Source organism: Bidens hawaiensis, unplaced genomic scaffold, assembly GCF_021521415.1.
Source record: "Bidens hawaiensis isolate Kalapana, Puna unplaced genomic scaffold, B.hawaiensis_p1.1 tig00028455_1, whole genome shotgun sequence".
Lineage (NCBI taxonomy): Eukaryota > Viridiplantae > Streptophyta > Magnoliopsida > Asterales > Asteraceae > Bidens > Bidens hawaiensis.
In genome coordinates this window covers 1-59759 of record NW_027494637.1, presented here as the reverse complement: position 1 = coordinate 59759, position 59759 = coordinate 1, and the positions used below count along the sequence as shown (strand labels likewise).

The 59759-nt window shown below is 39.0% G+C and overlaps 4 protein-coding genes and 1 pseudogene across 5 annotated transcripts; 1 reads left to right on the top strand and 4 right to left on the bottom strand.

The window, feature by feature from the left end:
- Positions 1-1746: 1746 nt before the first annotated feature.
- Positions 1747-3844, bottom strand: LOC143577002 (trans-cinnamate:CoA ligase, peroxisomal-like). Its single transcript, XM_077060958.1, has 3 exons — positions 3584-3844; positions 2565-3507; positions 1747-2278 (listed from the first exon to the last, which is right to left on the bottom strand). Exons 1-3 carry the CDS (start codon positions 3779-3781, stop codon positions 1767-1769), a joined length of 1653 nt encoding a protein of 550 aa, XP_076917073.1. The 5' UTR covers positions 3782-3844; the 3' UTR covers positions 1747-1766.
- Positions 3845-18158: 14314 nt separating this feature from the next.
- Positions 18159-20912, bottom strand: LOC143577001 (phospholipase A1-II 1-like). Its single transcript, XM_077060957.1, has 2 exons — positions 20137-20912; positions 18159-18925 (listed from the first exon to the last, which is right to left on the bottom strand). Exons 1-2 carry the CDS (start codon positions 20722-20724, stop codon positions 18311-18313), a joined length of 1203 nt encoding a protein of 400 aa, XP_076917072.1. The 5' UTR covers positions 20725-20912; the 3' UTR covers positions 18159-18310.
- A 22900-nt stretch (positions 20913-43812) lies between these two features.
- On the top strand, positions 43813-45950 carry LOC143576986 (squamosa promoter-binding protein 1-like). Its single transcript, XM_077060946.1, has 2 exons — positions 43813-44280; positions 45630-45950. Exons 1-2 carry the CDS (start codon positions 44015-44017, stop codon positions 45736-45738), a joined length of 375 nt encoding a protein of 124 aa, XP_076917061.1. The 5' UTR covers positions 43813-44014; the 3' UTR covers positions 45739-45950.
- A 517-nt stretch (positions 45951-46467) lies between these two features.
- Positions 46468-49066, bottom strand: LOC143577000 (mitochondrial arginine transporter BAC1). Its single transcript, XM_077060956.1, has 8 exons — positions 48977-49066; positions 48791-48880; positions 48558-48659; positions 48368-48472; positions 48198-48296; positions 47037-47225; positions 46852-46950; positions 46468-46769 (listed from the first exon to the last, which is right to left on the bottom strand). The coding sequence occupies exons 1-8, from the start codon at positions 49010-49012 to the stop codon at positions 46635-46637; spliced, it is 855 nt and encodes a 284-aa protein (XP_076917071.1). The 5' UTR covers positions 49013-49066; the 3' UTR covers positions 46468-46634.
- Positions 49067-50738: 1672 nt separating this feature from the next.
- LOC143576985 (glyoxysomal processing protease, glyoxysomal-like) lies at positions 50739-59149 on the bottom strand (annotated as a pseudogene). The gene is made up of 14 exons (XR_013143033.1): positions 58961-59149; positions 58853-58899; positions 58618-58759; positions 58467-58523; positions 57742-57804; positions 57128-57271; positions 56640-56747; positions 56381-56483; positions 55468-55553; positions 55287-55381; positions 53941-54508; positions 52633-52804; positions 51147-51238; positions 50739-51074 (listed from the first exon to the last, which is right to left on the bottom strand). The product of XR_013143033.1 is annotated as a glyoxysomal processing protease, glyoxysomal-like (transcript).
- Positions 59150-59759: the final 610 nt, after the last annotated feature.

The following is a 59759-nucleotide window of genomic DNA, read 5'->3' as shown; positions in this document are numbered from 1 at the left end:
GTACTTTAAACTTTTTTTTTCTACACGTTATGTCCTTTACGCTAACTGGGTTAGAAAAACTCAGTTAAATGCCCTCACGTGAGACGCATGTGAGGGCATTTTTGTCTTTTCACCTATACCTGCAACTTCTTCTTCTTCAGTGCATCTGGTAGCATCAAACCCTAACATCAATGGAGAAACACATTCAAATCTTCCTCTTCCAATTCCAATTCCAATTCCCACAAACCTGCAATTCACCAAACCCTAACCCTAACCACCATCCCAAATCCTCCTGCGCCGCCGGCCGCCGTCCAACCACCACCATCCACCGCAAAAACCACCACCGTCATCGGAAAACGAGTTCCGGCCGGCAGCCATCAAACACCGGCGCCCTTCGTCATCAACACTGACCTGCTAACCATCACCTTCTTCATCACACCACCACAACCCCCGCTGTTCATGACCTTCAACGGATACAGGCCATCGGCCATTTGCCGGAAAACCATATCAGCCGTCGGCAATATTCGCCGAAGCATCCATCCATCAACACTGCCACCACTCAGATCAGTGGTGGCAGGTCATCACCCTTAAACACTGGAGGTTAACCCACCGGAAAACCGTTAACCGGAGCTCGTTTTTCCGGTGAACTGGGCTGACCTTATCTGTTCATATTCCTTCCGTTGTTAATAGATAGAGTTTCGCAGATCTAACAAACAAAGAAACTCAAAATATAATATAATCGTCGGAGGAAACTGTACCGGATGATAATAATAATAATAATAATAATAATAATAATAATAATATTATTACTTCCTCCTCGGTGTTTACGAGCTCGATTGACGGTTTATTAGAGACGAGGAGTGACATGAATTTGGTGAAAGATGAGCCGGTCGATTCGGAATTGGTGCGGAATACGTCGTCACCAGATACGTTTGATCCAGCAGGTGATGGGTGGTGATGGCGGTGGTGGCATGTGGTGGCTGGTTGGTGATGGTGGTAGTTCTGAAGATGATGAATGTTATATTGAGGAAGATGAATGTTATATTGAAGAAGTTAAGGTATAGGTGAAAAGACAAAAATGCCCTCACATGAGGGCATTTAACTGAGTTTTTCTAACCCAGTTAGCGTAAAGGACATAACGTGTAGAAAAAAAAAGTTTAAAGTACACCGCCTGCAATGAAACTTAGAAAAGGACACGAACCGGTTTTTGGCTTTTTTTAAAGGACAAAATTTGTAATTCTGTCCTTTTTTTTATAAAAAATAGGCCGTCTCTAAGTTGAAAATATTGGAATAAGTTTTCCTTCTAAATTTGTATGTTGGTATGTTCGTTGGATCAAGCTTTGCTCTAGTTTTGCCGTGTAATGAAAGTTGCTAAGTTATTTTATAATGAAGTGACTATTTTATAATGAAAGTTGCCCCCAAATAAACCTTAATCGTAATTTGTAAGCCCCCTCAAATGAGGGGTTAGGATGTATTTGGGAGAAAAAAGGACAAAAGTGTCCCTCACGTGAGGGAAATCACTTGGACGGAAATCACAAATTTAAAATTATTGGACTAAACCATAGATTTGAACAAACCATAGAGACGAAAGCCACAGTTTACTCCTATTAATATCTTTACTTGGTATTTATCAGTTTACATAAATTTTTAATACACGTACGCACATATGACATATTTGAAAATTAACATTATAAACTGAAATTAGAATAGTGAAATACTGAACATTAATAATTATCAAATATGATATGTTTCTTAGTTGTGTGCCATCTCAAAATACATTTGATACTCTAGCCAAGACATTGCAATTCTGAGATGAATGGTGTGTCCTGAAATGATTTTGCCAATTTTCTAAGCACCTGTTTTTGAATTTTTCCTGTTCCTGTTTTGGGTAACTCTTTAACAGACACCACCTTCTTTGGAACCATAAACTTTGGCATATTTTTCTCACAATATTCCAAGATTTCTGCTTCAGTGGTGTCACTGATCTCTCTTAACACAATGAAAGCACAAGGGCTCTCTCCCCACCGTGGATGAGGCATAGCCACCACCGCGGCTTCGAGTATGGCTTGGTGCTTGAATAGAACAGACTCTAGCTCCACACTACTGATGTTTTCACCACCTGATATAATCACATCTTTCGACCGGTCTTTGATTTCGATGTATCCATCCGGATGGATAACTCCTACATCGCCCGTGAAGAACCATCCGTTATGAAAGGCGTTTGCGGTCTCCTTTTCGTCTTTCAAGTAACCTTTCATGATGCTACTTCCACGGAGCACAATCTCCCCCATCGTCTTACCTGTTAAACGTGTCCAACATCAAATCAGGTTGAAGGCATATTTAATATAATAATTAGTTTATTATTATAAGATAACTTAGTCTTATTTTATTTGTTTTGGATTCAAGTTCTGTATTTGATTTAGTATAGGATTAGGAACCATGTGTTTATATATACCATTGGTTCAATGTGTTAGTTAATTATTAAGTTTTTCTCGTTTGTCGTTTTCTTAATAAAAGAGTTGATCGTTTGTTGATCAGATCTCGTGTTCGTGTTCTTGATTCGCTTGCTCAAAGTTTAACATTACCGTCATGCGGAACACTCTCCATTGTTTCCTTGTTCATCACATCAACATCAGAGAGTGAGAGTATACTCACACCTTGACGAGCCTTCAATCTAGCTTGTTGGTCTCTAGCTAGCTCATTCCATTTGGTTTGCCACTCGCATATCAGGGCCGGCCCTGAAGCCTCAGTGAGGCCATACGCATGCGTTATATCGAATCCAATGTCTTCCATCCTCTCCAATAGGGCCGCAGGCGGTGGTGCACCGCCTGTCAGGATGTTTACCTTAGAGGCTAGCTCACGACGTTCGTGAGGTTTAGCCTCTAAGAGGATGTTGAACACAACAGGTGCGCAACACATGTGACTCACCTTGTGCTTTGAAATATTTGTGTACATTTCGTACGCGTTGGTGTTTCGAATGCACACGTTCGTGCCACCTCTAGCGGCCACGCCCCATGCAAAGGTCCAACCGTTGCAATGGAACATTGGTAGTGACCATAGGTACACCGCTTCGGTTGGCAATTCCCACCCTTGGATCAAACTTATTGTGCTTAGAAAAGCCCCACGGTGGCTATACACCACTCCTTTCGGGTCCGAGGTGGTTCCAGATGTGTAATTCAGTGCAATAGCATCCCACTCGTCTTCAACTTCTTCGCCTTCGTACTTAGGATTACCGTCACGAACCATTTGCCCGTACTCTAACTTGCCAACACCGACTCCAGTCGGCTTGCTAATGTCATCAATCACAACAAATTTCGGCTTATCGGCTACCAACAACTTAAGTCCCGCGGATGCTAAGGGGACGTACTCATAGTCCACGAACAAGACCTTAGCTTCAGAATGGCGGAGTATGGTCGCTATGTGCTTGGCGTCTAGCCTCGTATTCAGCGCATTAAGTACCGCGCCTGCCATCGGAACTGCGAAGTGCATCTCATATAACGCGGGTATATTTGGTGCCAGTACCGATACCTACCAGAGTTATTTAACTCATTAAAAGGTATTAACAAACTAAATGCTCATGGCATATATATAGTAACAAACTTACAACATCGTTCTTGGCAACATTAAGAGAGCGAAGCGAGTCGGCCAGACGACAACATCGCTCGTATGTTTGGCTCCAGTTGAATTGGACCTTGTCATATATGATCGAAGTGCGGTTTGGGTAAACCTTTGAGGCTCTCTTGATAAAAGTGAGAGGTGTGAGAGGTGCATAGTTAGCTAAACATTTTGCAAGTCTATTCATGAATGCTTCAATAATTGAAACACAAGAGGTGGGTGTTGTAGAATATGTTTGTGATTTGAGTCTACAAATTAATATGGTATGAATTTAATGAAGAAGGGTGCTTATAAATAGACAAATGCATGGACTATATAACGTAGCCAACTTATATTTTAATAATATCATATTTATACATTTGTTCAATAATAGTCCTGTCAAAAAATATTTTTGCTGAAAGGCCCCTCTTTTTAAACATTTTTGTCTCATTGTATTTCCAATATAAAAAACTTAACCGCGTTAATTTTTATATGAATTTCAAACTAATGTTTTAAGTTTTTTAATTTATCCGAAGAAGAATACGAGTCGATTGATGTAAAATTTACACCAAAAAGGTGTTCCAAAGGACGAAACGGTGCTTCAATTAACAAAAAATAAGCCGTTTGTTGCATTTTTTCTAGGTAAGTTTTATATCAGTCAGTTGACTTGTATCTTATTTTCCATCAAAAACCTTAAAATATCAGTTTGATATTCGGATAATACTTAACACCGTTAAGTTTTTTGTAATGAATGTCCAATAAGACAAATATGTTTAAATGGTGGGATTTCGAAGTGGTAATATTAACTAACCGCAAAAAGATGGAATTATTAAAAATCCAAATTGCTGATGTTTTTGACTTTTTGTGATACGTTACTATACCCTTGTTCATTCCTAACGAAAATTGACTTTTGACTTGATCAAAGCAGTGTGAATGAGTAAATTTCTTGCATGTCATTGTTTTACTAGTATAATAATAGTTACTGTACGATACTCTCTTGCATGTCATTGTCGTCATTATTTTAAGAAATACAGATGCAAGGTGTTCCCTAAATATTCAACGCAACTAAGAAAGTTTATTATTAATGTCGTTAGCGTCGTACCTATAACGAGTCGAGATGATAAGATACTATTAAAAATTGCCTTAGCTGGTTCAAATCATCTAACCCAGTCGTTTAGGATATGCATAACTGAGAACACGTTTAACTACATGCTTTAATTGATTAACATTTTGACATAACCCGTGATTTAAGACTTGTTTATGAAAATAATGTAAATTTATAATTTGAATAAAATATATATATATATATATATATATATATATATATCATTATCCCTCAAGTACCTGGTAACTTACTTTAAATTTGTTATCTCATGAGTCATGAATCCTAACTTCCGGTTACTTTTACCTGATTGTAATTATTTCGTGTAACTCGTTTATCAAACATGTCATTTTTTACTTTAACTAATAAAAGTATAGTTTCATAAATATACGTGTGCGTGCGTGAAAGCGCTTTTAAAATTAAATTTGGTTAATTTAATTATCACATGTCTAGTATAAGCCCTAACATGCATCTTAAGCATCTAATCAAGTAAATTTTAATTCAGATTACCTGGAAGGAACTACCCGTCTAACACGAGCGTTGGTAATAAAACAATTAATACTAGGAAAGTATTAAAAGAAAGAGAGAAATAATAATACATGCATACAATTTAAATTTATGTATTCATATGCGGAATTTTGAAAACAATATTTACATTCGAAATACACGCAATTTAGTTTAAGAGAACTATGTCTCGTAAAAATCTTATCGACCGATAAATACGTACAAGTGAGTATTTTATACACAAGTGATCACCTTCTGTTTGTTTATTCAAAAACACCAAATAATTACCAACTCACACATGTGCATGCAACCGAGCGTTAAACCAAACCAACGCCTTCAAGTCATAAACTTAAACTAATCTAAACTGAAATAAAATATTAAGCGTAAACTAAGTGGTTAACCAAACCATTGTTTTCTTTCATTCGAAGTCTGTAGTAGTACTACTATTATAATACACACTTATCAGAATTCACACTCCATTTTAAGAAATATATGATGAAGGCTTTTGAGTAATAAGTTCACATCTTTCCCCTTTATTCCGACCGGTTACAACAGAATCAAAAACCAAACACTTTTGACTATCTTGTTATATAATATTCAAATTCTAAAAATAATTGAATTATAGTGCAAGCGTCGGTGAGTCAAAGATAAAGATATGGAACTCATCACCATCATTACAACATCTTGTAGGTTGTAGCTAACCAATACAGTAGTTAACCAACACAACTTACTCAATTCTCTCCCTCTTTCTTTGTGCGGTCGAGAACAACCCACAACACCACTTTTTTGGTTTGGATTTTGTTTTAACTTCAACTCCCATCTACACATCACTATGTATTATAATAATGCATGCCCATGATCATATCTTTCTAATTATATACACACTTAACAAGGGTCGTCCCCAATAATCTATTTAAATTTTTGGTCTTAAGACGAGTAAAAGAAAAGCCCATAAAGTCATGATTTTTAATTATGTGATAAATAATTTGACAGTCTTACTAACTGGGTTGGATTTTCAAAGCCCAATACGAACCAAATCAAAAATATAATAATAATAATAATAATAATAATAATAAACAAGTTACTAAAATGACTCATATAAAACACAAAGAAAAGTCTGTTTTCTATGTATAAAAAAACGAATACCAATCATGTAAATTGAACCATGACCTTTTACTCTTTTAGGGGACTCGGGTGATTGAACGCACAACTACAACTATAACTAAGGTTAACCTGTATAGTTAAGCCTAACTATTGTCAACTGAAGTACGTTTGGTTGTACACCTTGTTTTTCTATGTTTGTTTTCACATGATTGCTTTAGATAACCATTGACATATGAATTGCAATTGAACTTTTTAACCAGGTTATCTATTTTAAACCTATGTATTCTCATAAACTATTAACGAACGTTTTTATTTCAAACATGTTTAAGGAAACAATGAATGAGGTGTTATCAAGATGCTTATCACATAAGGCTTTGGACCTAGAAAAACTATGATCTAGAATCTTTTGTATATATGCTTGGTTCGTGTTGAATTATTTGATCAACGATTCATTAATTCAGCCTCTTGCAATTTAGCTTCAGGCTCCCAAGCGAAGCGTTCTGTTACAACAATCGTCGTATCAGATCAAAGTAGCAATTTCCTGTAGAAACAGTCAATTGAAGGTGTTTAATATCAGTTATGTTACATTTTAATTTAGACAACTAAAGATGTAAATTGATTACGAGGTGAAAATTGACGAGGAATTGGATATGTTTGGTTGTTTACTAATTCCTTGCATTATTTCCTGTTAGTTGTTTAATTCCCACTTTTGTAAGCCTTATTATAAAGTCATGATTATTTTAGCATTAATGAAAGCAAGGAAGAATTAGCAAAGTTCTGTCTCTCATCTCATATTCTAAGAGCTTCACACACTTACGGGCAATATCATTCTGCATGCTATTATGACGTAGATCGAAGGAGAATATCAAATTTCATCAGAACTGTTGAAGATTATATCGCACTGTACTAAAATAAAATAAATAAATAACAATTTAGAAATTTAATGGAAAATATCTGAATATACATTTCTCATATGTGTCTGTTTTATTAATTTATGGCCATGCAAAAGGAACACATCCAAAAAGGTTTTAGTGAATATGCATCTATCCTCATGTCAAATCAGTTATTATAGTGTATATATATGTGTATATTCCTTGGTGATTCCTTGTATATGTGTATATAGCCTGAAGCCTCTTGCAATTTAGCTTCAGGCTCCCAAGCGAAGCGTTCTGTTACAACAATCGTCGTATCAGATCAAAGTAGCAATTTCCTGTAGAAACAGTCAATTGAAGGTGTTTAATATCAGTTATGTTACATTTTAATTTAGACAACTAAAGATGTAAATTGATTACGAGGTGAAAATTGACGAGGAATTGGATATGTTTGGTTGTTTACTAATTCCTTGCATTATTTCCTGTTAGTTGTTTAATTCCCACTTTTGTAAGCCTTATTATAAAGTCATGATTATTTTAGCATTAATGAAAGCAAGGAAGAATTAGCAAAGTTCTGTCTCTCATCTCATATTCTAAGAGCTTCACACACTTACGGGCAATATCATTCTGCATGCTATTATGACGTAGATCGAAGGAGAATATCAAATTTCATCAGAACTGTTGAAGAGGTAGGTCCCAGCAGAGCCCAGTTGGACCCGCAAGACTCACCTCAAACAGGGACGTCTGCGCAGAAACCAACTGGATCCGCAGGACCAACCAGGCTCAGAGACGTGACGTCCTTACGCGCAGTACGCAAGCTGGTCCCGCAGGAAATGCCTCCCAATGGTGAAGGACTCCGCCTGTCCCCGCAGCCTCGGATACAAGCCATTAGGGAAGGCCACCCGCGCAGCAAGGCTACACGCACAAGGCACTTAGCTCTCAATCGTTCAGTGTCACCTGAAGGAATGAGCGAAGCCGGGAACAATCCCGCACAAGGGCGGGAGGGGGAATACTCCCGCCCAAATAAGCCAGTCCATACGATACAGGAAGATCTTCTGTACTGTACTTGACGAGGTATGGGAAAAAGATCTGACTAAAGATACGACAGCTTATAGACAACAGTATGGCGAGCAGCATGCTCCTACACTGTATGTCACTATTAGCCGCTGCCTACTCACCAACTCTTGTCATACCACGTGCGTAGCTGACAGTTGGTGGAAAAGGAATAGTATACAGCAGGCCTGGTCGCTGTCAGCCGCTACCTACCCACCAACTACCAGCAGGGCACGTGCGTAGGCTACTGTTGGTGGAACAGGAACACTGTTGCAGCCGGCCATACCTCCTTGGAAACCTACCTTCGGCTATAAATACCACAAATGGTATGACCATCTCATCTTATCATATCTTATCACATTATCATCATATTATACCTGATATCTGCTCTAGCAATCTCTTAATATACTTTTATATTTAAAGAGCAATCTAGTCTGATTCTCACGCCGGAGGGTGGTCACAAGGAGGAACCCCCCCCCCCCTTCTCAGTGACGAGCTCACGGTGTCTGTTTTGCAGGTTATCAGAAGAACCATCTTCCAAGGGTCTAACCCCTCGTGGAAAACATCTATCTAACCCCCAGGTTATCAGTAATCTGCCCGGGGTCAGGTTAGTGTTTCTTCATTGGCGCCATCCGTGCATAAAGCTAGAACTACATTTTTCTCCAGTTTTTTCAAACTTCTACAAAGATGGTTAGAGAAATTCAGGTAACCACGACCCCAGCTACTGGGGGGAATACCGGTAACACAGTTTTTACAAACACTACCCCGGTTACCCAAGCCGGGGCAAGTGAAGTAAATTTTACGAACACTACCCCAGTTACTCATGCTGGGGCAAGTGCAGTAAATGATCGCCTACTGGGATCCACTGATACCCAGGTTGAGAAACGAAGACTCCCCCGCCAAACTCTCGATGAAGTCAAGGCATGGGCGGAGGCACGACAAAAGGAATTCCAGGCCGAGTTGAACGAACGCTTGCGTTCCGTACAACAGGCCGACGAATTCGAATATTGGGAGGATGACTCGGAGGAATCCGACTCCGACGCGAACCCTCGCCATAGGGCAAAAGGAAAGCGTAAGGAAATGGAATCCCAACCGAAAAGGCATTTTGGACAATCCTTCAAACCAAAAAGCACAGGTGGAAGTCCACGAGACTTCTCCAAAACGTTCAGACCAAACGTTGCAAATGCAGGAACGTCCAAATTTGCAAGGGACATTGCGGAAGCAATCGCCCCAAGGAGTGCCAAACAAATGCCTAACATAGGCACATATGACGGTATATCTGATCCAGACGATCATTTGAACAGGTTCATAGCAGGGGCAACCGTCAGCAATTGGACGGAACCCACGTGGTGCTACATGTTCCAAATGACGCTTGTTGGGGCTGCTAGAGCTTGGTTTGATCGTCTACCGGTCAACCACATCTACGACTGGGCAGACTTCCAGCAGAAGTTTAGCCAACACTTCAGCCAGCAACGGAAGTATACCGAGGAGCAATGGACAATCCTCAAATGCATACGAGAAGAAGATGAATCTCTGCCAAACTTCATCACTCGCTTCAACTCAAAGAAGCTAAGTTTGGGCAATATCAGCGAAGATCTTGTTCGCGCGGCCTTCATCCAGGGCGCGCATGACCCAGAGCTCATCCGCACCCTAACGGGTAAAGATGGCATGCCATCCACATGGGATGCCATCATGACAGCAGCAAAACGCTATGCGGAAACGGAGAAGCAACTGGGTAGAGATCTCCCACAGAGCACAAACCTCTGCACTCAGAAGACGAGAGAAGACAATGTCCTCACCGCCCGATTAAATAAAAAGCGGAAGCTAGGCATTTGGCAGTCAAGGGTAAACTTTGACACCTCATCCGGCTTGCAACATCGATTGGGCGGAAGGGATAATGTACAGCCGCACCGAAACTCCAGATGGACGCCACTCACCAAAAGCGTCACTGAGATATTCGCCACTGAAGAGCTCCCGTGGCCAAAGCCTCCAATAATCCGACATCGTCACGATGCTGATCGGAGCAAATACTGTGACTTTCACAAGACAAAAGGCCACAACACTGAAGAATGCATAGACGTAAAAGACATGGTTGAAGCATTTGTCAGAGATGGGACGCTCGCGCACCTCGTGGCGCAATAAAGGCTGAGCAGGCGGGTGCGTGTAGAACCCCAGCTGGGGAAAACACGAATAAAAATTCCAGCTTCAATATCGAGACTACATGCTGCGTAAAGAACGAGATCCCGAACCAGGTGCGTATCGGCTCGATGGCACTCCCATCCCAACAACATGGAAGGGAGCTCATTTACACAGTTTGCATGTAAATCAATTCCAATTTGTAAAGAAGGCCAAGAGCCACTTCTAATGGAAATGATTCTCTTTAGAACATCGAAGCTGATGATTTTACTTTTCTGCACTAATATGACGATATTCACATTATGCGAAGTCGTTGCGTGGGAAGGCGGTTCTACCCGCACAAACCCAATAATGTGAAAAAACCTTCACGCAGGTCAGTTGAAGGGGAAAGGTTCAGCACCCAAAAATGAAAGTGCCGGTCTATCCGCACGAATCATAATGAGGAAACTGAACAATAACCTATCAACAACCGCGCGTCGAACGGTTAAACTATGCAACACTGGTGACGGCATTCACATTACGTGAAGTCGTTGCGTGGGAAGGCGGTCCTACCCGCACAAACCCAATAACAGGAAAAAACCTTCACGCAGGTCAGTTAAAGGGGAATAGTTCAATTATTCCATTAAATGAAAGTGCCGGTCTATCCGCATGAATCATGAAAGGAAACTGAACACTAACCTATTGACAACCGCGCGTCGAACGGTTCAAAACAAAATTCTCAAAAGGATGAGAAAAACCTACACGCAGGTCAGATAAAGGTAAAGTTTTGCCATCCTACTAAGTGCAAGTGACGGTTCCACCCGCACAATCACGAAAGAGAAAGCAAAACTTCACACCTATTATCAACCACGTTCAAAGGTTAACTTATCCTCAAAAGATGAGGAAAACCTACACGCAGGTCAGATAAAGGTAAAGTTTCGCCATCCTACTAAGTGCAAGTGACGGTTCTACCCGCACAATCACGAAAGAGGAAGCAAAACTTCACACCTATTATCAACCACGTTCAAAGGTTAACTTATCCTCAAAAGATGAGGAAAACCTACACGCAGGTCAGATAAAGGTAAAGTTTCGCCATCCTACTAAGTGCAAGTGACGGTTCTACCCGCACAATCACGAAAGAGGAAGCAAAACTTCACACCTATTATCAACCACGTTCAAAGGTTAACTTATCCTCAAAAGATGAGGAAAACCTACACGCAGGTCAGATAAGGGTAAAGTTTCGCCATCCTACTAAGTGCAAGTGACGGTTCTACCCGCACAATCACGAAAGAGGAAGCAAAACTTCACACCTATTATCAACCACGTTCAACAGGTTAACTTATTCTACACTTGGAAAATTGCTAATTTAAACTAAGTATGCAAGTCATAAGTTTATAAAGCAAGAAACCCAAAGAAGGAAATAACAATCTTATACGCAAAAAGATTAATATTTCACAAATGAATTATTACAAGAATGGCCGGGTAACTACCCGCCTACGAAAAGAAGAAAATAAATCTATACAAGCTAAAACTATCCTAGCAGTGGGAAGGGATCTTCAGGATCAGGCTTCAGGGCCACTTCCACTTGGACCAGCCCCATCGGTAGAGCGTGGCAGTTCAAGGAAAGCTTTGAGGATAGCTAGCCCATCATCAGCAGCAGCTACTTGGTTCACCTTCTCCACCACTGGATGCGGGAAGGCGGCGTATTGATTTACTGCTTGGTCGTATATGGCTTCAGTATCAACATTGTACAAAGGGAAGTTGGAAGGCGGGAAGCCTTTCTCAACGAACCCTAGACCAAGCAGGAAGCCGGCCCGTTCCCCATCCTCGTGAGAAGCGTTGAGGGCTGCGCTCATGGCATCATCGTAAGTAGTCTCTGAGAAGACCCGATGCACAACCTACAAAGAAAATATACAAGTGTCAAACACCTTTTCTATGTACAAAGGAAAGCGTGAAGACGTAAAGCTAAACATACCTGAGGCAACGCCTCTCGAAGAAGCCATTCCTTGGCAACCAGAGCTTCTTGGAGGGCGGCTTGAGCTTGGGTGCAGGCGCGTTCGGCTGCGCTTTTGTTAAGGTTGGCAAGTAGCACCTCCTTTGCAGCAGCCTCTTCAACGCCCTTAAGCTTCCGCTCGGTGTGGTCAAGCACGCCCCTCTGGTCCAGGATCTCTTGGAGCTTCTTGGCATCTTCCATCGCCAAGGCATCATGAGCACGTTGGAGAGCCTTTAATTTGGCCTTGAGCTCCTCGTTCTCCACGCGTAAAGGCTCAGCAACGGCTTCAGCCTTGGTGGCCCTCTCGGTTGCGTTCCTCGCAGTCTCCTTAGCCAGCCAAAGCTGTTCGTTAACAGCTTGGGCAGCCTTGGAGCGGGCCTCGAGTCGCGCTTGAACCTCAACCTCGAGGGCCTTGAAGGCCTTCTCCTTCTCCGCAGCAGCTACGGCCAACTTTTGATTCTCCTCCCGAAGAGCCCGCGCTTGAGATACGTCTTTGGCGCGAGCTGCTTTTAACTTGTCGTTTTCACGACAAAGCAGCTCGACGCGTGGCTGCATCCGGGCCTGGAGAACCCGAAGCTCATTGGTTAGCCTACCCTCCTGGTAGCTAGCCATGGCTTCCCCCAACGCACCATGGGGAGCAGCGTGGCGAGCCCATTCCACGCACTCCACAGGGGTACGAAGGGTTGTTCCTCGGCGTATGTTCCATCGCGGAACATACACTTCATTGGAATCCGACACTGCAAAAACAAAAAAGCAGTTAGGAAAAGATGATAAAAAATAAAAGTGAAAAAGGGCCAAAGGAACCCTACGCACCTGTAGGGTCTATAACAGGCCGATAGCAGCCGAACCCATCACCTGAACCCAAAGGAAACCCATCCAAAAGGTCAGGCAGATGGGAAGGTGGCAAAGATTGGCGAGTACTCCCATGCGTACCTGATGGGCCGGCCGTAGGTGCCGGTGGCGGGGGCATGGTGGCAGCCGCCGCAGTCGCTGCCGCAGAATCCGCAGCAATCGTAACCGCCGGCTCGGTGAAAGATGCTGTAAAAATCGCACTTACCACCGGCGGTGACGTCATCTCGGCTGGAACAGTCGGCTCAAGGGACTGAGCAACTGATCCAGCGGAAGCAGGCGCAGGCGCCTGGGTCGTCGCCTCAGGTAGGCTGACCGAGCCTACCGTCATTGGCGGAGAGGTACTCCTCTGCGCTCCACCTTGGAATGCGTCAACATCCACGCCTGCACAAGAAGATAAGGGTTAATAAATTTATGAAGTATGATAAATCTACGAAAACAAGGATGTTTGTACTTACGGGTTTTCTTGAGCCTGAACGTACGGACGGATGGAGCCGGTCTCTTGATGCCGGTCACCGTCGTCGTCAATGGTTCTCCGGAGGTAACAGTCGTAGCCTCCGGAACAATGGTCTTCTCACCACTAGGGTTCCCCGCCACCTCTTCACTATCTGACTCGCTGTCAGATAGGACCACTGGATCGGCTGTGGAGGCCACCTTCTCCTTCCCTTTCCCACCGGCAGCCTTCCTCTTCCGCACCAGCGGAGGACCATCTGCGGATTCCTCAGAAGACAGGATGTCAGGAATTCCAGCAGCGGGTACAGCATTGAGGGGTTGAGGATAGAGTATCGCCTTACCTGGCCGCCGTTGGCTCAGGATCTCGTGGCCCAGCGGATAGACCTCCACAAACCGATCCGCCGTTTGCTCCAGGATGGGCAACTCGTTCTCGTCAAGAGCACGAGTACCCACCCGCACGGGACCGTCAGCTTCCCGCGGGTACAGGAGCGACTCTAAATTGTTCCCCTCTGAAAGAAAAGCAGTTAGAAGACAAACTCATATCAGCATAAAAGGCAAGACATACCATAAGGAATAGAGTTCAAACCGTATTCGAGAAGGATGGGAAACCGGGACGCATCCTTCCATACCCGGCTCATCCCCAGCATCACCATCCCGGACTCCGCAAACCGGTAAACCGGAGATTGGACCCGGGATATCTTCGCGAACCATTCCGCCTCCTGGTAGCTGGAAGCATGAAGGCTCGGAAGCGCTTGCCCCTTCTTAAACTTCATGGCAATGGGGATGGCGCGGGCAGAAACGTAGAAGAACTCCCGCTTCCACGATCGGAGACTGCGCTCGGTCACGCAGATCTTCAAACCCTTAATACGGGTTGTCAGGGTGTACCACCCCTGGATGCACCTCCAAGTATAGAAGGTCATCAGGCGGTCCACATAGGGCTCAATGCCCAGAATCCGGCACACCCACTCGAAGTGCCGGATCTTGGCAATCGCCATCGGATGCAACTCGGTTAGGTGCACACCGTGCCTCTCCAGGACACGGTACACAAACTTTGTCAATGGGAACCTAAGGTTCCCATAAACAAAGAATGCAGCATATACCCCGATCTTGCCACTGGGGGCATCGTACACAGTCTGGTGGGGTTCAGGAAACTCAGGCTCGAGAGACTCAAGCATGAATTTCCTGACGACGTACTGGTACTGATCGACAGGTAGAGCACACTGGCACTCGCCAGCAGTACTCCTATCGTCGGCTACAGCTTCAGCATCATGGGAAGACATATTGCAGAGGAAGAAGAAAACGATTTCGGGAAAATGCTTGCATGAAAAGGGGAGTATTTGCCGGAAATCGCTAAGAAGAAGAGAAGGGTGAAAGTGTGGATTACAAAGAACCCTCTCCCCCTTTATATAGTAATCGCAATTAATGCGGTGAATTTAATGCGGAGGAGAGAGAAATCGAAGGTGCAATGAAACTATGACACGTGGCAAAAAGCAAGCTGGAAACAGCTGTTGAAAGGACGTGTGCCAGTAATTTCGCGGCCACGCGCCCGAAAATCGCGCCCACGCGCCTGAAAAGCGTCTGGAATGACCATGTACTGTCACGTCACCATAACTTCCTGCACGTCCTGACACAGTCAGAAGAAACCGTCGCACGACGTTTCAGAGGTTTGGACTGTTCCTATCTTTCCACCAACCCTTCGAATTTCAAAATTCAAATTTTGAAAATATTAAAAAGTAAGCGGGAAAATACCCCTTACCTTGGCAAACAAGTAACCGTAAGACGGATGCGGGTACAGTGTAAAGGCAAAACCCTTCACGTACCTAGCACCCGCAGAGAATTGAAGCCAAGTAAAACATTGGCAAACAAGTAACTGTAAGACGGATGCGGGTACAGTGTAAAGGCAAAACCCTTCACGTACCTAGCACCCGCAGGGAATTGAAGCCAAGTAAAACCTTGGCAAACAAGTAACTGTAAGACGGATGCGGGTACAGTGTAAAGGCAAAACCCTTCACATACCTAGCACCCGCAGGGAATTGAAGCCAAGTAAATTTTGGCGAACAAGTAACCGTAAGACGGATGCGGGTACAGTGTAAAGGCAAAACCCTTCACATACCTAGCACCCGCAGGGAATTGAAGCCAAATATTCCTCGGCAACCAAGTAACTATAAGACGGGTGCGGGTACAGTGTAAAGGCAAAACCCTTCACATACCTAGCACCCGCAGGGAATTGACGCCAGGAATACCTTGGAAGTAAAGTAACCGTAAGACGAGCGCTGGTACAGTGTTAAGGCAAAACCCTTCACATACCTAGCGCTTCGCTGGGAATTGAAACCAAGAAGGATCTTCTGGGCAATGCTTGCGGAAGCGGAAATAACATCCCCGCATAGCGGGAACGTCGAGAACTACGTTGTTTGAAGCTCCAGGATGGAATTGGTGGTTTTAACATAATTGATCACTATGTTCAAAACTACCAAAACCTCATGGAGAGTCCACACAAGTGGGACTTAACGCTCCAGACTTGCGAGGAGGTTACAGACCTACCCGCATCATACCCAAAGACCAAGCAGGAAACTCGGGAATTTCTGCAAGTGACAAGGACTTCCGCGGGAAGAATCCCCATGGAAAACCTTAAAAAACCCTTTTCAAAACCCTTTGCTTAAGTCCAAAAGTTCACCTCACTTTATTAAACACGCATGAGAAGAACATTGGACTGGGGGGACTTGAAGAGGTAGGTCCCAGCAGAGCCCAGTTGGACCCGCAAGACTCACCTCAAACAGGGACATCTGCGCAGAAACCAACTGGATCCGCAGGACCAACCAGGCTCAGAGACGTGACGTCCTTACGCGCAGTACGCAAGCTGGTCCCGCAGGAAATGCCTCCAATGGTGAAGGACTCCGCCTGTCCCCGCAGCCTCGGATACAAGCCATTAGGGAAGGCCACCCGCGCAGCAAGGCTACACGCACAAGGCACTTAGCTCTCAATCGTTCAGTGTCACCTGAAGGAATGAGCGAAGCCGGGAACAATCCCGCACAAGGGCGGGAGGGGGAATACTCCCGCCCAAATAAGCCAGTCCGTACGATACAGGAAGATCTTCTGTACTGTACTTGACGAGGTATGGGAAAAAGATCTGACTAAAGATACGACAGCTTATAGACAACAGTATGGCGAGCAGCATGCTCCTACACTGTATGTCACTATTAGCCGCTGCCTACTCACCAACTCTTGTCATACCACGTGCGTAGCTGACAGTTGGTGGAAAAGGAATAGTATACAGCAGGCCTGGTCGCTGTCAGCCGCTACCTACCCACCAACTACCAGCAGGGCACGTGCGTAGGCTACTGTTGGTGGAACAGGAACACTGTTGCAGCCGGCCATACCTCCTTGGAAACCTACCTTCGGCTATAAATACCACAAATGGTATGACCATCTCATCTTATCATATCTTATCACATTATCATCATATTATACCTGATATCTGCTCTAGCAATCTCTTAATATACTTTTATATTTAAAGAGCAATCTAGTCTGATTCTCACGCCGGAGGGTGGTCACAAGGAGGAACCCCCCCCCCCCCCTTCTCAGTGACGAGCTCACGGTGTCTGTTTTGCAGGTTATCAGAAGAACCATCTTCCAAGGGTCTAACCCCTCGTGGGAAACATCTATCTAACCCCCAGGTTATCAGTAATCTGCCCGGGGTCAGGTTAGTGTTTCTTCAACTGTGGAGATCGAGAGTTATATTTCCTGCGGCTACCGAGTTATTCAATTGGTGTTTCCGATTGGAGGACACTGCCATTTTAGGGTTAGAAACCATCGATGAGAGAGCTAGAAAGAGGGAAAGAAGACATAGTAGATCAGAGAGATAGAAGAGAGTGTTAAGTTATTAACTTTATTATTTTATTTTACACGTCTTCGTCTATGTAAGTATCCATGTTATAAAAACGTTAATAAAAAGCTCGATGGAGAAAAACAAATTAAAAGTTGGGACTGTCGTGATAAATTTCTTAAGTTGGGCTTAGCATCGGCCGATGAATCAAAGTTGGGATTATTATAATTAGTGGCGGATGTATAGTATAACCACGGGTAGCCTTCGCTATTTCCTAAATTGATGTTATTAAGAATGTGATGTATGTAAATAGTTAATTAAATGTAGCCATTTAATCATCTTAATGAAATGGATGAATACTTGATATATTGTTTAGGAAGAGGAAATATGTTATTTTTTAAAGAATAGGTAAATATGTAATGAATAAATTTAAGAGTGAATATATGTAAATGCCTTTATTTTTATTATTTACCTTACATCCTATTTTTATTATTTACCTTGCACTTTTATATAATTATTATTTGGCCATTCTTTTTTAGTTATGACCACATTTTTACCCCGTTTTCTTTTTTTAATTTATATTATTTACTCTCATTCTTTGTTACAATTATTATTTTTATTGACTTGAATGAGTTAAAGACCATGATTGAGTTAAAATATTACTTTTTATAATGGTTTTACTCACCCCTCATAACATCGTAACACATGTATGTAACAAATAGTAATCATGTAATTATTATTCATTATCATTTGATCATATCATAAATTCGACAACACGCAACAGAAAATAAGTAGACGTTGCATAACAGCATTAATGAAAACGAAAACGAAAACGAAAACGAAACAAACATCAACACATGCAATATGACTCAAACATCAACGTCTTCTTCATGATCTCTCAACTCCCAAGTTCCATCTAGTTTTTGAACCATTCCATTGTTCCTCTCACCCCACCAAAAACCAGGAATACCATATTTATCATCCAAAATATCACCAAACTTGTTTATGAGTGACAAATCTCGATTAATTTCCAGCTTAAACCCTCCCAAAAGACTAGTTTGAACCCCAGCAATTCCATGCATATAACCCTCCATGTTATGCCAAATCCCCGGGTTCCCGGGACCCTTCAAGTATGGAGACTTTAAAGTATCGATCTCAAGCTCACTCCCGACATCCGAGTATCCGATTAGCGGGTATTTTGGAACCACATCCGGGACGTTGTTAATTCGTAGGAAATAAAGCTCCTTCAGTGAATTGAAAACTTTCTTGAAACCGGAGTCTCCTACTTTAGGGCTGGCAAATCCGAACACGGTCACGGCGCACACCTTGGGTGGCTGAGATGATGATAGCTTGTTGAGTCCCTTAAGGATTATGTCTACAGCGTTTAATGTTGCAATTGCTGCACCCATACTATGTCCGGTTATTGTCAAGCTTATTTCCTCATGCTTGTATTTCTCGACTAGTTCCTTCACCTCTTCCATTGCCTAAACATTTATAACAAAAAATAAATGTCAAAGAACCTGTAAAGTTGTTTATATAATGAGATGGGTTTTTTTCCATTAAAATGGATCGTTACAAAAATATTAAAAAATGAAAAAAAAAATATATATATTGCCACATTTTGATATAAACGTACTTTTTTCTTTTATACATTGATATAAATTGTGTTTATTCAGAATAAAATACGGTCTTTTCTAAGGATATTAATATTTGATTAACTTATGGGTCACTCGATAATCGATCTTCATGTCATACTTATGAGGAAACCCACCACAAAACCTTATGGCTCAACTTGAAATTTTGTCATATCTGGGACTTAAACCCAAAACATCCCTTTTTAAAATTACGTTTTTAGATGTCTTTTTTTAATTACTTCCGACTAATGATCACTAACTTGTTTAAATGTAGGTTTTTAAGTAAAATTTGTATTGAAAAAGCATCTACAAAACCATGTAGTCTTAAAATTTTTATATATTGTTATAACAAAGAAAACATTTAACAATCTTGAAAACTAATTCACCTTTTTCTGTCTCCAACACTAGTAGCTAGGGGTGTTTATCGGATTTTTTGGATTTGAGAATTTTTGGACTCAATCCGAAATCTGATCCGATCCGAATTAGGAATATTCCTATCTGATCCGAATCTATCCAAATTTAATTCGGATCGGATTCGGATAATATCCGAAAATCCGAAATTATCCGAATAATCCGAAATAAGCCTAAAAAATTTTCCTATTTTTTTGTTCATAACATTTAATAGTTTAGAATCACAATAAACATACCAACCGGAAAACACAAGTTACTCTTAACACAAATTTAAAGTTTAAACTTCAAATAACAGTCTATTAATATACCAAACCGGAAAATATCACTAAAAACATGTTTTTTATTCGGATTAAACGGATATCCGAATAATCCGAACAATCCGAATTTTTTAAAATTCCATATCCGAATCCGATCCGAATCCGAATTAGTTATTCAGATATTCGGATTGATCTGATCCGAATATCCGAATAAGAATTCGGATCGGTTTATTTGGGTTTCGGTTTCGGTTCGAATTTCGGTTTTATTCGGATTTCTTGAACACCCCTAAACACTAGTATTAATAATTTCATAACAAAAATAAAAAGAAAAAGGCCTAAATGCATGTCAACAAAAGTTTAACATAACCCTCTATTATATACACACGTACGTACCTGGTCTCGAGCACTAGTTTTATTGTAACGCGTATTGACATCATTTGTAGTGTAGATAGAGTACCAGCCATCATGTACTTTAGGGTCATCCTTGTGGTTTTCCCCGAATATTATCGGAGCCGAAACCAATACAAACTCGGAATCATGAACCATGTCCGAGGGATTAACCGTACCTCTCCATGCAACAAGGATGTCTCTCCTCCCTAACGCCTTTTTTCCCTCATCTGTTGCCACCCCTATAAACCCAATCCAGTTTGACTTCTTGCTCCAAGCCTGCGGAGCCGAAGACGTTACAAACGCGCCAGGAAGCGCGATGGCGGACGTGGCATACATGTATTTAGTGACAGTGTAGTGGTTCAGTGGCTGGCCTTGAAGAAGCCCGCACTTCTCCAACAGATTCTTTCTTGCGTATTTGCAATTCCCCGCGTTCCTTGACGGGGTTGTCTTGATGTAGGCATCGTAAGTTGCTTCCGCCATTTCGCCATAGTGGTTAATATATGTTCGGAGTTCGGGTGGTAGAGGGTTTAATAACCCCTCCCAGTGATTCTCTCCGCTTAAGGTTCTCCAGTTTTTCGCGATGTTACTCATGTTTATTAATTACTGGATTGATCGCGATTTGTTTTATGGTGTTGTAGCGTGATTTATAGCTAGAAAAATTGCAACATAACATATGAAACGTTTGGAAGTGGAGAAAAGATATGTTATATGGTCTTTCGTCATTTCCTTCTCTGGGATTTGGGAATGTAGCAACATTTACTTTCTGTTTCGGATTTTTGTTCTAGACAAATTAGGGAGTGTTTACGACCACACGTATAATTTGTTTACCTATTTGTCATTTTCAATTACCTATGATATTTTTATTATAAAGTATTTAAATTACATGTATGACTACTAAACAAATTATAGATATGGCCGTAAACACTCGCCTGAAGACGCACTAAAACGCCGATTTGTCATATTTGTCATTTTCAAAAAAATATTATTGGTATAATTACTAAACAAATTAAAACGCCTATTTAAAAATATACTTTTTTTAGTCTTAATTACGTATGATATTTTTATTTATAAAGTAATAATATATTTGGTTTATAAATTTTACTGTTCACTTACGCCATTTTAAATGGCATGAGTGAATAGTATATTAAATAGTGTGTTAGTTTAAATATGTTGTCAAGAGAGCATGTATTAAAAAGTGTCTTAAAAGTCACTGTTCACTTCCGCCATTTCAAATGGCGGAAGTGAATAGTGTGGTAAAAAGGTGCCAGAAAGGTCATGTCACGTCATAAGTTGTCGGTACTGTTCACATCCGCCTGAAATGGCGGAAGTGAATAGATTTGGTCAACAGCCCTCGTCAGATGTGTCAGGATTATAATGTTCACTTACGCCATTTCAAATTGCGGAAGTGAGAAAAATGAATAGGGGCAGCCTAAGGGGTAAAAATTGTGTTCCGCCATTTCAAATGGCTGAACACGTGGTTTATATTTCACTTCCGTCATTTGAAATGGCGGAACACAAAAATAAGAGCAGGGTCACCAGATAGTTTCTGACAGGTTCTCCAATCATGCTCAGTTCCGCCATTTCAAATGGCGGAACACCTAAAAACTCAAAAAAAAAATTATCTCTCCTATAAACCATTACACCCTTTTAGTATTTCCTATTTATAAAATTTGAAAGTTACAAGTATACCATTCAATATCAAAAGTGCCACTGTTTTAAAAAATATATGCATAGCTATTGCTGTAAATGAACTGTTAGGGCACGAAAATTTGACACTGTGGTTACGTTATCCTGATATATGTTCTTGGATCAGTTATCCTTAGACAGATCTTGTCAGGATCAGTGGTCCTCAGTACTTGGTATTATTAACAATTGTTTCTTGTGTGTAGGTTGTTATTTAATAATTATAACGGCTCCAAAACTTATTCCACCGGATATTTCGCTATTGGACTTGTCAAACACGTGGTCAAATGGCTATAACACGTTTAGTGGGAGAAGTGGTGGATTTATAGGACTTCTAGTTGAGTCACAAATAACTGAATGATGAGGATATGTTATTCTTGAAGACATGTCTGGATCAATTATCCTTCTGAAGAGTTCCAGAGCTATGTCAGGATCATGGATCCTCGGTATTTGGTGCTGTTAACGGTTGTTTCTTATATGAAGGCTGATATTTATCAAGTGTAACGGCTCAAGGACGTGGTCTACCTAAAATTATGCTACAAGGCACCTCCAGCACGTGGTCAATAGTGAAGACTAATTTAATGGGAGTAGTGCCATAAAAATAGGAGTTAGTTAGCCTTTATTTTTATATATATTGAGATTATGATCAAAGTTAGGTCACTTGTTCACATTTATTCACTGCTTACACTCGTAAATACTCTGTCAAGAACTCTCTAGCAGTTCATACACACACACACTTAGATATTCTTTGTAATCTTTGATCATATCTCCACCTTTGTAACCCGATTTTTACCATTAATAAACTTGACGGTGATAATTTTCACCGTCCGGGGGTTTTTTGTGCCGGAGATCACGATAATCATATACTCGTCGACCAAATTTTACCTTGTTGATCATTGACTAAAGTAATTCGACCAAAGATTATCTTATTAATCCTTGACCGAAGTTATTTTACCAAAGATTACCTTGATAAGTTTTGACCGAAGTAAGACTATCTTGATTAAGGGTTTTTTCCCTCGTGATCAAACCTTTGTGTTCACCAATATTACGATTACACACTTGTCATTATCGAGTTAGCACCTTACCTCACTTAACAGATTTGGATACTTGATCCTTAGCAGATTTTTGTTCAAAACAATTTGGCGCCCACCGTGGGGCAATTGGTGCTATAATCCATATTAATTCCATCAATTTTCGATTTTTTCATACCCATATTACTATCAATGGCCTCTCAATCAATCTCTGCTTCATCAACCATGCCATCATCGGTTTCTCTCTCATCAAGAAATTTGCCACCGATGCCTCCGCCAATCACGGGAGTACAACGAACTGCTGCTGCTGGGAACAAGACGCAACTACCAGTCTTCCAAAGCCCAAAAGCCGCTGCTGCAGCCCCGGTGATTAATACTAACAATGATGTTTCATCTATGTTTTCGCAGGTTAAAGCATATATGGAGCAATAGAACAAGACCAACCAGAGGATCCTTCGTGAGATAGAAGATCTCAAGAAGACTAAGAGGCCAGCGGAGGATCACACTCTTCTTATGCCCAGGATGCTGGATTTCACCAGTCCAGGATCCATGGCTCAGTTCTCGCAAGGATCATCTATCCTTCAACAGGGGTCCATGGGTCAACAGGCTCAAGGACCCTCAACTTTTCAGCAAGGATCATCTATCCTTCACCACGGGTCCATGGATCAACCAGCTCAAGGACCTTCAACTTTTCAGCAAGGATCATATATCCTTCACCAGGGGTCCGTGGGTCAACCAGCTCAAGGATCCTCAACCTTTCAACAAGGACCATTGATCCTTCAACCAGGATCCTCCTGATTATATGTTCAAGGATCCTACAACTTCCAGCCTCAAGAATCCTTCTATCAGGATCAAGGATCCTTAGGAGTTCAACACCAACGATCTTCTGAAATCCATGAAGGAGATATAATCCCTATGCAGACCATAGCTTATGGTGGACCAACTCCTGTAGCAGACGCTTGTTACATCAGCCACTCTTCTGGAATGCCGACTTTCACGCAAAAAAGAGGTAACTTGTATGATCTTATATCCTTAGATGCTAACCGTGGTTCCATGCAGGATGCAGGTATCAACCAAGCTATGGCTAAGGAACTACAGAAACTCAAGGATATGATATCCAGCGTACCAGGGGTGATCCGTCCAATTCCTGAGATACCAGAAGGAAGCCACAAACTTTCCAGATTTGCTCCACCAATCTGCGACGCGGAGATCCCAAAACGCTTTTGAACCCCCAACATGAAAGTGTACGATGGTACCACTGATCCTGAAGAGCATGTAGCCCAATACATGGAAAGAATGGAGATCAATCCAATTCCCGAGAGACTCAAGGAGGCTTGTCTGTGCAAGGGTTCCGGATCCACATTACAGGATCTGCATTAAAATGGCTGCTAAGTCTTCCTCCCTTTTCTGTTATTTCTTTCTCACATTTAGTTAACTTGTTCAACATCCAATTTTCTTGTAGTAGGAAATTTGAGAAGTTAACTAGTGACTTATATAGAGTTGTCCAACCTTATGATGAGTCCCTTAGGGATTTTGTTACAAGGTTTGGCAGGGAGGCCCTAGAGATTCCTAATCTTGATATAGTTACAGCTGTTGAAGCATTCAAGATGGGACTTCAAAGGGGCTCCCCATTTTATAACGATCTTGTGATGACTCCATGCAGGACTTTAGATGAAGTCAGAAACAGGGCACTCAGATTCATAAGACTAGAGGATGATAAAAGGATCTAGGAAAGATTGGGTACTTCAACAAAATAGGAGTCACCCGGTAAGAAATCAAGGATCCAGGATCCTGAAGAAGCCCCTTAGAGAGCAGCAGCACCACTACCAGATGTGCACGTGATCAACTTCGTCTCCAGAGGCGCAGATATATTTTGAAGTTCCTCTCCGACAGTAGAGACCCTCGTTGAGAAGACCGAATTGAATAATGGGGAAAGACCACTTATCCCAACTACGTCAATAGCTGATAAAAGAATCTTCTTTGAACAAGAAGATTGTATAAGGATCCATGATCCTCATCGAGATGCTCGCATGATCAATTTCATTTCCGGAGGGTTAGACATATGCGGCACTTCTTTCTCTGCAGCTAAGAGGCTAGCCAAGGAAATAAAATTGGATGGCGGGGACCAACCGATTATATTCACCACTCTGACCACTGACAAAAGAATCTTTTTCGATTAAGAAGACAAATCAAGCATCCAAGATCCTCACAACGGTTTGATTATTACTTTATTTATATCTAACCATTATGTTCACAGGATCCTAGTTTACGGTGGTAGCTCGGTCAATATCATCCAACATGATGTACTTCAGAAGATGAACATACCAGATCCAGACATCATCTTAAGAACATCGGTGCTAGTTGGTTTTAATGGAGAAACCAAGAAAACATTGGGGGACATCAACCTCCCGATATACATCGAAGGGGTAAATTCTTATCAAAGATTTTGTGTAATTGATAACCTTTCTTGTTGCAATGTTATTTTAGACAGGCCTTGGCTACATGGATGAAAGCAGTGGCTTCTACATGCCATCAGTGCATCAAGCTTCCTACCCCTTGGGGGTAGTAAGGATAGACGGTGATCAGGTGGAAGCCAAGAACTACTATTCTTCGTCAATGAAGTCGACAACCAAGCAGACTGTGGCATAGCAACCACAGCAACATCCTAGGGACGTTCTGGAAGCTCGGGAGAAAGACGTTAAAGAAGTATCCTTCGATCCCGAGGATCCAGACATAAAGGTGTTCCTAGGATCCAGTATCCCCAGCAAGATTGAGGAGGATTTGGTATCCTTCTTAGGGCGAAGAAAATCTACTTTTGCCTTTAAGCATTCAGACATGACAGGGGCAACATATCAAAGACTGGTCAATATGATGTTCAAAGACCAGTTAGGCAAGACCATGGAAGTTTGAATGGACTCAAAAGCATGAGGATGCGCTGAAGGCTCTTAAGGATTATCTATCCTCAGCACCAGCCTTGATGAAGCCAATTTATGGTGAGCCGTTGTCTCTATACTTAGACGTTTCAGGTAATGCAGTCAGTGTTGTTCTGGCCAAGGATCATGAAGGTCCACAGCATCCGGTATATTATGTAAAAACCTCTTAGACGCAGAGGTCAAGTATTCTCACATTGAGAAATTGATTCTTGCTTTGATTATTGCCTCAACCAAGTTGAGACATTATTTTTAAACACCATACTATTATTTTGAGAACTAACTATTCTGTTAAGGATATGATTAGAAAGATAGAGTTGTCATGAAGGATGGCCAAGTGGTTTTTGAAGTTGAGTGCATATGACATTCAGTATGAGCCTAGAATAACCATTAAGTCACGAGAGCTTGCATACTTTGTGGCTGATTTCAGTAGCGACATGCAGAAGGAAGCTGATTTGGAAGTTTAGCAACTAGAAGAAACAAAGGATCCTTGGACCCTCTTCACAGATGGAGCATCCAACGTAAGAGGAACATGATTGGGTATCCTACTGAAATCGCCACATGGGACATAATATCCCAGTCCATTGCATGTGCATTCTAAGCAACCAACAATGAGGCAAAATACGAAGTACTTATCGCAGGTTAACTTTTAGCCAAACAAATGAGGATCAGATGTTGTGAAGGAGTTATCGAAATCCTTCGAAATATTTAGTATTACACAGGTACCGAGGGAAGAAAACGCTGGGGCAGACGCCTTGGCAAACTTAGCCTCATCTTTGAAGATTCCTGAGGATTTGAAGATCCCAACAATCCACATTCTCGCGCCAGCAATAGGAGAGCAAGGAGTTGGGGAAATAACAAATGATAAGCAGATTGTGCTTTGGGATCCATTATCCTTGGACAATCAAGGATCCTGGATCCTCCCGATCAAAAAGTATATACAAACAGGAAAAATTCCAACAACAGAGAGTCCTAGATCCTTCAAACTCAAGGTATCACAGTACATTTTATTAGATGATATGCTATATAGAAAATCTCTTGCAGGTCCATACTTAAGATGCATTGAGGATCCTGAGATCAAAGAAGTACTCAATGATTTTCATGAAGGAGATTGCGGCAATCACACAGGTGGAAGAGCATTATTTTCTAGAATACTTAGAACCGGATACTTCTGGCCAACAATGAAGAAGGATGCAGTGGAGTATTCAAGGAAATGTGATGCTTGTCAAAGACATGCAAACATACTTCATCAGCCAGCGAAGCCTTTATATCCTATATCCTTCTCATGGCCTTTCATGAAATGGGGTATGGATATTGTAGGTAAGTTACCAAAAGCACCCGGTGAAAAAGTCTTTATGCTTGCCATGACTGACTACTTCTCCAAATGGATTGAGGCAGAAGCATTTGTACAAGTCCGAGAAAGGGAAGTAATATCTTTTATTAAACGAAATATTATAACTAGATTTGGTATTCCTGCTGAAATTATTTGTGACAATGGTTCCCAGTTTATCGGGAATAGAACCACTAACTTTTGTGACAGTTGGGGCATCAAAATGATTACTTCCATTCCGGTTCATCCTCAAGCCAATGGTCAAGCAGAGTCTAGCAACAAGATCATCATCAACAATCTGAAGAAGAAGCTAGGATCCAAGAAGGGAAAATGGGCTGAAGAACTTCCTTATGTTCTTTGGGCAGACAGAACAACTCCAAAGAATGCAACAGGTCAAACACCCTTTTCACTGGTGTTTGGATCCGAAGCAGTAATTCCCACAGAAATGGTGGTTCCTACTGCGAGAACGAGCATCCGTGATCCTCAAGCCAACGAGGATATCCTTCTTGAAGACTTGGATACTATAGAAGAACTCAGAGACCTAGCAAAGATCAGAATGACAGCTTATCAACAAAGGGTAGCTGGGGAATACAACAAAAATATCATAATCAGAAGATTTCAAGAAGGAGATTTGGTGTTAAGGAAAGCCTTCCAAAACACAACAAATCCGGCTGATGGGATGCTAGCGCCCAAATGGGAAGGACCTTATCAGATTGAGTCGGAAGCAGGAAAGGTGGCATATCATTTGCTTACAATGGAAGGCAATAGACTACCAAGAGCATGAAATGCTATCCACCTAAAGAAATAGTTTTTCTAATTAGGATCCAATATCCTGACATATGTTCTTGGAGCAGTTATCCTTAGACAGATCCTGTCAGGATCAGTGGTCCTCAGTACTTGGTATTATTAACAATTGTTTCTTGTGTGTAGGTTGTTATTTAATAAGTATAACGGCTCCAAAACTTATTCCACCGGATATTTCGCTATTGGACTTGTCAAACACGTAGTCAAATGGCTATAACACGTTTAGTGGGAGTAGTGTGTAACACCCCGACCAAAGGCGGATTATACATCGGGGCGCCACATATTGTTTCATTACTCGTGACACTATTGGGTGTCAATATTTAATAAATATATTCATTCGCGCACGCGCAACGTAAACACAAGATAACATAAATCAACATAAATCAATATATTATAAGACAAAATATTCGAACAACAATAACTTGTCTTGATACATTTTAATCTAGGTCCAAAAGTAAAAACGTCCTACGTGTCCACAAGCTCCAAATGTAGCTACAGCAAACCTGAACATGTGTTAAAATAAAACGTCAAACACTTGCGTGTTGGTGAGAAATCAAGTTTAATACAATACATAGATAACAACAAATCTGCGCGCAACACGTGTATGTCTGGTGTTTAACAAGGGTGTAATCAGATTGTGACCAAGCCTAAATAGATCATAGTTCATAGTTCAATCCGTGCTCCCAATTGAGCACAAAAACGAGAAAACATCTGTGCAAGTGTAAAACAAAGAAAACCGTAAACGATAGGTCTCCCGTGTTCATCCAATGGATCCATGAAAACTTCGGAATAGGCCGAACAAAGCGGTTAATGATACACACATACAAATAAACAGCCAAGTAAACGTCCTCAACACATGGGATACTGCGCGACTAAAGTTCATAAACAAGTTTAAGACTCAAAGTTTGTATGAACACATGAACATCCCAAAACATTAAAACTAAAAAGGGATTAGGTACGAGATTACTCACTTGATAAATGATGCGGTGAAAGATAAAGCAAGAACCAACTTTAAACAAGCACAAGTTAACCTATAAATAAGATTATTGTTTTAATGATTGGTTTTAAGTCTTGATTATAAGTTAGCATAATTAATAAGTAACTTAAACAAATTATTATATATTATAGATTACCGGAAAACAGGGCAGAATAGGAGAGACGACGAAGGCAGAGAGAGGAGGCGGCAGAGGAAGAACAACGGCAAGGAGCAAAGGAAGAGAGAACAGGAGAGTTTAAGTGCTTTGTGTGTGTAGTGTTAGGAAATTAACATTATTATTTATAGGGAAACCCTAGGGAACACAATCCCTAGAAAAGGGGAAAAGATCTCCAAAAAGTAAAAGATTCCAAAAGCAAAAGATATCAAAAGATATGGCAGCTGCAGGGGGCAAAGGAAAAGCTGACAGGTAACAGTAAACAGGCATGGGCGGGTCAGATAAAGGTACTGGTCAAGCATGGAAAAAGCAGATCTCAAAAGATAATGTCAGTCACTTTTTCTGCCAACCAATGGGGTTGGTGCGCATGCTGCGCCGAAAGTAGCTTTTCAGACATAAGGCAGGTCAGGTCAACAGCACAGGAGATAAGACATCCCAAAAGTAAACGGCTAGATTAAACAGAAGAAAAGACTCAAGACATAGCGCGAGAAAGCATCGAGCGCACGCGCGAGGGCGAAGGCAGACAGAGAACAGTCCACAGCGCGCCGCGGGAAGAACTAAAATCCTTAGCGCGTCGCGGGAAGAACTTCCATTCTTAGCGCGTCGCGGGAAGAACTACTGTTCTTAGCGCGCTGCGAGAAGAACTACAATTCTTAGCGCGCTGCGAGAGCAGTTCGCCTCGCGTATCGCAGGAACAACTGGTCTTCGCGCAGGCTTCCTTGTAAGGAGTCTGGCGCGTGGAGCTGCGCAGACAACCTTAGGCGGGAAGAAACAAAGGACACAGAGAAGAGGTTCAAGGCTTAAGGGCGGAACAACGACAAGAGAGAGAAAGAGGCGGGATGGCAACAAGAAGGAAAAGAAGGCGGAAAGAGAGAAGAAGAGGGACGGGACGGCGGAAAGGAAAATATATTATTATTATTAAAAGTAAAGTATAAGTATAAATAAATATTAAATCATAAAAGAAAGAGATCGGATCGGAGAAACGGGTACCTGGGTCGGGTCGGATCGGGTCAGATGTCACAGTCTCCCCTACTTTAAGAAATTTCGTCCCGAAATTTATCTCGAAGTAGGTTGCGCAGAGAACAGGTGCGGGTACTTGATCTTCATTTGATCTTCCCTTTCCCATGTAAACTCGGCTCCGCGCTTGGACTCCCAGCGAACTTTCACGATAGGGATGCGACTGCGCTTGGTTTGCTTAACCTCGCGATCCATAATCTCAACAGGCTTCTCAACGAAATGCATGGATTCGTCAACTTGAACTTCATCAAATGGAATGTGAAGGTTCTCGTCAGCTAAACACTTCTTGAGATTGGATACATGGAACGTTGGATGCACATTGCTGAGCGCGGGCGGCAGGTCAAGTCTGTAGGCAACTTTTCCCACACGCGCGAGAATCTTGAATGGTCCAACATATCGAGGAGCAAGCTTACCTTTCTTCCCAAAGCGGACAACACCTTTCCAAGGCGACACTTTGAGGAGAACATGATCACCAACTTGAAATTCGAGAGGCTTTCGCCTACGATCTGCGTAACTCTTCTGTCGGCTTCTGGCAGTCAGCAGATGATCACGGATCTTAGCGATTTTATCGGTTGTCTCTTGAACAAGTTCGGGTCCTGTGATTTGAGCTTCACCCACTTCGCTCCAACAAATCGGGGAGCGGCACTTACGACCGTAAAGTGCTTCAAATGGGGCCATACCAATACTGGAGTGATAGCTGTTATTATAAGAGAACTCGATCAAAGGCAGGTGCGAATCCCAATTACCTCCAAAATCAAGAACACAAGATCGGAGCATATCCTCAAGAGTTTGAATAGTTCGCTCAGACTGTCCGTCAGTCTGAGAATGATATGCCGTACTCATGTCCAAGCGAGTTCCTAGCGCAGATTGGAGAGATTTCCAAAAGCGAGATATAAAACGGCCATCGCGATCGGATATGATGCTCAAAGGAGTACCATGGCGGCAGACAATTTCCTTGACATAAAGCTGCGCGAGTTGCTCAACACGGTAGTTTTCACGAATGGGCAGAAAGTGAGCAGACTTAGTCAATCGATCCACTATTACCCAAATGCTATCATGTTTGCTTGCTGTCAAAGGTAACTTGGTAATAAAGTCCATCGCTATACCTTCCCATTTCCACGTAGGAATTTCTGGTTGTTCGAGCAAACCAGATGGGCGTTGGTGTTCAGCTTTTACCTTGGAACAAGTCAGGCATTTAGCTACGAACACAGCAATATCCTTTTTCATACCGGGCCACCAATAAGTAATGCGCAAATCCTTGTACATCTTATCAGCGCCGGGATGAATAGAATACCGAGATTTATGCGCTTCACTCAGGATATCAGCGCGAAGATTCTCATCAAAGGGAATCCAGATGTGATTGAGATAGCAGAGAATTCCACTCAGATTAGGGACAAAGTGAGCTTCCGCGCCACACGCTAACTCGGCGCGAAGGTTATCATTACTGATGGATGCGCGCTGCGCGTCACGAATGCGTGATTCAAGATTGCTCTGAATCGGCGCAAAGTGAAGCTGCGTGCGCGGCAAGATACAGTTAAGCTGGCAGGGTTTGCGGCTGAGCGCATCAGCTACCACATTAGCCTTACCAGGATGATACCGGATCTCACAATCGTAATCGCTGATGAGTTCGTTCCATCGGCGTTGCCTCATGTTAAGTTCCTTTTGATCAAAGATATGCTGAAGGCTTTTATGGTCGGTGTAGAGAATACACTTAGTACCATAAAGGTAGTGTCTCCAGATCTTCAAGGCGAATACAACTGCGCCTAGTTCGAGGTCGTGAGTTGTATAATTCTTTTCATGAACCTTGAGTTGCCTTGATGCGTAAGCGATAACCTTGCCTCGTTGCATAAGAACACAACCGAGACCTTGGTTGGATGCATCGCAATACACGACAAAATCTTCATTACCCTCAGGTAGCGCAAGAACAGGAGCTTCACACAACAAACGCTTGAGCGTTAGAAAGGCTTCTTCTTGCTTCGAGCCCCAAATATACGGTTTACCTTTGTGCGTTAGAGCTGTTAAAGGCAAAGCGATCTTCGAGAAGTTCGAAATGAAGCGCCGGTAATAACCAGCTAAGCCCAGAAAGGAACGGATCTCGGTAGGAGTGGATGGCGTAATCCAGTTCTTGATTGCTTCAATCTTGGATGGGTCGACATGAATACCCATCTTGTTCACAACATGGCCAAGAAACTGTACTTCATCCGACCAGAATTCACACTTGGAGAGCTTGGCAAAGAGCTGCTCGGCTCTAAGCTTTTGCAAAACCAACCGAAGATGTTGCTCATGCTCGGCCTTGGTCTTAGAATAAATCAGAACGTCATCGATAAACACAATCACGAATTTATCCAAGAAAGGCCTACACACCCGATTCATTAGATCCATGAAAACGGCGGGTGCGTTGGTTAAACCGAAGGACATGACCAAGAATTCAAAGTGGCCATAAAGAGTTCGAAAAGCAGTCTTCGGAACATCTTCATCGCGGATGCGCAACTGGTGATAGCCAGAGCGGAGATCAATCTTGGAGAAACAAGAGGCACCTTGGAGTTGATCAAAGAGGTCATCAATACGCGGTAAGGGATACCGGTTCTTAATGGTGAGCTTGTTCAATTCGCGGTAATCAATACACATGCGAAACGAACCATCTTTCTTTTTAACGAACAACACCGGAGCACCCCAGGGCGAAGAGCTAGGGCGAATGAATCCTTTAGCGGTCAACTATTGAAGTTGACTTGCCAATTCTTGCATTTCAGCGGGCGCAAGACGGTAAGGAGATTTAGCTACGGGGGAAGCACCAGGGACAAGATCAATACGAAACTCGACTTCACGAGCGGGAGGGATACCAGGAAGATCATCAGGAAAAACTTCAGGGAAATCACGCACAACAGGGATATCGCGAAGCTTCTTCTTTCCTTCATCGGGTTTAACCACATGGGCTAAGAATGCAATATACTTCTTCCGCATGAGTCTTTGGGCTTCGGCGCAAGACATAAGCTTAAGACCACTGGAGGGTTTCTCGCCATAGATGTGAAGATCACCGTTTTCTCGAGGAATGCGAATCAACTTCTTGGCGCAAATAACTTCGGCGCGATTCTTCGAGAGCCAGTCCATACCAATGATAACATCAAAGCTTCCAAGAGGCATGGGGATGAGGTCGATCAGAAAATCGTTTTCGTTAAAGTTAAGCGTGCAATCCTTAATCACGGAGTTAATTAAAACAGTTTCACCATTAGCCAATTCAACTGAAAAATTTTCTTTTAAATCGCTGCGCGGTCGCGCAAGCTTCTGCTCAAACGCGCGAGAAATAAAACTTCGATCGGCGCCAGTATCAAAAAGTACAGAAGCATAAAATCCGTTAAGCAAAAATGTACCGTTAACTACGTCATTATTCGCTTGCGCTTGGTGCGCGGTTATATTAAAAGCTCGGCCACGCGCCACTTGGTTCGAAATCTGGTTCACCGGATTCGCTTGTGTAATCTGAACTTGTAGTCTCGGGCAAGCGTTCCGGAAATGACTGGGATCACCGCAGTTAAAGCACGATCTGGGTCGTGGGTTTTGGTAGGTTGGTTGTGGGTTCTGCGGGTAGACTGGTGGTGTTGGCGCAATTGGATTGGCGGGAAGAACTCTACAGTTTTCCGCCATGTGACCAGCGCGGCCACATCGGTGACAAAGTCGACACGGGGTTTGGGTTGGGTGGTGAAATCTACAGGTTGGGCAAAAGGGGTGGTTTCCTGTGTAGGGTTTCTTAGTTGGCGGGGCAGGGAGTGCGGGATTGGTTAGGGCATAGTTATGGACTACAGGAGGAGTTGGGTAGGTCGACAGTGGGTTAGGCGCGTAAACTGGAGGTTGGTAGGTAGGTTGCTGGACAATGGGCGGGTTGGTAAGCGCATAGGCTTTGCGCCTGCGCTTGAGGTTGTTACGGTTTGAGGGTTCTGGTTTGGTTTCTGTTGGTTCAGGGGCAGTCTTGGTGGGTTTGGTCTTCTCAGTTCCCCGCAGGAACAGGGTTCCTGCTCTGACATGGTTGTCGCTGAGCACAGCGGCCAACTCGATGGCGTCAGAGAGGGTTGCTGGGTTTCTGGCCCATACCGAATCTTGAATTTCCATGGGGAGACCCCCAAGAAATTTCTCGATGGCTCGGCGGGAAGGGGTAACAAGGTGAGGGACAAGCAGGCTTAGTTCATGGAAGCGCGTCGCGTACTCGCGCGCTTCGCCACTGTATTGCTTAAGATTCCAAAATTCCTCCTCCAGGCGCTTAACTTCGTTGGGAGGGCAGAATTCTCGCGTCAGAATTTCCTTGAATTCCTCCCATGTCATGCTAGAAGCAGCTTCTGCGCCACGCGCATGGGCTACTCCATTCCACCATGTAAGCGCTCGGGATTCCAGGACACTGGAAGCATATAGGGTTCGTCTGTCTGGAGGGCATTGGGTATGGAGGAAAGTGTTTTCTATTTTCTCAAGCCACTGGAGCATCACGGTGGCTCCTTCAAGACCTGTGAACTTTGGAGGGTTACCCGCGTTAAAGGACTTAATGTTATAACTGGAGATGTTTTGGCTCAAAAATCGAAATATCGCGAAATAAAACATAAAACCATACGCTGCGTCTGCGCAAGCATATTTATAAATAACGAGTAATTAACAATAAGCGCGCAAACATGAGATTTCTCTCATGCGCGAGAAGGGACTCTTAGGTATTCTAGGCCGTTACGTCTAACCACCTATCCTAAAGTCAACCTGGCTCTGATACCAATCTGTAACACCCCGACCAAAGGCGGATTATACATCGGGGCGCCACATATTGTTTCATTACTCGTGACACTATTGGGTGTCAATATTTAATAAATATATTCATTCGCGCACGCGCAACGTAAACACAAGATAACATAAATCAACATAAATCAATATATTATAAGACAAAATATTCGAACAACAATAACTTGTCTTGATACATTTTAATCTAGGTCCAAAAGTAAAAACGTCCTACGTGTCCACAAGCTCCAAATGTAGCTACAGCAAACCTGAACATGTGTTAAAATAAAACGTCAAACACTTGCGTGTTGGTGAGAAATCAAGTTTAATACAATACATAGATAACAACAAATCTGCGCGCAACACGTGTATGTCTGGTGTTTAACAAGGGTGTAATCAGATTGTGACCAAGCCTAAATAGATCATAGTTCATAGTTCAATCCGTGCTCCCAATTGAGCACAAAAACGAGAAAACATCTGTGCAAGTGTAAAACAAAGAAAACCGTAAACGATAGGTCTCCCGTGTTCATCCAATGGATCCATGAAAACTTCGGAATAGGCCGAACAAAGCGGTTAATGATACACACATACAAATAAACAGCCAAGTAAACGTCCTCAACACATGGGATACTGCGCGACTAAAGTTCATAAACAAGTTTAAGACTCAAAGTTTGTATGAACACATGAACATCCCAAAACATTAAAACTAAAAAGGGATTAGGTACGAGATTACTCACTTGATAAATGATGCGGTGAAAGATAAAGCAAGAACCAACTTTAAACAAGCACAAGTTAACCTATAAATAAGATTATTGTTTTAATGATTGGTTTTAAGTCTTGATTATAAGTTAGCATAATTAATAAGTAACTTAAACAAATTATTATATATTATAGATTACCGGAAAACAGGGCAGAACAGGAGAGACGACGAAGGCAGAGAGAGGAGGCGGCAGAGGAAGAACAACGGCAAGGAGCAAAGGAAGAGAGAACAGGAGAGTTTAAGTGCTTTGTGTGTGTAGTGTTAGGAAATTAACATTATTATTTATAGGGAAACCCTAGGGAACACAATCCCTAGAAAAGGGGAAAAGATCTCCAAAAAGTAAAAGATTCCAAAAGCAAAAGATATCAAAAGATATGGCAGCTGCAGGGGGCAAAGGAAAAGCTGACAGGTAACAGTAAACAGGCATGGGCGGGTCAGATAAAGGTACTGGTCAAGCATGGAAAAAGCAGATCTCAAAAGATAATGTCAGTCACTTTTTCTGCCAACCAATGGGGTTGGTGCGCATGCTGCGCCGAAAGTAGCTTTTCAGACATAAGGCAGGTCAGGTCAACAGCACAGGAGATAAGACATCCCAAAAGTAAACGGCTAGATTAAACAGAAGAAAAGACTCAAGACATAGCGCGAGAAAGCATCGAGCGCACGCGCGAGGGCGAAGGCAGACAGAGAACAGTCCACAGCGCGCCGCGGGAAGAACTAAAATCCTTAGCGCGTCGCGGGAAGAACTACCATTCTTAGCGCGTCGCGGGAAGAACTTCCATTCTTAGCGCGTCGCGGGAAGAACTACTGTTCTTAGCGCGCTGCGAGAAGAACTACAATTCTTAGCGCGCTGCGAGAGCAGTTCGCCTCGCGTATCGCAGGAACAACTGGTCTTCGCGCAGGCTTCCTTGTAAGGAGTCTGGCGCGTGGAGCTGCGCAGACAACCTTAGGCGGGAAGAAACAAAGGACACAGAGAAGAGGTTCAAGGCTTAAGGGCGGAACAACGACAAGAGAGAGAAAGAGGCGGGATGGCAACAAGAAGGAAAAGAAGGCGGAAAGAGAGAAGAAGAGGGACGGGACGGCGGAAAGGAAAATATATTATTATTATTAAAAGTAAAGTATAAGTATAAATAAATATTAAATCATAAAAGAAAGAGATCGGATCGGAGAAACGGGTACCTGGGTCGGGTCGGATCGGGTCAGATGTCACATAGTGACGGATTTATAGGACTTCTTGTTGAGTCACAAATAACTGAATGCTGAGGATATGTTATTCCTGAAGACATGTCTGGATCAATTATCCTTCTGAAGAGTTCCAGAGCTATGTCAGGATCATGGATCCTCGGTATTTGGTGTTGTTAACGGTTGTTTCTTATATGAAGGCTGATATTTATCAAGTGTAACGGCTCAATGACGTGGTCTACCTATAATCATGCTACAAGGCGCCTCCAACACGTGGTCAATAGTGAAGACTAAGTTAGTGGGAGTAGTGCCATAAAAATAGGAGTTAGTTAGCCTTTATTTTTATATATATTGAGATTATGATCAAAGTTAGGTCACTTGTTCACATTCATTCACTGCTTACACTCGTAAATACTCTGTCAAGAACTCTCTAGCAGTTCATACACACACACACTTAGATATTCTTTGTAATCTTTGATCATATCTCCACCTTTGTAACCCGATTTTTACCATTAATAAACTTGACGGTGATAATTTTCACCGTCAGGGGGTTTTTTGTGCCGGAGATCACGATAATCATATACTCGTCGACCAAATGTTACCTTGTTGATCATTGACTAAAGTAATTCGACCAAAGATTATCTTATTAATCCTTGACCGAAGTTATTTTACCAAAGATTACCTTGATAAGTTTTGACCGAAGTAAGACTATCTTGGGTAAGGGCTTTTTCCCTCGTGATCAAACCTTTGTGTTCACCAATATTACGGTTACACACTTGTCATTATCATGCTCAGTTCCGCCATTTCAAATGGCGGAACACCTAAAACCCCAAAAAAAATTTCTCTCTCCTATAAACCATTACACCCTTTTAGTATTTCCTATTTATAAAATTTGAAAGTTACAAGTATACCATTCAATATCAAAAGTGCCATTGTTTTAAAAAATATATGCATAGCTATTGCTGTAAATGAAATAAATCGAAGTAGACCTGGTTATGTATGTCCCATTATAAGACTGAGGGTAGTGGGGGTGAACGGGGGGGCGTGATCCATGTGGCTGCAAACGTGGCTCGCGAACACCACTACACCTTTCATGTGATCAGGGGCGCGGACGAGGGGGGTGGCCGGGACCGCGGGGCCTGAACGAGGTTTAAGTGTTTGAGTAAATTAACAATTAAGCCCCACTACACCCTATGGGATTTGATCCAGGGGCTTGATCACGAGCCACGTCAGCGCCTACGTGTCGTAAATATATTGGATCACTTGAGGCTTAATCAAACCCCACTACCCTTAGCATAAGGTTTTATTGGACAAACGTGCAGTTCATAAACACTTTATCAAACGAAATTTCATGTTTGTGTTCATTTGTTGGATCGGATAGTTTCACTTAAATCACTAAACATTCACATTTCTGAACATTCACGAAAACATTTTTTTATGACAGATTATGAGATGAACTTTCGTGTACATAAAGCACATCATATTTGACTAAGATTACATCGGCACGTAATACAAGTTTATCGCAAAAGTACATTTAGAGTGTTTTAAATTATCATATTTAAAATTTTATAAGAGAAAATCAAAAGAATAGCATTTTAAGTATGTATTTATGAACAATTACTTTGTGCCTTATAAACGTTAAATTTGCACGGTTAATTTGTTCAAAGTGCCTATATTAGTTGTACACATTGATGTGATTTTATGAATTGTAACTCTGCAAGAGAACGCTGATTTCGCATTTTGTAATATAAATAAAGAAGGTACCGGTGATACAAGTGATGACGATGAGCCTTCTAATGACGGTAATCATAAAATTACGGGTGATGATGAGAAACGGGCAATAATAAGGGTAAAGAGGGTCATTACTCATCTAGATTAGATTAGAGACCACGTACATTATCAATTAAAAATAGTTGGGACCATAAATGTAATTTACTACATTTTAGTAACATAGTTACAATATGAAAATACGAGATAACGTAACTATTCTTATAACTAACTCTTACTTAAATGGGATACTTAGAAAATAAAACAATTAAAATGGTGAAAGTCTCGTTCCCAATTGTATTCATGATTTCATGATCTTCTATTAAAAAAATAGAGAAATAAATAAAAGCTAATTGGTTAATAATGGTTGGAGAACACGTCATCTGCTTACGAAGTTTGGGTTAGTAGTTTGATGTCCAAGTCATGGCATCATTTCTTTTCACATTTCGGTAAAAGTAGTAGTTACACATGTTAAGTAATAAATTATAATAATAAATTAATAATTATAAATACAACTTTTTACATTTTTAAAGTTTATGTTGAAGATTTAAAGTATTCGAATAAAAAAAATTAAGTGAAGTTTTTAGAAGGGGAATTGTTAATAAATAGACAGTATTGCAATTTTTGTTTTTTAAACATAGTCAGATTATAGACCGGGCCATTTAAAAAGTTTAGTTACACTGGTTGTCCTTTTACACGTATAACACTTTTGGTTTTTGTCGTTTACGCTAGCTGGCATCCAAAAATCCCGTTAAGTCCTCGCATGTATAAGACATATGAGGGTATCTAGGTAGTTTCGCATATTTTTTTACTTACAATATTAAAAAAAAACTTATTAAATCTAATAAAATTTATTAATAGGCGATGGGCCCTCCGGAAAACACACTCACCACGTTGCACTCCAGCACCACCCCTTTAACCACCGTCGAAATTCGGATACGTTTTCAGATATTGTAAGCTACAATCGGAAATTTTCGAATATCCGAAACTCTTCATTTTAGCACCCCTACCCTATATACCAGACCTTATATGTGATAACTTATATACTCAATCAAACAATAAACCCAAACCGTTTATTTTAAAGTACAAATCGCCACAAACCTTTGTTGGATTTGATATTCCTTGTATCTCTCAACGTCGGTTTCACACTTTCATTTTAATGTAAACAAATATCATGGCTCAACATCAGGAATGTGAACATATGCCCCGGGTTCTAGGCAAATGATGTAAATATTTTATGGGGTTTGAATTTTTTTTTAAAAGAGTGTTTGTGAAAAAAAATATTTACTGAAAGAGTGTTAGTTGAGAAATATTTACCAAATTAATGTTTTACTCAATTAATGCTAGCTTCTCACTCTTAATCTCATTTGAATAACTCCAATTAATTATACAATTGTTGAGTTAATAATCTTATTTACCATACTTAAATTTTTATAACCATTTTAATCATTCATATTTAAAAAAATACTAATCTATATAATATATATAAACGAAGACATAAAAATCATACGTGTCACGATGTGGTCGTTCCCCCTTTTTTTGGAGTCACCAGATTTGCTTGATTTTTAAATGGAGGCTTCTCATGCATTTGACCCGAATTCATGGGTTTGGGTCTTACCAAACCCAGATATTCCTTAAAAGGGTTATAACATCTCATTAAATTAAAAATTATTTTCATCAAATTATTTATGTAAAAATCCTATAAAATAGAATATAATAAAAAATAATATCTTATTTATTTTAAAAAGGATATGTATATTATTTAAATTAAAAAACCAATTTGATAGTAAAAAAAATAAACGGGTCTTGGGTCTCATCAAACCATAAGTATATTATTAACTTTCATAAATATAATTTATAATTAAAAAACCAATTTCATAGTAAAAAAAATAAACGGGTCTTGAGTCTCATCAAAACCATATAGCTTTTAAACCAGGTTATAACATCTCAGTTATTTGTGAAACAATTTATCATCAAACCATAAGTATATTATTAACTTTCATACAATAAAAAAATATAATATAAAAAATAAATAAATATTAGAACAAACAAATATAAAATAACCCCCGTAATACGGGGGATAAAAACTAGTAATCTATAAAAAGAACATAAGAAAGTATTTTATTTATTTATCAATATTATTACTTCGTACAGCTTTTTTTTTAATCTACATGTAATTTAAAATAAAAATGAAAATCTTAAATATGTAATATATTTTATAATTTTAATAAACAATTACAAATGTTGACTAATCGTTATAGTTTATTTTTATTATCTTTTTATATGATAAACTAGTTTTTATCCCCCGTATTACGGGGGTTGTTTTATATTGTTTGTTCTTATATTTGTTTATTTTTTTAATTTATATTTTTTATTGTATGAAAGTTAATAATATACTTATGGTTTGATGATAAATTGTTTCACAAATAAATGAGATGTTATAACCATGTTTAAAAGATATATGGTTTTGATAAGACCCAAGACCCGTTTATTTTTTTACTATGAAATTGGTTTAGGGTTTAGGGTTTAGATATTTATGAAAGTTAATAATAAACTTATGGTTTTGATGAGACCCGTTTATTTTTTTACTATCAAATTGGATTTTTAATTTAAATAATATATATATCTTTTTTAAAATAAATAAGATATTACTTTTTATTATATCATATTTTATAGGATTTGTACATAAATAATTTGGTGAGAATAATTTTTAATTTAATGAGATGTTTATAACCCGTTTAAGAAATATCTGGGTTTGGTAAGACCCATACCCATTAATTCGGGTCAAATGCATAAGAAACCTCCATTTAAAAATCAAGCAAATTTGGTGACTCCAAAAAAGGGGGAAGCGACCACATCGCGACACGTAGGATTTTTATGTCTTCGTTTATATATATTATAGATATATTACTATATTAAATTGAACCCAAATTCTATATGAATACATATAAATGCTAATGTTTAAACTATAAAATGTGATTCTAATTCGTCTTTTAGGTTTATTTAATTCATAAAACCTAACTTTTTTAATCATAAATTAAGCTGGTTAAATGGGCTAACCTGTTAGTCTAACATGAACCTACATATATGAGCTCGATATTAAACTAACAATCTCCTAAGAATTAAACAAACCTGCCATATTCGTGTTAAGTCTATATCATGTTAGAAATGCACGCCTCTAAATAGGTGCTACTTCCTAATCATTTTTTTCAATTTTGATGCTTGAGTTGTCTCTTGTCTCATCCATCGTTATAGTTTGAATATTTATCGAAGATGTAGTAATATGCAAAACTTATAAAAATATAATAAACTTATATCTAAACTTTTATTGCACAAAATTAAAGGACAAAAAAGTTTTCTTTCAAAATCATCAAATAACTAAAACTAGAATTTTTAAATGATATAATTCATAATATTTTAACTTTAACTCATTTAAGACTTTTATTTGTTTTTTCAACCACGTAGGTATGAAAAGAAGCATATAAAATAAAAATACTGATTTAAAAAAATAATATTCTTTTTGTTGAGATTATATATTAGAATCCATATAATATAAAAGTTATTATACTTTATAAATCATAACATGATATATTTTTGTATTTCAAAAAATAAAATAGCAGCTAGAAAATGATAAATTAAAAATTAATTGCCTTTAAAAAAACAATGAAGTCAATAAGTGTTGGTAAATATTTCTCAACCAATGAGATTAGGAGTGAGAAGCTAACATTAATTAAGTAAAACACTAGTTTGGTAAATATTTCTCAATCAACACTCTTTTAGTAATATTTTTTCCACAAACACTCTTTTAGAAAAAAACTCTTAATTGTCATTCAAAAAAAAATAAACAAATAAAAATAAGAGTTGAAATTTTCAAATATCATTCGTGTAAATGAGTATATGGTTTTGGATAATTAGACTACATATCACCTATTGTCATTGCCATACCCGTATTCATGATTTTTTTTATCAAACTCACACCCAAGGTTCACTATGCATTACCCCCCATTCTCCTCATCATCATCCATGTAAGCGGAATAGAGTAAAAATCAAATATAAATATATGATACTATAAAAGTTTGATTGCTCTTGTCAATGATAGCAAATTTAATATTATCACACGTTAAGTACAGGGGCGGACCCACGTTATGTGAGTCGGTGTTCCGGGACCCAAATGTTTTTTAAAATTTGCATAGAGACAGTATGTTAAGTTTTTTAAGGATCCCATAAAAATAAATAGTGGGAATTCTTACTATCAAGATTAAGCTTGGTGTAATGGTAAATTTCTAATCCACCAACTAATAATAGGACATAGGTTCAAGTCTTGCCAAGACCTATGACTTAAAGGCTAATATGCAAGGATAGTTGAAAAGAAGGTTTGAGTTATTTATTATGATATTGAATTTTATTATGTTTCTGGTTTTACCGACCGACCCAAAAATTTGTAAATTCCAATTTTAGTCCATCAAAAATCATCTCCGTCGATACATTTTGAATCGTGCCGACATATTTCGATAACCAGTGAGGTATTGACACGTGTAAAGGTGACCCCATTTTTTAGTTGAAATCTGCCTGTGCCGTTATTTTTTAATCCAAATTCATCTCATCAAAGACCATGGTTTTCCACTTAAATTTGTCTGCCACGTGAGTTTTCAAAAAAAGATATATTTGTGTTTTATTGAAATTCATCTCCCCGAATGCATTTCAGGTGAATTTAATCTTCTCAGATGATTTTCAAAAAAGTATGAAAAAGCCGATAATTTTCCAGTCAATTTAGTTTCCTAAGATGATTTCCAAAAAAGTTTGAGAAAACCGATAATATTCCAGTGAATTTAATCTCCTCAGATGATTTTCAAAAAAATTTTAAAAAACCGATGTCACCCACCATCGCCACCGCCACTATCGCCCACCGCCACAAACCATTGCGCCCGACCATCTCCACTGCCTCCCACCACCACCGGCCACTATTTTTGCCCGCCGTCCACCACCACCACCATCACTATTCCCGACCATTTTTATTTGGTTTTATCTTTTCCTGCCTACCAAACAATACAAAGTAATAATTTATTTCATTCTCACATACCAAACATCTCAAAAGTATGATAATAATCCATTTCATTCTCTTATTTATTCCATTCTTCTGTTCATTCTATTAACTTATACCAAAAAGACCCATAACGTTTATTAAGAATGGAGAGCACCTATGACCTCCAAATGTAGTGTTCAAAAGAAGAAATATAGTGGTAGAGTGACATAACTACATTACATCACTTGAAATAATCGAATATTACAAAAATAGGATACAGGTGTTGGGATTTAAAAGCATGAAATATCCTATTTGCTAAAAAAGAAAAATATATTATATTACTTCACATCAAGGACCACATTCTCTAGTTCAATAATAGAATTCCATTTTGTGGAATAATAATCTTGTTTTGTATTTATATATGAAGACTAGAGAGTGTATTGAGTAGAAGGGTATTGAGGGTATGGATGACAAGTTTATAAGTGAGATGATGGAAGAATGGATGGAGGATGACGATCATGATGACGATGGCGGTAGGAAGAAGGGTATAATGGGAAAAAAGAGTTCCGGTAGTAGTAGTGGTGGGTTTTGCCAAGTAGAAGACTGCACAAGTGACATGAGTCGGGCCAAAACATATCATCGAAGACACAAAGTTTGTGAGTTTCATGCAAAGGCTCCAACTGTTGTCATGATCGGACGCCAACAACGTTTCTGCCAACAATGCAGCAGGTGAACTAAACTAAATTCCTTGTACTAATTACATACAATTTCCTTAATCATTTTATTCACAACGTAACTGGTGTAAAAAAGTTAGAGTCGTTCACAAACTACTAAAGATCGACTTATGCAAAGCCAAAAATAAGTTGTGTTTAAATATGAATAAATAAAACCTTAATATGAACTCTAGTGACCATGCCTCACAATGATACTTCAATAAGTTTGTGATGTCAGTGTCACATAATTGTCTTCACATAACTATTTATACCATTAGCATAAATATATTCTACATTAATATTGTCTTTTGTGTTTAAATTTAATAAGTTAAATACTATAAACTGATAAATTATTAGTGTTTCTAAGAGAGATTTTTTTATATTTATTTTAATATTATTTTTAGTGTTTAAACTAATAAGTTAGAATATTGTCCAAAAGTGCTAATTCATTAATATTTTTATTAAAAAAAATGTCTTGTGCGTCCTGGCTTTTAGAACCTAAACGATTTGAAACGCTTCGCATCTTTTGAACCAACTATAACAAACTAAAATTATACATCAATAATCATATAGCATAACAAAAAAATTGTGCTCGAGCTTGAAAACTTTAGACATAGTACTCAAAAAGTGAACATTGTATGTGAGCGAATAAGAGGGTGTAGCAGATGTGTTCGAAGGGTGTGATTGAGTTGCAAATGGATTAATCATTCAACGCTTGATAACTTGGTTTTAAGTATGATTGGTTTTGCCATTCAAAAGGGGGTGGCGGTACTGCTTGTTGCCCGTTTACATGCCTTCTGTTGTAATTGGATCCTTTTATTATAATATGATTATATGGTTGATCGATTGGGTAGCAATACCGTAGTAGTCATGATTTGGGAGGGAGCTGCGATTGTTAGGCTTGAAGGTTGGGAGGGATGAGGGTAAAGGGAATGTTGTATTTTCTCATTCAGATTCAACTTGTGGCTGACCGAATAAAAGATGAACTAAACCATTCTGAGGCTGTGTTTAACTCAACCAAACACTATTAAAACTGACCGATTCAGATCTCAACTCTGAATGGTCCCATTCAGACGCAATGAAACACCCTCTAAGTTAAATAAGCGCTAAATACTGGACAAAGTGTCTCAATATTGGCCCGATACCCAACCCACACTCGCCTATAATGAACAAGGAAATAAAATGAACATATTGAAAACTAAACATGTATGAAGAAGCTTTATATCTATACATAATAAATGTCACTTGTCTCAATTATGAGGTTACAATTAAAAAAATAACCTTTCTTTATTTAGTATTTTTTTTATTCGTAATACATGAGTTTCTAACCTAGTTTGTGTAATACTATGCTGTCCCAATGTGCAGGTTTCACGACATAGCAGAATTCGATGACGCGAAAAGAAGTTGTCGCAGGCGCTTAGCTGGACATAATGAACGCAGGCGGAAAACATCGTATGGGGAAACTTCTGGATGATGGATGATAATACAAGGACATTACTGTCACCAAATAAGACATATATATGTAGTTGACAGGCTCCCTCTCTTCTGTCAGTCCCTAAGTATCATATCTATCTATTTCAGTTCATGGCCCACACTTTACTTAATAATAGCATTGCTGTTTGCTTGCTAATAAAGTAAAAACACCTTACTTTTGTTTATGTATTGTCCTATGATGTTATCTTGAAAACACACCAACCTAAATCACATTCTATGAGTGGTTAACCAATTTACCAACCAAACTGTTGATATCAAGCAAATCAGCCGGTTCAGAAGGTTTCAAACTTCTATGGTTCAGTTCACGGTTTAGAACTTGAAATTGGTCGAACCGTGTGCCTACTTTTGTTATTTAATTCTCTCTTGTAGGAATATGTGATTATGATTATGTCATGAACAATCTTTGCCATTTCACTAAAAAAACCAGGTTAGTATGAATTGACCCGAATCCGTTTTAGCCAATTATAAATATAACTCGTTTAACCTTATGAAACCAAAAAAAGCAAAGCCAAATTGACCCAATTGCCACCTCTATATTCTCTAGAATAAGCTACTCACAAGTCACAAATATGGGAAGCTAGTCAATGCAAAAATAAATAAAAACAAACAAATTAGGCCCGTTAACCATTAAGCAATGAGCTATATGAATTTAAATGAATATTCTACATCCAAAATCCCTCATAAAAAAAAGAAAAGAAGAGACAAAATATAGAAGATAGGAGTATAGCCGTATAGGACTGCAACTAACTCAAAATCTTAGCTAAAACTGTTTGGTACATCACTCCCCAGTCCCCGCGTTGATAACGAGACTGTCAAATTACAAGTATAACCTTGTGCAAAAATGTCAAAAATAAAAATTGTTTACCCGGGTTCATTTTAATCGCGTACAATTCCAAGAAGTTTTGCAGCCCCTTCATATGTAACAATTGCAGCAGCATTTGCAGGAAACGCCCGTGAAACTGTAGGACCTAAGCCCGTGTAGCATCCTCTAATCCCAGACCTCCTATAAATCTATAATAACAATTATGTAAATTATTTACCTTTTTCATTAATAATTTGAGCAAAAAACAATATAGAAATGTGAATATCTTACTGATTTCAGAATCTTGAAAGGATTTTTACTTAAATTGTTGTCTGGGCTAGTTTGAATGATAGTTTTTGCAACATCCAAAGGAAGAACAGCAGACCAAAACTGAAATAAGAAGACAGATTAGAGGACAAGAGGCAAAGTAATTAAAAAAGACAAAGAATATTGATTAATAATATTATGATGCGTACCGCTATACCACCAAGACCGCCACTCACGATTCCGATTCCAACATCGAGCAGATTTTTGTGATCAAATGAAGAATTTTTTAACTGTAAATGCAAAGAATGCCTTAAATACTCATATGTACTGAAAAATACAGCATTTCCAACGGCTTCCCTTGATAGAGTTGCCACGCCTCCTCTAAATAGGCCCTTAACCTGGTAATATAATTATTGCCAATAAGTCAATAAGTTCACAAGTTCAATTAGTAAGAGTATATAAGATATAAACCGATATAAGGTACTACACACAAATATATAAACCAAAACTGTATCCTCTAACATACCTGGGTTGATTATTTTTAAACAATCTAACGCTCCTTAAGCTAGAGCTTGTTTTATATGTAATCAATCCAAGGCAATTTACATCAGTCCTCGTTTCCTAAAATTTCACAACAAAACGGTTGCCACCGAAGGAAAAAAATCGACGCCCAGTTGAAACTGCTGGAACATTACTGCATGCTATCTTATTATATGCATGCCATCCGACGAGACAATATCCCTGTCAAGGTTCCATTTCCAGATCGAGATTCACATCATCTTTCGCTTCCGTCCTTTTGGGTGCGTCTATCTCGTTCATTGTTTGGATCCTAGTCATGATATGTTAGCTCCCAAAGCCCTCAAATGTGTATTCTTAGGTTATGCTCGTCTACAGAAAGGCCCTACAAATATTGCTCTCCTAGTCTCGACAGGTATTTCTGTATGGCTGATGTCACATTTATTATCATCAAGTATATTTCTCTGCTAATCCTAAAATCTCATCTCAACTAAATCATGTACTACCTCTCCGAATATTAACTCCCATACATGCCGAAAATATCGAGTCTTTCATTCCTCTGAATCCACTTTTACAAACCTATTATCGACGTCCTTCCCCTGCAGCTCTACCAGTCGATCATCCTCAAGATGACAACCCCCCCCCCCCAACCACCTATGCCCATGGTTGTATAAATCCCGACTATGTGTGCATATGTATATACTGATAATATACAAGGCTATATATAGATGAGATGAATATTCGTATCCTAAACTAAACTCTACGGAACACAACCCATTAACGTATTGGTTTTAAAAAATATATTAACAATCTAATAAACTGTCACTATGACAAAATAAGCACAGATTCCTTACCCCTTCAGTTTTGACGGTCTCTATCGCGCAATTAAGAGGACCGCTGTACTTTCGATAGGCTGGAACCACAGAATCAGTACCTTGAATTTGCATCCTACACTGGAAAAAAGCATGTCACAACAACAACTCAAGAATTACAGAGAATAATATTAACTTTTAAAAAAACTTACCTTCAGTAATTCCGATGGACACAATACAAAGCTGATAATGGATCCAGCAAAAGCTGCTGAAGGAATAACAATATGGGGCTCTGGCTTCCTGTTAAAATCTCCTCCCTTGAATAGCAAAAATTCAGGTAAAATGAAAAACAGAAAACTTATTATAAAAACATAATATGAAATTAAGTATACAAATAAGAACCTGCAGTGCTTGCTTTGTTTGGGAATAAATACCAAAAACAAGGGAACTTTCAATTGCCATTCCCACAAAAGACGGTGTAGCGCCTCGGTAAAGTCCTCGTACCTGGGAAAAAAAGCCATTCAACAATAAAAGCACATTAATACAAATATATATATATATATATATATATATATATATACACTCACACATACATATAATTACAATGCAACATTAGAGGTTGTAATGAGACATACTCCTTCGGTCTTGAAAATCCTAGTAGTACAGTGAAATCCATTCCTGTATTTGAATCCATGAGCTTCAGTATTATGTTTCTGAAGCTTGACCTGACAAATAATAATAATAATAATAATAATAATAATATAGATGTGATGTGAGTAAATAATGTGGATTGAATCAGAAGGTTAAGTAAGTAAGGTAACCTTGACAGTGTCAAAAGGATGGCCAACAATGACCATAGAAACACCAGAAACAAGTCCTGCTACATAATGCTTGTATCCTGAATTTGAATTTGGATTTGAATTTGAATTCTCTTCCATCCGATTATTATTATTATTATTATTATTATTATTATTATTATTATTATTATTTCACTTTCACTATTCCATCAGATCGGAAGGGAGTTGAAATCAAGCTTCTTCTCGGGCTCTGTTTCTTTCCTCTCCAGATTGGGTTTCAGTCTCTTTCTTTCCAAATACCCACTTTTTTTTTACTTTCTTTCTAAAGACCAATTGACCAAACATATGGTGACCGGCACGAGTCCGAGCTTCACTTATCGAGCTCAACCAGTTCGCCATCATTTATATAACTTTTTTAAAATATATATTTAACAATTATATTAATAATATATATATATATATATAATGGTATGAAAAAATAAATAAAAATAATTAAATGACATTTATTATTTTATTCATAAAATTATAATAGAAAAAAATATATAAAATAATTAAAATTATATAAAAAATAAATGATAAATAGTAAACGAGCCGAGCCCAAACCGAGCTCGAGCTTAAAAATCTACTCACGAGCCGAGCTCGAGCTCTATGCATGTTAAACGAGTCGAGCTCAGGCTCGGCTCGGCTCGGCTCATTTGCACCCCTAGGTGACACGACACTGTTTTGGGTTAGCGGGTTTGAATCAAATACTAATCAAATTAACGTGTTAAGCGTGTGAATCAGATATTGTAATTATATATACAAGCAATGTAATTACACTACATGCAAAATAACTACTTACATAATTACTCCACTTGTATATATAATTACACTATTTAATTCTAATTCGCATGTTTAGGACAGTTTTTTATTTTGTACGATAATTTTCCCCTTGGGTTAGCTAACATGACCCGTTTAATAATATAGGTTGGGTTCGGGTTACATATATTTCAACCCACTAACTTGCAATCAGTTAACCCTGACTTGCACAAATAATATTAGAGACCATGGCAAGTTGTCTTATTAAGCTAAGGGATGTATGAATGTGCACCATCGTTGTTCCTTCTCTCGTCTCCATCACCTTTGCAAACTTGAAAAATGAATCATATCCTCTTTGTGAATGTTCAAAATGGACAAATTACGGGGACCATCCATGTAATTAGTTCTAGTTGTAAACTAGCCAAATTCCCTTACGCATTACGTTGAGAATTTAACCGGTTCAGTTTGTTTAAAACAAAGTCGTGATACCAATAGGATACCAACGTGTGTTTTAAATCAATTGGAAACTATAAAACAAATACCTCTACCATTTCCGATTATATCAATATCTATGTTGTTCAGTCTCTCATGATGTATGATTACCATTTCTATTTTTGTCCTTCATTGATTATCAACACAGTTCATTGAGACGTTTCATCAAACAGTTGGGAGTGCATATTGAATCAAGCTACAGATTTAACATATATTGATCAGTTAAGCACAGAAGTTGCAAATCCCTATGGTACCAAACAATTAAACATATTGAATCATCAACCAAATTAAACATATACATCAAAATCCCAAAGAAACTGGCAATTAAAGATAAAGAAAAATGAACAAAATAAGATGCAAGCATAAATTGGCGTCTAAATTCTAGCCCTCGGTCTATCACAGAAGATCGTCTAACAATAAATTCCACATATACTTAGTTCCGATCTTCACACCCCTTGTACAATAATTCACATTTTTATATAACTTAAAACACATTGAAACACTAATGCAATATAATTCGAATATCAAGATTTAGAGTTGTTATACACTCGATTATCGAATACATTACAACAAATCACCCATTATTGGTATTTTTGTCACAACTTGCTGGGAAGAACTTTTGAAGGACCAAGACCCGTCTTATCAGGAGGTGATGCTTGTTTCAACGGTTTTTTATCGGCTATAAATTTAGCGAACCTGGAACCCTTTGGATCTTTAACGTCTTCTCCATGTGATTTGGGCTTAGGAGATACAGGCGGCATCAATGCCCATACTGCAGACATATGTTCGTTTGGTCGGTCAAGATCTTCCAAGATCGAAATATCCTTCATCTCTACATACAGATTCAACAATAAGAATCAGTCACAGGATGCAACTAGTTCATGCATGATGATAAGGAAGAAACCTTTTGAGAAGCTGAAAACAGGCTCCAATGCTGCACATGGAATGCTGAAGTTTAAATAAGGTATCACTGTTCCACCACCATGCCTAGCGTTGCTGCATCAACGAATTAAGATCTCATTAGCTTGCACAAAAGGCCGAATTTGCAGCTTTGACCATTTTACTTTTGGTGGTAAAGATACAATTCATGTTTGACCTCAACCACCGCATGAGTTAGTTATGTGGTTTTAAGCAGTTTGAACCGTGTTTTTTTTTAATCTTTTTCAATTATTAGTTTGCATTTTGCGTATTCCAAAACTGAAATACAAATTAATAAAGATTGAAAATAACTGAACCATACTTGTTCAAACGGTTTATTAAACATTCCTAAGAGAAGACTACAAATTGATATCGTTCATAATCACAATTATCTTCAAACTACGCGCGCACGCACACACACACACAAAGGTGATAGATATTGAAACTTTTAATGTTGAAAGGAAGTGAAAAAAGAATGTGTTACATTTAAAATATAGCTTTAATGTTGAAAGGTAATGAAAAAAGAATGTGTTACATTTAAAAATATAACATTTGAAACTTATAACGTTGAAACTAGGGCTGTAAACGAGCCGAGTCGAGTCGAGCCAGAGTGTTCTCGAGCTCGGCTTGTTTTCTTTATCGAGCTGAAAAATCGAGCTCGAGCTCGTCGAGCCGGACTCCTTTAATTTTTTAAATTTTTTTTATTTGTATTTTTTTTATTTTATATTTTACAAATTTTGATATATAAAATACAAATAATATAATTTTAACATACATATTAGATAAAATTTATTTATAAACTAGAGAATTTATAAACTTGTTAGTTTTATTTTCGTTATTTTTTATAAGGTTTTAGGTATCGAGTGACATAACATATGTATAATTTTTATTTATTTATTTCTTGGTATGATATTATTATATATAGATATTAAAATTTAGGGTTTAATCTAAACGAGACAACGACCCGAGCTAACGAGTCGAGCCACGAGCCAAGCTGACCCTGGCTCGAGCTTGGCTTGTTTAAAAATCGAGCCGAGTCGAGTCGAGCTCATTTAGAATCGAGCTTTTTCGAGCGAGTTTTGAGTGAACCACGAGCCGCGAGCTTTTTGAACAACCTTAGTTGAAACGGAATGAAAAAAAGAATGCCTTCCTTTTTCTTTGCTTACTTCGTCAAACATGAACACTAGTGGTATGGGAATAGCAGTATCGGTAAGAAAATTGAGGTGGCAATTTGGACTCGTTTAACTATAAATGGGTCTATTCGGGCTATGTTTTATCTCTAAAGGGTCAAACACACATAACAAAAACAATAGACTAACAGAAAGCAAAGCAGATTAAATGGGTCAAACGGGTCAAAAGTCACCCATGGTGTAATCTTAATGCATAAATTTTCCAGTATTAGTTTTATTCAAAATTAAAAGATAAGCGTTGAAATATCAAAATTTTGTTTTCATATTTGATAAAATGTATACCTTGTAACAAGACTGATCATGTGACCCTCTGAATTAAGAACAGCACCACCACTACCGCCAGGATGCACGGCGGCTGTCGTCTCAATCATTGCCGGTGCATCTCCTTGACCGCTAGACCTCCGTGCTTTAACTACTTTTGCTACAACTCCAACACAAGATGATGGAAGAAAGTCTGAACATGCCAAATTCATACAAAAATTGGTTTATAAGAAACTGAAGAGCCATAAATAGAGAAATCTTGTGGGTCCATACATGTCCATGTCATCAATTTATTCACCACACATTTCAAAAGGAAAATGCTCAACCATCAGTCAAATGTCCAAAATACCCCCCTTCAGCCCTCTATTGAAAATAAAATAGAGAACTTTTGCCAGACTTATATCAAATGTATAATACACAAATATGCAATTTGTACTTGAAAGCTTTCTACATATAAAATGTTGCAAATTTCATAAGCATAAAGTAGAGGCGTAAACGAGCCGAGCCGTTCGTGAACTACTTGGACTTGGCTCAACTCGGCGCATTTACGCCCCTAGCCCAAAGGAGAATATTTTATGAAAGTAGGTGTAGGTCCCCACGGGGCGTCGCCGATCGATACGAGATCCGCACGAGGTCTAGGAGTGCGGAATCCTCCTAGACTCGTTTATTGGTGTAAAGATAAAGAACACAAACACGTACACGAACAAATACAAGAACGGGATAAACAAATCTGCAGATTCTTATATAATAATAAAACACGTTACAAACCGTAACAAAACAGAAACACGACTGACCCGAGGTGAGCTCTACCTCGGGTCGTCTCACACGACTCTAGTCTCTTACTCTCTCTCAATAAACAAGCTGCTCAAACACACACTGATTTCTAGATTTATCTAAAACTAAACAAGACACAACTATATATAGACAAAACATTCACGGGCCTGGGCTTCAGTAGGCGAAGTTGTGCTAACTTCGCCTAAGGCGAAGTTGTGATAACTTCGCCTAAGGCAGAAGTTGTTACAACTTCGCCTATGGCGAAGTTGTTCTAACTTCGCCTAAGGCGAAGTTGTGCTAACTTCGCCTGTGGCGTTCCGATGGTCTGAATTGCATAGCGACGGTCACAAAATGCACCAACAGTAGGTAATTGTATTTAGGCCACACCACATGGGCCCATAGTAGGTTTGTCTAGGGTTTCTGGTTTGTTTCCTATATATTGACAGCACCCCTCTATTGTAATCACAAGAGTTCATATATTATTATTCCAGTCTCTTTTACATTAACAAAACCACAAGAACGGACTTCATAATAAAGATAAAATTTAAAACTTACCACAACGAGGTCCAAAAAGACCGTGACCCGTAACATAAACCTTTGATCCAGGAGCGGGACAAGTAAAATCCATAACAATAGGTTTTAGTTTATCAGGCACAAACTCAAGCTTCAACACTGCAATATCCAGAGGCCCTTTAGACACATAAACCACACTCGCGTCACACCAAATCCAACGCTCCATATAATCCACACGAACCCGTATATTTCTCTTAGATTGAAAAGCCAACGCCGTTGACTTTATATCTTTTGTTTCATTTGAAGGGGCGAAAAAGATATTTGACATTGTTTTATAGTTACTCTCATTGGCTGATGCTTTCTTAAACCTCCATGGTTCTAGAAGGTGAGCGTTTGTGAGAATAAGTCCACGGTTGTTGAGTAAAACACCGGATGCCCACACGCCATCGTTGATGGTAATGAGACATATAGAAAACATCGCCAGCTCAGCGGGGTTTGGATGGATTAAACGGGACCCGTTATCATGTTTCAATGGATGTTTCAAGTTGGTTGTGTTGGGTGATAAAAATCCAGTGCAGGCGGTTATAATGGCGTCCCATGGGATTACAAGCTGTCATCATAACCAGCTTTTAATATTTTTTAACAGAAACACAATTTTAACTTCTTGATGTCAACTGGGTCGGTTTTGGACTCGACCCAAACCAAAAACTGAAAATTCAGTTTTTGGGATTTTGAATACCATTCGGTTTCAATTTTTACAATCGGTTCGAATCATTTTCGGTTTTACCATTTGGGCTTGAAAAATTGGGTTGGTTTTGGCCTCAAACCAAGCCAAAAACTGAAAATTCGGTTTTTAGTTTTTGAAAACCGCTCGGTTTTCGGTTTCACAACGAGTTCGGTTCGTTTTACCATTAGGGTCATAAAAAGTTGGCCCAAAATAATGAACTTGGGCCTGCACTTTTGGGCCTAAATTCTTTGTTTATTAAAAAAATAATTGATTATTACACATTTAAATTCAAATCTTTTGGGCACACCGTTTATAAATTTCTTATAAATTACTTAAAATATTGATTTTTTAGGTTCGGTTCGGTTCGGTTTAGGTTTTACCATTTAGGCTTAAACTTTGGACCAAACAAAAAAATTTGACCAAAAACAATAAATTTGGGCCTGAAAATTTGGCCTATTTTTTTTAATGATTAATTGATTAATACACGTTTTAATATAAATTTTTTGGGCTGAACCGTTTATTAAATTCTTAACTATTACTTGAACTGATTTTCTCGGTTTCTCAGTTCGGTTCTGTTTTTGGTAAGCGAACCAAACCGTTGGTTCGGTTATTTCAGTTACGGTTCAGTTATTTTGGCTTCCATTCAATATTGTTTCATCACCTGGACTTCAGCACCACTACCCCTCTGTCTCAGTGGTCTTGTAAGCATACCAACAATCTCTGCTTGTTCCCCAAAAACCGGACCACCTTCCATTCCTAAATATATATACACACACACATTTGTGAGTAATGGGTCAAAATTACCACCTGTACATAGTTCATGAAAATATGTGTGCACACACCAGGAAGGCACCGAATGTCTGCCATCAACAATGAAGCTTTTGAGGAAGTTGGAGGGTAGCAGTTGGAAACATAGCCAACTGATATACTGCTCCAAGTAGCAAAGGGTATATATGTCAATTAATGTCACAAGATACCTTCACACAATCACACCATACAAATAACGCTAACACTGATATAGATATTGAAGATCATCTATCCCATACACGGTCATAAATCCAAAAAAAAAACACAAATTTACACCATAAAGATTCAACAAGGCATGTGTGTAGGCATGTAAATTAACTGAACGAACACAAAGGGGCATGTTAGTGTTCTTTCATTTAGCTTTAACTGAACAAACGATCAAACACGAACAACTAAACGAACGGAGTTTCTTGTTCATGTCTGTCCGTTAAGAAAATGACTGTGCTCGTGTTCGTTTATGTTTGTTCGTTAATAGTATAAACAAACGCAAACTAACATAACTGGATGTAGGTGAACATATATAACTGAGCGAATACCAACTAAAAATGAGCATTAACTTCATTTTTGGGGGCTTAAAAGCTTATTATATTAGACTAAACGGTAATGGATGATATTTCAATTTCATATAACTGGACTAAATTGTAACAGACCTAGAAATTTAAACGAAAAATAATGAACGCACGTAAGTGAACGTTCACAAACATAAATGCACTAACAAGTCATATGTCCATGTTCTTTCGTTTAACTAACTGAACAAAAACTTATGTTCATGTTCATTAGTTTATTAACTAAACGAGCTTCCTGTCGAACGGTTCACTGAACGTTTGGTTCATTTACAGACCTACATGTGGGTGGTTCAAAAAGGACTTTCATTGGAAACATTAAATAGTGCTTTTATGTGATCATAAAAACAACAAAAATGTGCAGAAACTTGATAATCCACATTACCTGTTACAGAAGTGAGCAGGAGACAATACACCAAATGGAGCACCCATCGCTAAAAGAAGATCGCCTTGTTTATTTGAGGGTGATGTGTTCAATTTGGCAGATCCTACACAAAATTATTTTCCACTCATTCCTGTGAATTATGCAACTGAAACAAAAACAGATAAAAAGCAGCAAAACCAGATTTAATGGGCTCTTGATTGATACGTATCACTGTTTCTTTATACACAAAACTTAAGGCATAGAAAAACAGAAAAAATACCTCAAAGCTTCTAGACGAAAGTTTCAGTATAGCAATTCGAGTTGTCAGTTTCCCAGTTAGGCTTGGTTCAATCGGTTCAAGTTGACTTTTGACTGTAGACCGTGAAGCCTGAAATAATCACTTAAAACATAAATATTCCTACAACTAAATAGGGATGTCAACTCGGGTCTTATTGTGTTTAACGGGTTAGAAACGACGCGCTTAGCACAAGTATCAAACATGAATACGACTCGTTTAACTACTTTATATATCATGGGTATAATATATAAAACAGTTTTACGTTTCATGTACCAATAAGGAGTAATGATGGGGCGTAGCATACTAATTTCAATTATTTAAAAAACTCAAACTTCACACTTTTTTTTATTAACAGGTCTTATCGTGTTTTAGACAGGTGCCGCGTTGACAGCCCTACAACTAAATAGATATTTAAGTATTGATTGCAAAAACTATACTATTTGAGGATTGGTGGAATGTTTGTCAAATACCTCCTTTTGTGTAGAATCAAAATATGATTGATGACCATCATTGTAAGAAGCCAAAGTCCAACCAACTTCCCAACCATGATCCAACGATCCAGAGGAAGCCCCCATTAAAGATTGGAGAGCCACGGACGAAGCAGGGATGTCGACCTTTATTTGCCATAAACCAAAAGAAATCAAACAGTATCTTGCAATGATCACAAATAAACAATATTTTGTAATAAATTTCTTGAGATAAACCTAGAGGTTACAAATGTGATTACAAAAGATATAATATTCCAATGGTAAATAGTTATCTTAACAAAATGATTTAGAAAGTTTTATGTGTTTCGTATACGTTCGGGAAGACTTTGGCCTGTTTTCTTTTCAGCTTACATAATTAACATGTAGAGATAAATATCGCCCGATGTAGGTTAACCCAAAGAAATGATACAATTTTCATGAGGAAGAGTATATTACATCCGCTATATCTTTTGGCATTCATATCACACTTGAAGATAAACTAGTTTGTAATTTCACTTTGATCTTTATAGTTACAGAGTGCATATTTTATTAGCAGTAATTTAGAACCAACAAATTTATTAGAAAAAAAAACTGCAGTAGAAGCAAAATGTATATACCAAAGCTACAAGTTCAGCAGGAAGCCAGTGATTAGTTTCACTGTCAGACTTTGTATCATTCCCCTGCACGAATAAACAAAAATGAAATAAATAGAGGTGACAAATGGGTCAGGATGGGTCCTATGGTAACGGGTCAAATGGGTTCTGCCAAAAAGGGGTAAAAAGTTTTAAACTTGTTCAAACGGAGCGGTTAGTTTGTGTTAGCTTAATAAAAAAAAACCTGTTATCGAATAAAATGATTTAGGAGGTTTTATGAACTAAATACACGTTAGACGAATCTTGACCCACTCAACTCATTTAACCCGTTATCTTGTTTTACCTGTTTGACGTTACCATGATAAAACATAACTTGTAACTAAATAACTATGCAGTTAATGCGATAAAAAATCGAATTTTCCGTCAAGGACAGGTATTGAGAGATTGGTTATCGGGGTGGGATATCGGTAGTTTTAATATCATGCAGAATTTATATATGTACATGTATAAAAGCGTACATATATATAATTATTAATAGTAAACTCAAAAGTGTCAATATTTGAAACATGATTCAATCGTAAGCCATCAAATCTTCCTCCGAGTCCACATCAACCAAGGCATCCAAAATATCGGTCAATATCGCCGATAATATCGGTACCGATATTTTGCTTGGGACCGATAACCGATATATCACCGATATTAGCTGCATAGGTACTAAATAAAATAAAAAGGAAAGTGATTAGTTTGACCTCTGCCATTATATCAATCTGTGCACCAGGAATCAACTCGGGTTTGACCTGGTCAATCTTATAAGAAAAAAAAACATATATACACAGAGTTACACACCAATAACTAACTAACTCTATAGCATAATAACAAAATAACAAAGTGAAGTGTAACCTGAGAAGAGATGTTAATAATATCCCTGTGTTTAGATGCAAGAAATGGTTCAATTATTGAAGCAACTGTTATAACCAATGAACCATGATCAAAACAAGTAGGTAATATGATTCCAGATGATGAAAGAGTGGTTGTTCCAGAGCTACAAATAACCAAAAAAATATGTTAAAATTAATAAATAATATAAAAAAAATATGGAATTGTTTGTTTGTTAGTTTGTTAGATAGATAGATACAAGTAATGATGGAAAGCATGTTTTCGCATCTTCAATCCTTTTGGGTCCTGTGGAAATATATATTAGAATCAAATTGAGTTAAGGAAATTGAATTGAATTGAAGCTGACCGGGCCTTGAATTCTGATCATGACGGCATAATTCCGGGCAACTTGAACAATTTCCGGCAGACCCATATTATTATTATTACTAATACCGACTGACTGACTGACTGACTGACTTTTAGTTCATCTTTTTAGTTGAGTTGTGTTTTTATCTGTCGAATGAATCAATTACTTGTTCATCGGGTAACCCCAAACCTCAGTAGACGGCGTCGTATTGTTTATGTTAATGTCAACTCCCACATCGGGCGTTGTATAGGCAAAGATGTGGATTTATATGCTAAATGGTTCTTCAATTTTCCTTTAACTTATTTTGATTGAATTATTCTATTCGTTCATATTCATTGAATGATCATTCTTTCAAATTAACTTTTTTTATTTTAATTTTTTTAAACTATTTTCGTATTTATGGTTTTTAATTTTTTCAAACTATTTTCGTAATTATGGTTTGTTTTTTATTTTAATTTTTTTCAAATATTTTCATAATTGTGGTTTTTAATTTTTTCAAACTAGTTTCGTAATTATGGTTTGTTTAACCAAACAAGTGAGAAATACAAATGAGGTACTATGCAAAGCCCAAATACAAATGAGGTACTATGCAAAGCCCCTTGTTGGGTTAGGGGGTTGGTAAAGTCGAACGTGCGTTAAAAGGTATGTAACCGAGTCAGCTGGTGGAGCTCACGTTGGTAAAATTTTTAATTAGCCTAAAAGAAACAATGTTGTAAAAGTATGTTTACAAAGCCGAGCATGCGCTAAAAAGGTATGTAACCGAGACGAGTTTCTTTAACTCCGACTAGTTACTATGGAT

Coding starts and splice junctions, on each gene's coding strand:
- LOC143576986 (XM_077060946.1), top strand. CDS start 44,015: ATGGATGACAAGTTTATAAGTGAGATGATGGAAGAATGGATGGAGGAT. Junction 44,281..45,629: donor TTCTGCCAACAATGCAGCAG/GTGAACTAAACT, acceptor CCCAATGTGCAG/GTTTCACGACATAGCAGAAT.
- LOC143577002 (XM_077060958.1), bottom strand. CDS start 3,781: ATGAATAGACTTGCAAAATGTTTAGCTAACTATGCACCTCTCACACCT. Junction 3,508..3,583: donor ATGTTGCCAAGAACGATGTT/GTAAGTTTGTTA, acceptor TAACTCTGGTAG/GTATCGGTACTGGCACCAAA. Junction 2,279..2,564: donor GGAGAGTGTTCCGCATGACG/GTAATGTTAAAC, acceptor CACGTTTAACAG/GTAAGACGATGGGGGAGATT.
- LOC143577000 (XM_077060956.1), bottom strand. CDS start 49,012: ATGGTCATTGTTGGCCATCCTTTTGACACTGTCAAG. Junction 48,881..48,976: donor ATCCTTTTGACACTGTCAAG/GTTACCTTACTT, acceptor ATTATTTGTCAG/GTCAAGCTTCAGAAACATAA. Junction 48,297..48,367: donor GTCCATCGGAATTACTGAAG/GTAAGTTTTTTT, acceptor GCTTTTTTCCAG/TGTAGGATGCAAATTCAAGG.
- LOC143577001 (XM_077060957.1), bottom strand. CDS start 20,724: ATGAGTAACATCGCGAAAAACTGGAGAACCTTAAGCGGAGAGAATCAC. Junction 18,926..20,136: donor AAACTAGTGCTCGAGACCAG/GTACGTACGTGT, acceptor ATAAATGTTTAG/GCAATGGAAGAGGTGAAGGA.